This window comes from Indicator indicator, chromosome 22 (assembly GCF_027791375.1).
Source record: "Indicator indicator isolate 239-I01 chromosome 22, UM_Iind_1.1, whole genome shotgun sequence".
Lineage (NCBI taxonomy): Eukaryota > Metazoa > Chordata > Aves > Piciformes > Indicatoridae > Indicator > Indicator indicator.
This window is the reverse complement of record NC_072031.1, coordinates 5742514-5811755: the sequence shown is the minus strand read 5'-3', so window position 1 is coordinate 5811755 and position 69242 is coordinate 5742514. Positions and strand designations below refer to the sequence as shown.

General features: G+C 51.8%; 1 protein-coding gene across 1 annotated transcript; it reads left to right on the top strand.

Annotated features, from left to right (window-relative positions):
- The first annotated feature begins 17390 nt into the window (after positions 1-17390).
- TNRC6A (trinucleotide repeat containing adaptor 6A) lies at positions 17391-68992 on the top strand. The gene is made up of 24 exons (XM_054391356.1): positions 17391-17536; positions 30728-30818; positions 33758-33779; positions 43040-43372; positions 46764-46811; positions 50164-52749; positions 53509-53673; positions 53839-54014; positions 54664-54744; positions 55364-55415; positions 56883-57025; positions 57366-57512; positions 57677-57814; positions 58271-58399; positions 58503-58577; positions 58844-59054; positions 62306-62437; positions 64076-64234; positions 64979-65119; positions 66019-66126; positions 66323-66544; positions 67224-67294; positions 67420-67559; positions 68240-68992. Exons 1-24 carry the CDS (start codon positions 17391-17393, stop codon positions 68613-68615), a joined length of 5892 nt encoding a protein of 1963 aa, XP_054247331.1. The 3' UTR covers positions 68616-68992.
- The last annotated feature ends 250 nt before the right edge of the window (positions 68993-69242 follow it).

Sequence of the window (69242 nt, the reverse complement as noted above, 5' to 3'; positions counted from 1 at the left end):
CAATCCAATCCCACCATGGCCATCAAACCATGGCCCCAAGTGCCATGGCCACACGTTCCTGAACATCTCCAGGGGTGGGACCTTCACCACCTCCCTGAGCAGCCTGTTCCAATCCCTGACCACTCTTGCAGGAAAGAAATTTTTCCTCGTCTCCAACCCAAAGCTCCCCTGACACAATTTCAGGCCATTTCTTCTCCTCCTATCACCTGATACCAGGGAGAAAAGACCTAACCTCACCTCCCTGCAGCCTCCCTTGCAGAGCTGTGCTGGGCAACACACTCCTCCACCAGCCAAAATGCAGTGCCTGGGATAGAGGCACCAGGTCAGCTTGTCCCTGGGTGCCAGCTCACTCTGGAGATGCTGCAGCTCCCAGACCCAAGGCTCCAGGCTCTGTGCTCACCCTGCCAGCACTGCCTACCATGGGATGAGGTCAAGTCCATCTCCTCCCCATGCTGCTCATGCCAAGGTTGGCAGGGAAGTGCTGGGTGTCAGAGAGAAGCCATCTCCTCTGCAGATATTGAGATGGATGGTGGAGGTTTGCTCATTAGAGGCTGTGGCAAAGAGTAGGTGCTGGGAGTCTCTGCTCTGGGGAAGAGCTGCACAGGGAACTCATTAAGTTGAGGAATTGGGTCCAGAGGCTCATTTGTCTGCTGGCAGCTCACTGCTCCGTCTACTAATGTGGGAAATGAGGGAGGGGGATCTGAGCAGCTCCTCAGTGACCCACTCTTTGATTTACCCTGTTCACATCCCTTAATGCTGTTTATTTTCCACGGATCTGAAGCCTAGCCAGGTGGAACACCACCCATGGGAGGGTGATTACTGGGCAGATCAGACACAGGTTTTCACCCTGGCACCAAGGAGGTGCTCCTCAGGGGCAAAGGAGATTGTTCTGGTCAGGCCAGGGGGGTCCAAGAGCAAAGCCTGGGCAGGGTGGAGGAGGCTTTCAGCTCTCAGCAAGCAAAGCCTTGGATGGCCCAGGGAATGGAGAGTTCTGGGTGGAATGTCATCCTCCACCATGGTCTTGACACAGCACCCACTTGCACTCTGGTTTAGGGAAGGATCCTGATCCCTGTGGCCCCTGGTTCCTCTCCTCCTTCCCTGGGGTTGTGGCAGGTGACTGGTGGGCAGAACCTGCCCCAAAAGATCAGCCACAGCTGATCCTAGAGCTCCAGCAGGACCCCTCTTGTGGGGAGGGGCTGTAAGGTCAGCTGAACCCTCACCTCCTGACTTCTCTTGATTTTTCTGAGGGAATTTACAGCAGAGCTGTCTGAAGGACACCTCCCCAGCACCCCTGAGCTGTGCAGATTCAGAATTCTCCATGGACACAACAGTTGCCTTCCAAGGCTCCCCTCATGCAGTGGTTTGCTGCCAGCCCCATCCATGGAGCACCCTGTGCATGGGAAGCTGAGCTGGCAGCCTGCTGCTGCTGTGCCACCTCCTCATCACCCCACATCTGCTTGGGGCTTGGGCTCTTCTCCCAAGCCACAAGTGATAGGACAAGAAGAAAGGACCTCAGGTTGCCCTAGGGCAGGTTTAGGTTGGCCATGAGGAACAATTTCTTCCCCCAAAGGGTTGTCAAGTTCTGGCCCAGGCTGCCCAGGGCAGTGGTGGTGGAGTCCCCATGCCTGGAGGGGTTTCAGAGCTGTGGAGATGAGGTGCTGAGGGCCATGGTTTAGTGGTGAGCTGGCAGTGCTGGGGTAAGGCTTGGGCTTCATGATCTTAAAGGTTCTTTCCACTCAAAACTGTGATTCTCTGAACCCATCCCAGATCCAGCTGAACCTCTTCATGATCAGCCCTCCCTGCAGAGGCAGGAGCTGGTGTGACCCTCCCTGAGCCCCACAGCTGTGGCTGGGTCCAGCTCATCATCCACAGCAGGGTTTGGAGCACAGGGGATGCAGATGCCCTCCCCTCCCCCACCCTTGCAACACCCCCAATTAACAGGAGCTGTTACCAGCAAGCAGAGTAATTGATGGAGCTATTAATGAAGGCAGAGCTGTCAGCCCACAGCAGTGGAGTGGGAGCCTGCAGCCATCCCCTGCCAAGGTGCTGGCCTGGCCTGCAGGGGGTGGGTGATGGGGGGGGAGTGATGATGTGGGTGGTGGGGTGGGCAGGGGGGTAGGTGATAGGTTGGGTGATGGGGTAGGTGATAGGGTGGATGGGGGGAGTGATGATGTGGGTGATGGGGTGGGCAGGGGGTGAGGTGATAGGTTGGGTGATGGGGTGGTGATGGGTGGGCATGGGGTGGAGTGATGATGTGGGTGATGGGTGGGCAGTGGGTGAGTGATAGGTTGGGTGATGGGGTGGTGATGGGTGGGTGATGGGGTGGTGATGGGTGGGCAGTGGGTGAGTGATAGGTTGGGTGATGGGGTGGGTGATGGGTGGGTGATGGGGTGGTGATGGGTGGGCAGTGGGTGAGTGATAGGTTGGGTGATGGGGTGGTGATGGGTGGGCAGTGGGTGAGTGATAGGTTGGGTGATAGTTGGGTGATGGGTGGGCAGTGGGTGAGTGATAGGTTGGGTGATGGGGTGGTGATGGGTGGGCAGTGGGTGAGTGATGGTTGGGTGATGGGGTGGTGATGGGTGGGCAGTGGGTGAGTGATAGGTTGGGTGATGGGTGGTGATGGGTGGGCAGTGGGTGAGTGATGGTTGGGTGATGGGGTGGTGATGGGTGGGCAGTGGGTGAGTGATAGGTTGGGTGATGGGGTGGTGATGGGTGGGCAGTGGGTGAGTGATAGGTTGGGTGATGGGGTGGTGATGGGTGGGCAGTGGGTGAGTGATAGGTTGGGTGATGGGGTGGTGATGGGTGGGCAGTGGGTGAGTGATAGGTTGGGTGATGGGGTGGTGATGGGTGGGCAGTGGGTGAGTGACAGGTTGGGTGATGGGGTGGTGATGGGTGGGCAGTGGGTGAGTGATAGGTTGGGTGATGGGGTGGTGATGGGTGGGCAGTGGGTGAGTGATAGGTTGGGTGATGGGGTGGTGATGGGTGGGCAGTGGGTGAGTGATAGGTTGGGTGATGGGGTGGTGATGGGTGGGCAGTGGGTGAGTGAGAGGTTGGGTGATAGTTGGGTGATGGGTGGGCAGTGGGTGAGTGATAGGTTGGGTGATGGGGTGGTGAGGGATGAGTGATGATGTGGGTGATAGGTTGGGTGATGGGGTAGGTGATAGGGTGGATGGGGGGAGTGATGATGTGGGTGATGGGTGGGCAGTGGGTGAGTGATAGTTTGGGTGATGGGGTGGTGATGGGTGGGCAGTGGGTGAGTGACAGGTTGGGTGATGGGGTGGTGATGGGTGGGCAGTGGGTGAGTGACAGGTTGGGTGATGGGGTGGTGATGGGTGGGCAGTGGGTGAGTGACAGGTTGGGTGATGGGTGGTGATGGGTGGGCAGTGGGTGAGTGACAGGTTGGGTGATGGGGTGGTGATGGGTGGGCAGTGGGTGAGTGATAGGTTGGGTGATGGGGTGGTGATGGGTGGGCAGTGGGTGAGTGACAGGTTGGGTGATGGGGTGGTGATGGGTGGGCAGTGGGTGAGTGACAGGTTGGGTGATAGGGTGGTGATGGGTGGGCAGTGGGTGAGTGACAGGTTGGGTGATGGGGTGGTGATGGGTGGGCAGTGGGTGAGTGATGGTGTGGGTGGTGGGCTGAGTGGTGGGCTGGGTTTCTGTCAGGGCACACAGGAGCAGGACACACTTTTAGCTGAACTCCCATGGGCAAGGGGCAGGACCAGGCTTGGCCACAGCTGCCAGCCCCAGCCAGCATGGCTGCATCCCATCAGCAGGAGCTGTGTCCCTGCTAAAGCTGGCAGAGAGCTCAGGGCTGCTCTGCTGACGGGATGCAGAGCAATGAGAAGGGAAATCTCTTCCCTGATTAACCGGAGGAAAAAAAAAAAAAAAAAAAGGAAAAAAGGCCAAGCAAGCAAGGCAGGCAAGCAGAGTCGGAGTTAAATATAGATATCTGCTGTGGAAGTGGAGCTGACAAGGGGGGATGAAAAATGAGGGTTTGAATTATTGAAAGGTAGGAGGAGATGGCACATGCAAATAGCACTGCTGTGGAGAGAGGCAGCTCTCTGCAGGGCCAAGGGAGGGCTTGCAGCATAATTATTTCTTTTAAGGACAGGGCTATATTAAAGAGAAGCCAATAGCAGCAGCACATGTTTATTTCAAAGGCCCTTTCTTCCCATCCTGCCACTTCATTCTTCTGGCTTCTCTCTTTCTCTCCCTCCCCCTGCAAAGCAAAGCACTGAGAGCAGGGGAAGGCTGCTGCATTGCTGAAGCTTTCATTAAAACAAGATGAATTAAGTTTTGATTGCTGCCTGAGAACAAATGAGTCTCAGGGATGGCTGATCACAGGCTGCTATCGAGAGGGCTGGGAGGAGGTGTTTGCTGGTGGAATTGGTGGGGAGGGGGCTCTCTGGCCACCAGAGCCACGGCACTCACAGCCTGCAGGCTTGATCACAGCCCCCTGGAAGCAGCACTGGAGGTGGGGTGAGCTTGCTGTACATGGAGGAATACCTGCCTGGAGCTGCCAGCTGCCAGGGGGAGTTCATGACAGCCACACTGCAGACACTCTGCTTGCTTTGGCTCTCCTTTCTCAGGGTGTTGCAGAGGGGAGCAGGGCTGGGCTGGGCTGGTTCCTCTGCAGCAGCATCAGCAGCTCAATTAGAGATCACTGGTGGCTTTTATCAGCAGCAAAGCTGACAAGAAATTCTGAGGAGTAAATGTCCTCCTTACCTTCCACTAGCTCTGGCTGTGCCTCTGGGAGCTCCCCCAGGGAGCTGTGCCAGGGCAGAGCTTCCCTTTTCCTAACTCAGTGCCTGATGCCTGGGGAGGAGTTGGTAAAGCTGTGGATCCAAATGGCATTTATTGGGCAAGTGCCTCCCCAGGGACTCTCTCCCTTCAGTTGTTTGCTGCATGCTGATGTCATTGCTCTGCTCTGTCTGTCTGTCCAGCTCCTCACACAGCCCTCACCACAGCACCACCCTGGTGCTCCCATTGCTGTTTTGTTTCCTGCTCCCTTCCCTGCCCTGTGGAGCTGAGGAGGGAGTTTGGTTTCATGAGAAGTGCCAGGGATGTATTTTCCCATCTGTTTCTGAGTTACCTGTGGTGAAGGGTCCACCTTGTCCCACACAGCAAAGGGGGTCTGGCCCCAGGGTGATGTCCAGGAGTTCTCCCTACTGCCCAGGATGCTGCTTTCACACCTCAGGTGAGCAGAGACCCCTGTGTGGCCCTGGCATCCTCTGCACCATGCCAGTCTTGCCTGGCTTGAGCCCCTGTCTGATGTGGGTCTTGGGCAGGCAGAAAGTGAAGGCAGGGGGGGAGCTTCCATGTTCTCACCCAGATGGTGCCTCAGCCCATGGCCCAGCAGGGTGCAGGAGCTGTTTGCATGGTCTCAAGTTGCCCCAGGGGAGGGTTAGATTGGCCATGAGGAATAATTTCTTCCCCCAAAGGGTTGTTAAGTTCTGGCCCAGGCTGCCCAGGGCAGTGATGGTGGAGTCCCCATGCCTGGAGGGCTTTCAGAGCTGTGGAGATGTGGTGCTGAGGGCCATGGTTTAGTGGTGAGCTGGCAGTGCTGGGTAAGGGCTGGACTCCATGACCTTAAAACTCTTTTCCAGCCAGTGTGATTCTGGGAAGCTTTTGGGTAAGTTCCCTTCCTGACTCTGGGAAGCTTTCCATAAGATTTCTACCTCTGCTTTAATCACTTTCTGCTGCTGAACCTTTCCTTGTGGGAAGCTGTCCCTTGGTCAGGCAGTGAGGATGCTGGAAAGCCACCACTGCAGCCCTGCTGTGGGCACAAGGCAGCCTCACTGCTCTGCTTGGCCCCTGGAGAGCTGCTCAGGGTTTGGAGAAGCTGCTTCTCCTCCATGCTGAGCCTCGATTTGCTCTGCCCAGATGAGAGCTGCTGTAGATCTTTTATGACCAACCTGTTGAAAGATGCCCCAGCCTGTCCTCCTGCCTGCTCCCTGGTGCAGAGAGCAGAGATGAGAGCCATGCTGGGACACCTCATGAGGCCAGCCCCATGCTCAGCAGCCACACAAGTCTCCTCAAGTCTCCTGTCTCAAGCACAGGTGCTTCTGGACAACCTCTTTGTCCATCTTCACCTCCCAGGGCAGCCCAGCTCTGGGGCACCCACATGACAAAGAGCCAGCATCTGGTCCTGCCTCTGGGTGCAACCCCCTCTCCGGGGGTTCAGCTGGGTGCTGGAGGAACCAGTGTCCCTGTCTCTTGGCTCCCGTGGCTCCCAGTCCACCCCAGCACAGTCCCTCCTCGCCCCAGTTCGGCCGCAGTGTCTCCATGGCAACGCAGCTCTCCCTGCCGCAGAGGCACGCCGGCATCCTCGGCTCTCCCCTTCCAGCTGCATTTGTATTCCCAGCCTTTGTCTCCTGCTCGGCTGGCAGCCGGCCAGGCCAGGCATCCATTTCAAAGCAGCCTTTGTTTTCCTGGTGAAAGGGCCGGTCAGAAGGACCTGGGCTTCAGGCAGGGCCAGCACACTTTGTTCCTTTGCCTTTCTCCCTCCCCAGCCAAGGTGAGGCTGCTCGGTGGAGCTGACTGTTACCTGCGACCCAGGGAAAGCCCCACGGACAGAAACCCACCCTCAGACCCTGCGAAAATGGGTCTGCACCAGCTGCAGAGTGTCTGACAGCAGGGGAAAGCAGCAGGGAGACATTTTCTTCTCTAAGTCACTGCCCAGAGATGTCCTTCCCCAGTCAGATGAGGCATTTGTGGATGTCCCCTCCCTAGAGGTGTTCAAGGACAGGTTGGGTGAAGCCTTGAGCAACCTGGGCTAGTGGGAGGTGTCCCTGCCCATGGCAGGGGGGTTGGAACTGGGTGAGCTTTGAGGTGCCTTCCAACCCTAACCATTTTGTGAATCTGTGATTTCAGAGCAACCCTGTGCACAGGGTCAGACACAGCTGCATTTGCTGGAATGCAAAGCCCAGGAGCTGAGATCCCAGTCCCTGGGCAGGGGGAAAAGGCTGCTTGGAGGGAAAGAGGAGCTCAAAGCCAGGATCCTGCCACCAGCTTATTGCTTCTTCCCTGCTTTGGCTGCCTCCTGCAGCCTTGAGCCACATCACCCCACAGCCTGACTGTGCAGCTGGAAGTGGGCACGAAGATTTTGATCTCCAAGGTCTCACAGGAAAGACCTTTTGATCTTGCTAAGCCACAGACAGGCTTCTAAGTAATTTAGTGCATCCTTGTGGGGACACCCAAAGTGCTCTGGCACTGCAGGTCCTGTGACACCTTCCACTGGAGTCATGCTGTCAGCCTGGGTGTGTTTGCTGTGCCCCAGCACAGGACTCTGCCCCTGTGTAGGAACAAGTCAGGGCAATGCTGTGGGCTTGCCCTCACTCCCCTCTCAGGCACGTGGAGCTCATGGGTGCAGGTCAGTGTCCCCAGGGAACCAGGGCAGAGGCACTCCAGGGACAGCTCAGCTCTTTGAGCAGCTCAGGCTGCCCTCAGGGGACCTCAGGCTGTGTGGCTGCTTGGTGGAGCACAGTGGAGGGTTGAAATTACTCCCCCAAAACAAAATTGCCAGCCCAGCTGTGATGGTTTGAAACTGTCTTTTTAATTTTTCTTCTCAAAGTTCAAGCAGAGAAGGTTAGAGAATGTAAATAAGTCACTGTTGGGTGTAAGGAAGCAAAATAAGGATTATTCTGAACACTTCCATTGGAGAGAGAGAAATGTTTAAGAACTGCTGCTCCAAACAAGGTTGGGGAGCTTGGGCAGTTCACAGCTTGCTGGGCTTCTGTCTGGCTGCTGCTGCTTCTCTTCTGGCTGAAGATAACACACTGAGCTTGGGGAGCTAAGTTGAAAGCCTCTCTGCTTCTTGACTCCCTGCCTTCTGCCAGGGGGCTCTGGGGATTCCTTCTGGTCTGAGAGAGAGGCCCCTTGGGAGGTCCTCTCTTTGGGGAAGCAAAGGGAGCTTGGCTGTGCTTTTTCTGTTGGTTGTACATATTTGTAAATGTTGTGAATTGTATCTATTTGTACATATCCATTGCATGTCATCCTAGATTGTAGGTTTGCTTGTAAATACAGCTTGCATTTGCTTCCAGCCTGAGCTAGCCTGGTTATTGTCAGTGGGGGAGATTTCAGCTCTCACGCTGATACACCAGCTCAGATGGAAGCAAATGGAGCTACACTTGCAAGCAAACCTACAATCTGGAAACATGGAATGCAAAGACTATGTACAGAATACACAATGTTTACATATCATCATAATTTATGAACAGCACAAGAACCCCCTGCACAAAACCAGTGGGTTGCTACCAGCTTCCCCCTCCCTGCTCCCTTCCCCCCTGTACACAGGACAAGAGAAAAAAGGAGAAGAGAGAGAGCTTATTAATACTCAGCCTCAACAAGCAACTCAACCAAGGTCAGCAACAGCTAAGCAAAAGCACCAGCTAGGATCTGCCAGAGCAAAGAAATCAAAAAGAGAGAGAGAGTTACTTTCCACAACTCATTTTATGTTAGATCTCAGACCAATGGGATTCTTTAGACATTATCATTAGTCTCCTTTGGCATCCAGTGGTCATTTGTTTACATTCTATCACCTGCACTCAAGAGCTGTGGAAAATTTCCCTAGGCACAGCCTAAAACTACCACAAGCACCCCTGAGAGGTGAGAAAAGCCACTCTGGGTTTGTAGAGATGGGCAGAAGCAAAGCCAGGCCAGCAGGAGCAGAGCCTGGATTTTAGATAGGGCTGAGGATTAAAGTCAGCAGGAGCAGAGCCTGGGTTTTAGACAGGGCTGAGGATTAAAGTCAGCAGGAGCAGAGCCTGGGTTTTAGACAGGGCTGAGGATTAAAGCCAGCAGGAGCAGAGTCTGGATTTTAGACAAGGCTGAGGATTAAAGTCAGCAGGAGCAGAGCCTGGATTGTACACAGGGTTGAGGATTAAAGCCAGCAGGAGCAGAGCCTGGATTGTACACAGGGCTGAGGACTGAAGTCAGCAGGAGCAGAGCCTGGATTGTACACAGGGCTGAGGACTGAAGTCAGCAGGAGCAGAGCCTGGATTGTACACAGGGCTGAGGATTGAAGTCAGCAGGAGCAGAGCCTGGATTGTACACAGGGCTGAGGATTGAAGTCAGCAGGAGCAGAGCCTGGATTGTACACAGGGCTGAGGATTAAAGCCAGCAGGAGCAGAGCCTGGATTGTACACAGGGCTGAGGATTGAAGCCAGCAGGAGCAGAGCCTGGATTGTACACAGGGCTGAGGATTGAAGCCAGCAGGAGCAGAGCCTGGATTGTACACAGGGCTGAGGATTAAAGTCACCTTCCTCAACACTTGAACTTGTTTGTATGGAAAGGGGACTGGAGAAAGTTATTTTAATTATAAAGCTGAGGGAGGATCTCATCAGTGCTGATCAGTGCTTCAAGGGTGGGTGGCAGGAGGATGGAACAGGCTGTGGTCAGTGGTACCCAGTGCCAGGACAAGGGGCAGTGGGCACAAAGTGGAACATCAGAAGTTTCACCTAAACACAAGGAGGAACTTCTGTAATTTAGGGATGATGGAGCCCTGGAGCAGACTGCCCAGAGAGGTGGTAGAATCTCCATCTCTGGAGACATTCCAGCCCCACCTGGATGTGTCCCTGTGTGACCTTCTCTAGGTGACCCTGCCTTGGCAGGGGGTTGAACTCTTATCTCCAGAGGTCCCTTCCACCATGCTGTGGCTTGTGTGCAGTGAGCTGCATAGCAAAACTTCATTTCAGATTTTGCTCTCCAGGCCAGGCAGTGACCTTTGCAGATACAAACCAGGTGAGGAGCCCTGGGTGCTGGTGAGGTGTGGTTGACCAGGGCCATGTGCAGCTGAGCACAGGGGGTTCAGAGCTGCACAGAAAGCTTCTGGCAGGTGCCAGCTGTGACCCAGGCATGATGGCTGCTGGAAGTTGCCTCCTAGCAGCACCAAGGTGACTTTGCATGAGGACACTTCCCCACCTGGAGACAGTCCCAGGAGGTAACAAGTGCCAGAGCTCACACTGTGGTCTATGGTGGTGCTCCATGAAGCGTGTCCTGACTCTGTTTTCTTCACTCTAATTAGGAAATTCAGCAGCTGAATCACTTTCTGAAGCCTAACCCAGAGAATATTGCTGGCACCAAAAGAAACAGTGTGTGGCAGAGTAGAAATCATTTGTGCTATTGTCAATGGGAAGTGCAAAAGGAAGAGGAGAAATTTTCTGCTAATGTGGTGCTGTGTTGAGAAAAGGCAGTAGCTGAGTTAGAGGATCAATAAGCATTGATTCCAGAGCAGCTCCCTCCTGTTGAACACGATGGAGAGCAGCAGCAATATCCACAGACAGCAGCCCCTGCCTGGGCAGGGTGAGAGCTGCCCAGCTGTGGGCACAGCACTTCTGTGGCCTTTGCCCCAGAGCAGCACAACCTCCCACATCAACCTTCCATGTTGGTCACCACTGCAGCTGCTCCCATCCCTCCTCCTGGCTCCCTTAGTTTCTCTGGAGTAGTCCTGGAGGAAAGGCTTGAGCTGTGCTGGTGGGTCAGAGGCAGAAGTCGTTTCCTCCATGACTTTGCACGAGTGCTTGCAGGAGTCTGTGGCAAATTCCTCGACCTGGAGGATGGGAAGAAGAGGGAAGCACTTTTCCCTGCATGTTGTCCACACCTTCTTGCTGCTGGTGAAGGAGGACAGTGGTTTGTAGCTCCAGGGTCTCCCCAAGCAGTGCCCCTCTGCCTTCTGAGGTTGTCTTATTTAGCAAAAGTCTAGAAACAAGCTGGAAAGAGCCATGCCTGTGAGGGGGGCAGTGGCCTGGGGGGCTCTGTGTGAGCAGAATCAGCTGAGCCAGTGGCAGGGAATGCCCAGGGAATCACAGTGGGCAGAACCTGTGGCAGCATCTGGAGAATGGCCTTCTTACAGCCATGGGTGTGATTTGCTTTTGAGGTGCAGTGCAGCCCAGGAAAGCCTGGAAAGCTCCCTTGCACTGCAGCACTTAGGAGAGCAGGGACGTGAGGAGGGTGGAAGTGGCTGGCTGCAGGGTGAGATCCAGGCTCAGTGATTCCATTTTGCAGTTGGCAGCCTTCCCAAAGGCAGATCAGGGCCAAGCAAGTTGGGCTGGCTTTGAAAGGCAGGGCAATGCTTTATCTGTTACATTTTTTTTTTTTTTGCTGATTTGAAGGGCAGGATTAAACTCTCATTTAATAAGCCCAAGTGCCTGCTCTCCCCTGCTCTGCTCATCTGTGAGGGTGATAATGCTGGAGAGGCACCAGGAGCCTGCAGGGGAGGTGCTGCCTTTCCTGCCCCTCAGCACAGATCTGCTGCTGCTGCTGCCACCTGTGCAGCCAGCACCGACTGGGTTGTGTTGTCTCCTTCTCTGGAGACTTCCAAGACCCCTCTGGATGTGTTCCTGTGTGACCTGTGCTAGATTCTATGGCTCTGCTCCAGCAGGGGGTTGGACTCGATGATCTCTGGAGGTCCCTTCCAACCCCTAGCATGCTGTGAGCCTGTGACTGCTTCACCAGCAGCCTCTGCTTGCTGCTGGCCAGCTCTGCTTGGAAGGCAAGCCCAATGCTTTCTGTTAGCAACTTCCACCTTGGTTGGTGTATTTTCCTCCTAATGAAGGAACAACAATGGAACAACAATGTGCTCTTGTGGCCAAGAGAGCCAATGGGATCCTGGGATGGATCAAGAAAGGTGTCCAGCAGGGCTAGGGAAGTTCTTCTACCTCTCTACTCTGCCCTGCTGAGACCACACCTGCAATACTGTGTTCAGTTTTGGGCTCCCCAGTGCAAGAGAGACAGAGACCTGCTGGAGAGAGTCCAGCAGAGACCCACGAGGATGATTTGGGGACTTGAGCATCTCTCCTATGAAGAGAGACTGAGAGCCCTGGGGCTGTTTAGTCTTGAGAAGACTGAGAGGGGATCTGATCAATGCCTATCAATACCTGAGGGGTGGGGGTCAGGATGAAGGGGCCAGGCTCTTTTGGGTGGCTCACAGTGATAAGACAAGGAACAACGGGCTCAAACTAGAGTATAGAAGATTTCACCTCAGCAAGAGGAGAAACTTCTGTACAGTGAGGGTGACAGAGCCCTGGAACAGGCTGCCCAGGGGGGTTGTGGAGTCTCCTTCTTTGGAGACTTTCCAAACCCACCTGGATGCATTCCTGTGCAGACTACCCTGAGTGATGCTGCTCTGGCAGGGGGGGTTGGACCTGATGATCTCTTGAGGTCCCTTCCAACCTCTGCTATACTGTGAGACTGTGAAGGATCCTGCAGAGCCCCAAACGCTCCTGGCTAGCAGGAACAGTTGCCTTGACTCAACTAAGCAGCAGCATTGCTCTCCTGCCTGCTCCCCACCTTCTCACCACCACCTCTTGCTATCACCTGAGCTCTTTTTAAATCCCTTCACTGGGGCCTCTCCAATGGCCAAGGAAAAGAGGCTGTCTGAGGTTTAGGGAGTGAGAGAGATGATGCTCTTTACCCCTCCCCAAAAAGGAGTAAAAGGAAACGCTCCACACAGGATTGGAAAGAATTGGAAGTTCAGATGGAAGTACTATTGACAACTATTTATGCAAATATAAAATACACAAATCCACAGTCAAGCCTGGCCCAGTTCTTCAGTCTGGGCTTACCACAGAACCTCACTCAACCAAAGCTTTCCACAACCTCCCCCCAAACCAGGCCAAACAAAACCCCAGACCTCAGATGCTCCCCCCCACACCTACCTTCCATACCTCCCTACCCAAGCCCAAATGATGCAGGCAAAATTAGCTCTGGCAAGGCCTAACCAGACCCCCAAGAGAGGCTCTGAGCAGGGTGGCTCACAGAGGCTCTGTGCCAGCACAAGGCCTCTTTTGCCTGGCCTGGCAGAGCAGCTCCTCTCTGTTACTGAGTCAAGTGCAGCCTGGCAGTCGATCTGCCCTGCTCGTGCCAGTGCCTGCCTCCTGAGCAGTGATGCTGAAGGGAACAAGCAGCGAAGGGTTATGGATGGCAGATCCTCCACACTCCTGTGCCCCCAGGAAAAGCCAGCCCTGTGCTTGCTTTTCCCCCCAGACACCCAGCACAAAGTCCTCTCCAACATGTCTGCTTCCCAGCTCCAGGCTGGAGCCTTCATTTCACAGGAAGACTTGAGAGCAAACTGCAGATGGAGGGGAAGGGTGGAGGGGATGGGAAATACTGAAGTGGTGCCAGCTCCTTTTTAACTCTTTTCTCTCAGAAGGTTTCTCTCTCCTGCAGTTTATCCTCTCACTCTGATGAGAGGAAAGTCCTAATTACCAAGTTACTGGGGACGTGAAGAAGGGAGGACTGGGGCATGTGGCAGGGGGCAGATGGTGGCTGCTGTTGCTGGGAAAAGGCATTTGGGGATCAGTGCCCAGAAGGGCATGTTGACAGAGTGGTGAAAATGTAACAGCAGAGATCCACCTGGGCAGCTGCCTGAAGGCAGGGCAGGTTGTTTGCCTTTGAGTAGCTGTTTCCCTTATTTCTGATGTCCTGGCTGACCACAGTGACGTTCAGCTGCACAGCAGAGAAGTGGCTGGCAGCCTAACCATGGTGCCAACAGCTCTAAATGCACTTCCCCACATCTCCTGCTGTTTCCACCCAGCTGCCATCACTCTTTGCCTGGGTGATGTTTCTTCTTGAAGAAAATGTCCTCCCTGCTTGAGGGTGCCCAAATTTTTCCTATGTACTCAGTCCACCAGCCAGTTCCATTTGTGTGAGGTGGCTGAAAAGAAGCTGGTACCTGGGAGAGTGACAGAGGCAGGATCATGATGTGGATGGGAGGAGATGCTAAGAACCCAAGGGTCAGTTGATGCAGCAGGTTTGCTGGTGGTGTTCAGGCAGCTGTAACATTCCCAAGGCAGAAGGGAAGTGGTGGCTGCAGCAGTGGAGAGGCTGGGAGCAGTGCATCAATAAAATCAGAGACCCAGCTAAAACAATACAGCAAGCTGCAGCCCTGGACTGGGGATTTGACTGACAGTGGCACAATACAGTTAACAAACTGGCACAACAGGAGTACATCAGGCACTTATCAGCCTTTTCAGCTGAGGACAGACTTAACAGCAGCCCTCCTACACTGAGGGTAGTGTCTTTACAGCCAGCTAAAGCAGGAGTGCCATGAATGAAAGGATGACAGGAGATAAAGGCTTCCAGTTACCCACTCTGACAGGGCAATGCAAACTTTCCACAGGAAGAGAAATAAACAAGACTATGATTAGCTTAGGAGTTATTGATAGAAGCTGAGAACCCCATTTCAAATTGTCAGTGCCCTTCGGAGTGTCTCAGAGAGAACACAGTCCCTTGATGCATGTGTGTGTGGCCAAGAAGGCCAATGGGATCCTGGGGTGCATTAAGAGGAGTGTGGCCAGCAGATTGAGGGAGGTTCTCCTCCCCCTCTACTCTGCCCTGGTGAGGCCACAGCTGGAACATTGCATCCAGTTTTGGGCTCCCCAGCTCAAAAGGGACAGGGATCTACTCGAGAAAGTCCAATGGAGAGTGACCAGGATGATGAAGGGACTGGAGCACTGCCTCATGAGGAGGGGCTGAGAGACCTGGGGCTGTTCACTCTGGAGAAGACTGAGAGGGGATCTAATAAATGTTTACAAATATCTGAGGACTGCATTTCAAGAGGGAGGGGACAGCACTGCTCAATTACACCCTGTGACAGGACAAGGAGCAATGGATATAAACTACAGCACAGGAGGTTCCACCTCAACATGAGGAGGAACTTCTTCACCATGAGGGTCCCAGAGCACTGGAACAGGCTGCCCAAAGGGGTTGTGGAGTCTCCTTCTCTGGAGACTTTCCAGACCCATTTGGATGTGTTCCTGTGTGACCTGTGCTAGATTCCATGGTCCTGCTCTGGCAGGGACTCAATGATCTCTGGAGGTCCCTTCCAAACCCTAACATCCTGTGAGCCTGTGACAGCCATACTGGACACCAGAGTGACCCAGCCCTGGCACCAGACAGCGCACAGCAAAAGCTAAGATCATTCAGTGAACATTTTAAAGGTGGTTTTGCAGAGATACAGCTACAAGCATGACATATCCTCACTGCTGGGATGCCTGCTGTGGCACCAGCTCCTTCTGGGTTACATTTTTAAGCAGAAACCCATCGTCTGCATTCACTCTTTGATTACCAGTTTGCTAAGAGAGGTGCATCTGTGTCTTCACAATTTTACCTTCTAGGTATTGGAAATGGGAAGTAGACATTAGCCACAGTGTTTGTAAATTCAGGAACATTAACTGGAGGAAGTTCTGCACAATGAGAGTGATGAGACACTGGAACAGGCTGCCCAGAAAAATGTGGTTAAGGTCCCATCCCCAGAGGCATTCAAGACCAGATTTAATGTGGCCCTGGGCAGCTTGCCCTAGTTGGGGGTGTCCCTGCTGAGTGCAGGGTGGGGTGGACAAGATGAGCTTGGAGGGTTCCTTCCAACCCAAAGCAATCCGTGAATCCGTGACTCAGGAGTTTAAAAGCTGTGCTGTAAGCAAGCTTCTTGTTCTGTGTCTTGTGCTGCTGTCTGTAATAACAGTTCAAAAAGTTAAAACCACATGAAATAGTTAAAAACATTTCCATGCCACCATTTCTTCTGTGGACTTGGATGAGGAAAATGAAATAATTTCACTTCCCTTTTGAGGAATTTCCCAATTCCCTCTTTTGGCAAGTTTGGGCTGCACTGGGCTGGTGGTGACACCCATGGTGACACCAGCTCCACCTTCTCCACAGGGCAGTGCCCTTGGGAAGGCAAACCTGGTTACTGTGGGGTTTGTCTGCTCTCAGCTCTGCTCTTTCTTGCCATTACCATTCTTAACTCTCTCCCATTCCTCCCTGCCAGTCCTCTAACTGGTTACAATTTTCTAAATGAATTTCTAGGATATTCTTAAAGTCAAGCACGGTAGCACAGACCATGACTGATACATTCTTCACTCTACATTTTATGTATTTGAAGTTACAATTTCTCTGTGTACTTTTGGGATTAAACTGTTTGTTCACACAAATCCATTTCTAGCTGGGTTTGCAAGTGCTGGATACTTCTCTGCTCCCTCCCTCATCCTAATGAAGTCAATGGAAGGGTAAGAGCAAGGCCTCTCTTACTCTGTGGTATTTACACATTAACGCTACTTTTCCATCACTTATTGAGCCCCCACAGTTCAGCACAGAGCTGAGCATCTCTGCTGTGCCTGAGGCCTGGAAGAGCTGCCCCACACAGGGCAAAAAAAGAGATGGCTGCAGACCTGTGCTCCATTCCTGGCAGTGCCTCGTCCTGCATTGCTTGGGAAAGCGACTGTTCATTGCTGGTGGGTGGTTGATGTCGTGGCGATTGGAACCCCGTGTCTGTTCTGGGGATGAGTAAGAACCACAGCGGTACCCTAAACCCAAAAGGGATTCCCTGGCCAAAGGGGTCGGCGCACCCCAGAAGGTCACCCTGCCGCCTTGCCCTGCCGTGGCAGGCCCTGCCAGGCTCGAAGCCCTCGGGAAGGGACTGGGGTGGCGGAAGGAGTGGTCGCCGCCGGCTCTGCAAGCGGGCTCAGCCTTCCCCGCGGTCGGTCTCAATGTCAGGACGACGACGCTTGGCCATCCCCGCCCCGTCGCTAAGGCGGTTGCTAGGGCGCCATGTTGGGGGCAGCGGCGCCCCGGAAGTGCTGCTGGGGGCGGGGGTTCGCTTCCGGTACGGCGGGGCCGGACCCGGCCGGGTTAGGAGGCAGGAAATGGCGGCGGTGCTGCAGCAGCAGCTGCCGGGCCCTCCCGCTCCGCAGTGCCGGGCCCAGGCTGCCTAGAGCCGCCGCGCCAGCGCCGGGCCCGGGCCGCAGCCTCGCCGGGCCGGACTCCGAGCACTTTACATACATGAGGTAGCGGGCGGGGCCGGGCCGAGCGGCGGGAGGGGCGGGCGCCGCCGAGCAGAGGCGCCAGCGGGGGCCCGGGAGCGGGGGAGGGGCCGGGTGGCGGGGTAGCCCCTCTCGGGGCCCCGGTGGACGGCGAGGGGAGCGGCGGGCCGGGCTCGGCGGCTTCTCCGGTGGAGAGAGACTGGGAGCGGGCTGCAGCCGGCGGGCGCCCCGCGGAAGCGGTGCCCGCCCGGGCGGGAGCTGGCGGGAGGGACTCGCCTCGGAGGGGCCGCGGCGTTGGGCGCAAAGCAGCGTTTTCCCCACAGAGCCGAGCTCTGACCTGCCGTGCTCGGTATTGTTCGCTCCTGTGGAGCTGGCAACCCTTTGTAGCCGCCGACGTCGGTAGGCTTGGCAGGGCTCGGAGCGCTGGCTCGCTGCTGTGCTTTAAACTGGCTCCCGGGCTAAAGTGATGCAGCAGAATCGTTTTCCTTAAAGTACTTGGAAGGCTTCGGCGGAGGGTGGCTGGCAGCGAGGGCTAGCTGGCCTTGGTCGTGCTCGGCTTGCCTCGCTGGCCCAGGGTAAACACAGTCCTGGCTCTCCTGTGGTCCCCCCCGTTTCCTCCTGACAAATCCCCATATGGAGCTCGGTGTGTTTTTTAACCCTGCTCCCGTTTTATTTCTTGCTTTGTGCTGCATTACTGTTGATATGGAAACCAACACTACTTTCTGTTCCAGAGAATTGGAAGCTAAAGCTACCAAAGAAGTCGAAAGAAAACTAAGCAGGTAAGATGCTCATTTAAATTCACTCCTGCAGATCAGAACAAGAGTTGGCCTTGGGCTAGGAATCGTTGTGGGCTTTATCTAGAGCTTTAATCTCATGTTAATTGTAAGGATAAAAAAAAACAAAACAAACCCAAAACAACAACCAACCTTGAGTTTGGAAATGTCCTTTATTGCATAGAGCAACCTCTGCAAGTTTAATTAATTCTGTAGACTAAACACTCTTTAGTTCTGCACAATAACAACATCAGGTTCTGTAATGGGGGAGGAGGGGAATAATGCAGATTTTTGAAGAGCAAAACAACTTATTCTGTCCTGAGTTGCTGTACCTAACAATAACTTAAAAATGAATGAAAGCTCTGTTTGGGTTGGGTTTGGTTTGGTTTTTCTCCATAGAGCTCAAACAAGTGATGTTGGGAGGCAAGAAATGGTTGGTTCAGGCAAGAAAGGTGCTTTGAACTCAGCTGAACTCCACGTTGCTGTCTAACTGTTAGGCCTTTGCCTCTTTTTTTCCCCAGAGGTAAAGGTGGGGAACTTGCCCTTAGCATGAGAACTTCATGGAATTGGCAATGGCTGTTTTCAAGTCCTTAGCTCAGGAGTAAGGAGTCAAGGGAGATGTTCAGCAGGGGTCCTCTGCCAGTGCTGGGTGTCACTCTTGCCTTTAAGAAGTTCTTTCTTCTGCACCCTTGATGTTTAGCACAGAGGCTTCCTTCTACCTGTCCACTCCTTCTGGTGTTTGTGACTGCTGGGTTGTGACTCTCCTCCTGCTTTCTTTTTGTGTCCTTTTTGCAGTTAGACCCTAAAGAGATTTTTTTTTTAAGTGGCAGATTTTTAAAGGGAGTTCTGTGAGGGCTGTTTGCAATCTGCTGAAGCCCTGAACGTGACCAATAGAATTAGCTTCTGGTACCTTGCTTTGAATCAGTCTCCCAACTTCCAGACTGATGGATTGATTGGTGGTTACTCTGTGAAAACTGCTTGGCTTTCCCCTGCTGCCAGTGTGTGTTTGTTTGGTTGGTTTTTTTTCATTGTTAATATGCTGAAGCATGAAGATTTTTTTTTTCCCCCCCATTTCCTAGCTGAAATCCATGGAATCTTTAAGATCCCTATTACTTGTAAAAGAGCATCAGGGTTATTAAATGGGTTTGACTTGAAGAGAACGATTTAAAATTGCAACTCTTGAAGTCATCTCTCCACAAAAGGTACCAAAGTGCTGTGTAATTAAAAAAAAAAAAAACACATATATAAATTCCATTAGCTCAGTGGTGTTGTGTGGAAGTTGTTGTGTGGAAAGCCCTCAGGGCATGCTTGATGCCAGAAGCAATCTCAGAAGTGTTGCTCAGGTGGACAGAGTGCAGAGTTCAAAGCAAAGTTCTGGGGTGAGTGTTAGGAAGCCAGCAGAGCCTCGCATTTCCCTGACCTTCAGAGGGATCTCCTGTCACACTGGCAGGCGTGGCAGAGGGTGACACAAGTGGCAGAGGAAATGAAAGTAAGCTGTGAGCTGCCTGAGCTCAGAGCTTTGGGGGCTGGGGACAGAGCAAGGGTCACTGATGAGTGCTGCTGTGCCTCTGGCTTTGCTGCCACAGAGGGGCTGTTTAAGTGGAAAGCTTCACAGCTGGCTTTCACATTCACCCACCAGAGACCTGGTTTCTGAGTGGCTGATGTCTGGTGAGGGAGTTCTCCTCAGGTAAGCATGTAGCCTGCTAAACCCATGGCATGCCTGCTCTGGGCAGACCTGTGGAGAACTCAGCAGATTTTCCTGGTGTTTTCCTGGTGGAGAACTCAGCAGATAGGCTTCATCCTTCCTCTGATGTCATTATTTCAAACCTTATTAAGCCCACAGTGAGCCAGTCACACTGGAAAAGGGCAGAGCTCTTCTCTTGGGAAGGGCAAACAGCCCCAAGCTGCAGCTTTGCTAAATCTCCACTGGCAGAGGTGTCTGGAGTGGGACTCCACAGGGTGCTGGCATTGCTGTGGCTGTTCTGAAGTCACCTTTGGAGTTTAGGTGTGCATGGGTAGCAACTGCTCTTTATCTCCCTGGGCCAGGCTGTGGGTTTGTGACAGGAGAAGTTATTGCAGCTTCTACTGCAGCCTGCTTGGCCAGTGGAGGTGATTCCTGCTTTAAACTCAGGATTAGTAACCTGCCTTTGGAAAAGAAGCTTCCTGTGCTGTGGTGTGTTTAAATCATAGCCATGCCCAGTCCTCTGCAAGTATTGCTGGACTCCAGAGTCAGTTTAGTGCATGATTTGTGAGAGTGGCTCCAACAGATCTGTTGCATATTGTGCCAAGTGAGCTGTCAGCTGTTCACTCTGCCAGACCAGAGCTGCCCCTGATTAACTGGAGAAATGTCAGAGGGAAGTTTGGTTCCAATCAGGAGCAGTAAAAGGCACCATTTAGTTCTTCTGCTTTAAGAAATAACTTGTTAATTCTGTTTGGTAAACAGGGCTGTCCTGCCTCATTTATGTGGAGCTGAGAGAAGGTAAATAACTCTCTTTGCAATTCTTCATTTGAAGAGCTTGACTCTGCCTTCAGCATGGTAGGGTAGCTTCACACACTGCTTCCATGCACCTGTGTCCTGCTTCAGAGATTCCATCTCATCAGTTGCAGCCTGCCCATCTTCTGGGAGAGCAGCAAACCTTTTGCCTGAATCATGATTTCATCCATGTGTGCTACACTGAGCTCCTGCTGTGCAGTTTGCTTACTTTTCCATCTCAGAGGGACTGCCACATTGCTATCAGGCTTTCCTTAAGTGCTTTAGAAGAAAAATGGGATGGCTCAGTGACAGAGGCAAGCAGGGGGAAGTGGAGCTGTTTCTGTTGGTATTTCAGCAGCTGATTTTCTGTTGGGTTTTTAGGGGTTGCTTTTCCTGGAAAAGCTTTTGGGAATCATAGAATCCTTGAATAGCTCAGGCTGGAAAGGACCTCAGAGCTCACCTGCTCCAACCTCCCTGCCCTGGGCAGGGACACCTCTCAACTAGACTCAACTGCTCAAGGCCTCATCCAGCCTGGCCTTGAACATGTCCAAGGAGGAGGAATCCACAACCTCCCTGTGCAGCCTGCTCCAGAGTCTCAGCATCCTCATACTGAAGAACTTCTTCCTCAGATCCAGATGCTGCTCTCCCTCAGTTTCAAACTATTCCCCCTTGTCCTGTCACTGGACACCCTCATGAAAAGTCCCTCTGCAGCCTTCCTGTAGGATCCCTTCAAGTATTGGAAGGCAGCTCTAAAGTCCCCCCATGCCAGCAGGGCAAGAGAGGGGATTCTGTCCCTTTGCTCTGGTGAGACTCCACTTCAGATACTGTGTCCAGTTCTGGTGTCCCCAGCATAAGGACACAGAGCTGCTGGCCTGAGTCCAGAGGAGGCCACCAAGATGATCCAAGGGCTGGAGCACCTCTGCTGTGAGGACAGGCTGAGGGAGCTGGGGGTGTTCATCTTGGAGAAGGCTCCAGGCAGACCTTAGAGCAGCTTTCCAGTACCTGAAGGGGGCTGCAAGAAGGCTGCAGAGGGACTGTTTGCAGAGGCCTGCAGGGACAGCAGGAGGGGCAATGGTTTGAAATGAGAGAAGAGCAAATTTAGATTGGATGTGAGGAACAAGTCCTGCACCCTCAGGGTGGTAGAACACTGCAACAGGTTGCCCAGGGAGGGAATTGAGGCCCTGTCCCTGGGGATCTTCAAGGTCAGGCTGGACAAGGCTCTGAGCAACCTGATCTGCTGGCTGCAAGGGAGTTGGACTAAGTGATCTCTGAAGGTCCCTCCCAACCCAAACTATTCTGTGATTGTTTAGTGTTGCTACTGGAGTCTGCTGTATTTAGATGATAAAGCTCCTGGGAAGGAGATTTGCCTTCTGCATGCTCAGGGAGCAGAGAACATCCCAGATGAAACTTAAGGTGGAACTGATAGGGAGATTCCCCCCAGGACTAGAGTACATTTCTTGTGCTGGTGGTTTGGGCCAAGCTTCTGTTGAGCTAACTTCTGTAGTGGGCCATGAGAAAGCTGAACTGGGGGTGGGAGAAGTGGTGGTTGGAGTTCTGCACTTCCAGGGTGATAATTTAACCACTGAGGCATTTAAAAGCAAAGAGAAAAAGAAAGTAGCTGACACACATTTACTAATTAATTATTCATGGCAGTAATTGGCATGGCAGTTTTTAGCCTGGCAGCACCTCTTGCATGCGTTAATAGCTGGAAGGAATCAACACAACACAGCAGCTGGAAGTGAGTGGGGCTGCTTTGTTGCAGTGCCTGAGGCTTGCTTTGCTCCTGGGCAGTGTGCTGAGAGGCTTTGGTTGGCAGAGCATTTCCATCACCCAGCATCACAAGGCACTTCCTGGAGAAGAGCAGCCCCAGAGGAGATCTGCTCAATGCTCAGCAAGAGCTAAAGGCTGGGGGGCAAGAGGCTGGGGCCAGACTCTTGTCAGTGGTGCCCAGGGACAGGACAAGGGGCAACAGGCACAGACTGGAACTCAGGAGGAGAAACTTGTTTGGTGTGAGGGTGCTGGTGGCCTGGAGCAGGCTGCCCAGAGAGGTTGTGGAGTCTCCTTCTCTGCAGAGCTTCCAACCCCACCTGGCCATTGTGATCCTGGGCAGGCTGCTGTGGGTGCCCTGCTTGAGCAGGAGGATTGGACTGGATGATCCCCAGAGATCTCTTCCAACCCCACCTGGCCATTGTGCAGTGTACTTCAGAGTACTGCTTTCTATTCCATAAGCTCTTTGTTGTAGTCTGCTCTTGTGGGGAGCATTGATAAAGGACCTGGAAGATTTGGTTTTAATCCAAAATCCACATTTTGTTATTGATTTGTGGGTAATGCTGGGTTTGTGTTCATGGAGACAGAAGCTCCTGGCAGTTGTCTGCCATTGCACCATTTCAAAACATTGAAGCATCAGGGAACTTCTGTAGATCATAATAAAAGTTATCAAAACTTAAAATTCACAGTCACAGACTGCACTGGGTTGGAAGGGACTCTCCAAGGTCATCTTGTCCAACCCCCCTGCACTCAGCAGGGACACCTCCAGCTACAGCAGGCTGCCCAAGGACACAAGTCTGATCTTGAATGTCTCCAGGCATGGGGCCTCAACCACAGCCCTGGGCAGCCTGTTCCAGGGTCTCACCACCCTCACAGTGCAGAACTTCCTTCTGATGTCCAACCTAAATCTGCCCTGCTCCATTTTCAAACCATTGCCCTTCCTTTTCCCACAGTCCCTCCCCAGCCTTCCTGTAGGTCCCCTTCAGATACTGAAATTCCTTTTCCCACAGTCCCTCCCCAGCCTTCCTGTAGGTCCCCTTCAGATACTGAAATGCAGCTCTAAGGTCTCCCTGGAGCCTTCTCTTCTCCAGCCTTACCAGCCCCAACTCTCCTAGCCTGTTCCCACAGCAGAGGTGCTCCAGCAACCTGTTTGAAGGTTTGTGTAGAGCATTGTCACAGGTTGATCCCATGGTGTTTGCATCCATCCAGTTACTGTCCCTGCAGGCTGTAGAAGGCCCTTCCACTGCAGATCCTTCAGTGTGGCTCCTTGGCACTGCCCCAGCTGCAGCACTGTGAGTTAATGTGTCACCAGAGCAAGAGCAAACGGTGCCCAGGGTTTGGTTCTTTCCCCAGAAGAGCTCTTTTAGGTATTTGGCACTGGAATTGCTAAAAGTGGTTTGAAAAGCCACCCTGGGTGGTCACTTCTGAGTCTCACTTGTATGCTTACTCCATGTAGTATGTGGGTAGAAGGTAAACATCCAGAGTTAGCTCTTTGCCTTCAGTCAGTAACACAAGGACAGTAAGAGGCTGGCCAGTTGTGTAGCTGCTCTCCTTTGGCCACCAGCAAAGTGCTGCCCCTGCCTGCTGCTGGTGGGACCCATGTGGTGCTTGGTCACTGGATGTGTTTGATGTGGAGGCCACCACAATGCCACCACCAGCCCAGCATGTTTCATGGCCCCTGAGGTGCTTCAGAGGACACTGGGACGTGGGAGAATGCTTCCCAGCCCCAAGGCTGGCAGTGAACTGTCTTCAGAGCTGTGCTAGCACCATCTGGTGGGGCCCTGTGCCTTCTTGATCTGCTCCAGGAGGTGCCAGCACCTCCAGCAGCTCTGCTGCAGGGGCAGTTCCCACCCTCAGTGCTTGGGGATCCCAGGGAGTAGTTGTGCTGCGGAGGTGGTTTGGGATGGGTGAGTCCTGGGAAACTGGCCTGGCCTGGGAATTGTGACTTGTTTTATTCCAGTGCTGAAGTGTTGCTGTGTGCAGGTGATGGAGGAAATAAACACTGAGCTCAGCACAGCAGTGGGGTGCTGGGGCTGAGATTCTTAATCCATGTCAGACTTCTCCTCACCATGATCTCCTCAGTGGGATGCCCAGAGCTGTGGTGTTGCTGTGGCACCACAGGGTTTGCTTGTGTGTTACAGCAGCCCAGAGAGCACTGACAGCACTTACTGCACCCTCAGGGGTGGCCCTGCCAGGGAGTGTGGCTGTGCTGGATTCTCCTTACCTCTGATGGAAGAGCACAGCTTCAATGTTTGCTCCAGCCCAGGTGGTTTGTTTTTTTGCAGTGCCCAGCTGGGAGCTTTGGCAGTTAAACTTTTCTCCAGAATTAAGCAGTCCAAGATGGTTTGATACAAACATGACCTGAGCTGGTGGCACTTGGAGCATTGCAGCTTGCTTGCAGTTCCACAGGCAGGTGGCAAACGAAGCCACACTAAAACCAAACTACCACTGGCAGGAGTTAAGCAGCAAATGAGTGCTGGCTGCAGGTCAGAACCTGGCTGCTTGCCATTTAATGGCTTGTGGTGGTGATGGTCTGAAAGGCTTCAGGGCCAAGCCCACCCAACATTACAAGTTGCCTCCTGGAGAAGAGCAGCCCCAGAGGGGATCTGCTCAATGCTCAGCAACAGCTAAAGGGGGGGCAAGAGGCTGGGGCCAGGCTCTTGTCAGTGGTACCCAGGGACAGGACAAGGGGCAACAGGAACAGACTGGAACCCAGGAGGTTCCATTTGAACAGGAGGAGAAACTTCTTTGGTGTGAGGGTGCAGGAGGCCTGGAGCAGGCTGCCCAGAGAGGTTGTGGAGTTTCCTTCTCTGGAGAGCTTCCAACCCCTCCTGGCCATTGTGATCCTGGGCAAGCTGCTGTGGGGGCCCCTGCTTGAGCAGGGGGGGTTGGACTGGGTGATCTCCAGAGATCCCTTCCAACCCCCACCATGCTGGGATTCTGGAATGTTGTCTTGCCAAAGTGATAGCTTGTCCTCGAAGATCAGAAGAAAACCCAACCCTATTTATCTTATAATTAAATGGATTAATGGAGGAAAATGCTTTGGGAGTTTATTTTGTTCCCCTTATGCAAACAAGAATGTTGTGAACAAGAGGTTCACAGCAGTGGAGGAAAACAGAAATAAATAAATAAAGATTGAATAATAAAAAACACATGAGAAAGAAAAAAAGAAAAAAAAATAGAAAGGAAAAAACCAAAGCAAAACAACAAACCCAGAAAACCCCAAAGAAAGAAAAACCTAAAGAAAAAACAAAAGAAAACCAACCAAACAAAACCCACATAATGACCAAAAAAACAACCCCAAACAGATAAAAACCCCCACCCAACCAAGCACAAAACCCATGTTAAGCTAAGTAGGGGTAAATATTTCTCTGCAGTCTGTTGAAGTGCTGCAGCTCTCAGCAGCTCCTGCCTGTGTGCTCTCAGAGGCACCAAGTGCAGCCCCTCCTGGGCTCAGGATCCATTTCCATTTGTTCTGGCTTGACAGTAAAGAGCTGAGCTCTTTACACTCCTCAGGCCTTTGCTCCAGGCTCCCCTCTGAATTTTTGGGGTCCCATTTTCAGATAGCCAAAGGGAAGGCTCAGGTTTGCCTTTCTGCTGGCAGCATTGAACCTGCAGCCAACTGATCCCCCCCACAGGGACCTCCTCTGCACAGGGACCTCCTCTGCACAGGGACCTCCTCTGCACAGGGACCTCCTCTGCACAGGGACCTCCTTTGCAGGTGTTCTGCTGCAGGGGAGCAGCAGAGGTCTGAGGATGTGACCTTGATTATGGATCAGGATTCTCAGCCCTTGCTTTTCATCTGGCCAGCTGAGGAAAGAAGTCAGAGAGTTGTGGTCAGTGGGACAGAGTCTGGTTGGAGGCCTGTGACTAGTGGGGTCCCTCAGGGCTGGTACTGGGACCAGGACTATTCAATGTGTTCATCAAGGAGCTGGGTGAGGGCACAGAGGGCACTGGCAGCCAGTTTGCTGATGACACCACACGGGGAGCACTGACTGACACCCCTCAGGCTGTGCTGCCTGGGCAGGCTGGAGAGCTGGGTGGGGAGAAATGGAAAGAAATCCACCAAGGACAAAGGTAGAGTCTTGCATCTAGGGAAGAACAGCCCCGTGGGCCAGTAGAGGTTGGGGACTGACCTGTTGGAGAGTAGTGTAGGGGAAAGAGACCTGGGGGTCCTGGTGGACAGCAGGATGCCCATGAGCCAGCAATGTGCCCTTGTGGCCAAGAAGGCCAATGGCAGCCTGGGGTGGATTAGAAGGGCTGTGGTGAGTAGGTCCATGGAGGTTCTCCTCTGCCTCTGCTCTGTCCTGGTGAGGCCACATCTGGAATATTGTGTCCAGCTGTGGGCCACTCAGGTCAAGAAGGACCTCAGGGAACTGCTTGAGAGAGTCCAGCACAGAGCCACAGAGGTGCTGAAGGCAGTGGAGCATCTGCCTGCTGAGGCCAGGCTGAGGGAGCTGAGGGTCTTTAGCTTGGAGCAGAGGAGCCTGAGGGGTGCCCTCGTTCATGGTGATGAAGATGAGCAGGGCAGTGTTGGGAGGATGAGGCTCTGCTCACTGCTGTCCAGTGCCAGGACAAGGAGTTTACTGTAGGAAGCATCGTGTGCCTTGAGCATCTAGTGGAGATGTCCTGCTACTGGACAGGGATGTCCTGCAGGCTGGAGCAGAGGAGGTTCCATGTGAACAGAAGGAAAAACTTTTCCACTGTGAGGGTGCAGAGCCCTGGAGCAGGCTGCCCAGAGAGGCTGTGGAGTCTCCTTCTCCAGAGACTTTCAAACCCCTCCTGGGTGTGTTCCTGTGTGACCTGCCCTGGGTGATCCTGCTGTGGCAGGGGGGTTGGACTGGATGATCTCTGGAGGTCCCACCCAACCCCTGCCATTCTGTGATGGACCAGCTGTGCTGCTCCAGCCACTTCCATCACACAGGACTGAGGGATTCGATCTACCCAAGAGCAGGGAAGAGCCCAACAAAAGAACTCAGTTAATTATTTGCCTTTCCCTTTTTCCTCTGAGGCTGGCTCCCTACGTGGTGGTGGTGCTGGTGGTGGTGTGTGCTGCAGGGTGGAGCTGCTGCTGGGCTGTCCACACAGCAATGCAGCAGGAACAGGTAGCAGCTGTTGAAGCTGAAGGTGACAAATGGGTGTTTCTCAAGGAGCAGCACGGCAACTGAAGCTTGTTTGTGGTGTGTGCTGGTGGGTGGTGGGATCTGATGCATCAAAACTGGCACTTGTTGTCTGCTGAGAGCACCCTGCAGTCATGTGTTAGAATAAAGGAGACTGCTGCTTCCAGCTGGCAGAGATGGGAATTGAGGAGCTCTGCTTTAGGCTGGAAGGACTTCACAGGCACAGCTGAGGTTTGTGCAGTGGGAACAGGACTGCCTGCACTGAAAGATTCTATCCTTGGGGTAGAGCATGGGCAAGAAGGGCTTTGCTGTGTCCCTGAACTGGGCAGGGAGTTCCTTCTGTATCACAGAATCCTAGAAAGGGTTAGGTTGGAAGGGACCTCCAAGGGGCATCCAGTCCAACCCCCTGCAGGCAGCAGGGACATCCTCCCTTGTATCAGGTTGCTCTGAGCCTTGTCCAGCCTCACCTTGAAGGCCTCCAGGGATGGGACCTCAACTACCTCCCTGGGCAACCTGCTGCAGTGTTCCAGCACCCTCATGGTGCAGGACTTGTTCCTCACATCCAATCTAAATTTGCTCTTCTCTCATTTCAAACCATTGCCCCTTCTGCTGTCCCTGCAGGCCTCTGCAAACAGTCCCTCTGCAGCCTTCTTGTAGCCCCCTTCAGGTACTGGAAGGCTGCTCTGAGGTCTGCCTGGAGCCTTCTCTTCTCCAGGCTGAACACCCCCAGCTCCCTCAGCCTGTCCCCATAGCAGAGGTGCTCCAGCCTCTGGTGATCTTTGTGGCCTCCTCTGGACCCTCTCCATCAGGTCCATGCCCTTCCTGTGCTGAGGGCTCCAGAGCTGAACACAGCACTGCAGGTGAGGTCTCACCAGGGCAGAGGGGCAGGATCCCCTCTCTCTATCTCATTCCAGTCACTGAGATTTAGATCACTTTGTACAGGGGCTTGGAGTGACAGGATGAGGGACAGTGGTTTTGAGCTGGAAGAGGGGAGACTGAGACTGGAGAAGAAATTTTTTAGAGTGAGGGTGCTGAGACACTGGAACAGGTTGCCCAGGGAGGTTGTGGATGTCCCCTCCCTGGAGGTGGTCAAGGCCAGGCTGGATGAGGCCCTGAGCAGCCTGGGATGGTGGGAGGTGTCCCTGCCCATTGAGGGAGGTTGGAACTGGATGAGCTTTGAGGTCACTTCCAACCCATTCCATGATTCTCCACTAATGGCAAAACTTGTCCTGAGCTCCAGGTGAGTTGTTTAATTGCAGGGGCTGCCTAGGGTCCTGATACTAGTCCTGGAGAGGTCTTTATGTGTTCTGGGGTGCCTTTGTCATGTTCTAATTCACGACATGAAACCAGAGGAATCACAGGGTCATAATTTAGTTGTTTTTATTGTTCCTGCATGGTAACAGCAAAGTGATGCTGTGGTGGAATGTTCCAGAGGCCTTGGTGTGTTGGTTGTTAGTGTCTGTACCCTACAAATCCAGTGTTCTCTTGCTGATTTGGCTGCAGCAGGATTCCTGAGTTCCATCTTCCTTTTTTTTCCTTCCCAGACAACATGCTGCTTTGCACTCTGCCTCTGCTTGCTTTTTAACCTGCTGCAGCAGAATGATTTTTCAGCTGGTGCAGCTTTTGTGTGTGACACTGGCATTTGTTACACAAACCAAGGCACTGGTGGCTTTCTCAACTCCTAGGATTCTCCTCAGGTGGTCAGAAATGCCATCAGTAACCTTTTGTTCCAGGCACAGCCCCTGGCAATGCACCATCCTGCAGCCCTGATGCACCCCCTATGGCAGAGGTGGAGAACCTGTGCCCACAGCCCTTGCTCAGCTTGCTGCAACCATTAATTCAGGTGGCAGGCAAGCAGGAGCTGGACTCTTCCCCCAGTGCTGCACAGCCTAGCAGGGACAAGTTTCAGGTTGGGTTGTCTGACAGCAGCAGCCTGTCCCTGGGTGTCATCATCTCTTGCTGAGGGCTGGCAGCTCAGCCCTTCTCCTCCTGCTGTGCACCCCCAGTGCTGAACAGCCCTGGGCATGGCAGTGACCTGGGCTCAGGCTGCTGCTTCCCAGCGATCACTCTGGCTCACAGCTTCCTCCCTTCTTGGGTCTAAGCAGCCCTTGGAAGAGAGGATGTCATGGGAAGGTGCCAGGAATTCCCACTGCACATTGTGATGGAGCTTTTTCCTGGGCTGAGCTCGGGACAGGGTGAGCAGGGAGCTGCCCATGGGCACTGCTGGGAGGTGGCAGCCCAGCAGCACGTGGGAGCTGTGTCACACACAGGGCTGTGGGACTGGGAGAGGAGCTGTGGGGTTGATTTCTGGCCATGGGAAGAAGGTGCAGGACTTGGCCTTTCCAGCCAGAGTAGATGTGTCTCGTTCTCAGTGGTACTTGAGGAAGCAGTGTCCTCAAGAGCAGAGCAGTGACTGCTGGCACAAAGGCCCTCTTGCTGAATTGTGTTCCTGTGAGGGAGGTTACTTCCTGCTGACCCTGAGAGCCTGCAGGTCTGAAGTTCCTCCTGCTTCTTGTCTCCATCTTCTCCCTCCTGACTTGCCTTTGCTACAGGCTGTTTGTAAAACAGTGGAGGTGCTGCTGGGCTGCCTGCTTTGGCACAGAAAGCTTGGTGCTAAGGGAATGGTTAGGGTTTGTTGTCACTTTTGCCACTCATTGAAAGTGCTATCAAAAGCTCTGCTGTGATAGCAGAGCAGACTGAGTTCCTGCTGGTCCATGTGTCCTTTCCATCAGCAGTGCATCCACACAGACACACAGCCAGCTGTTAGCTCTCTGCTCAGGCAGGGAAGAGCAGGATGAGTTCCTGGGCAGAGGTGGTTAACATCAGTGAGCATGGAGAGGAGAAGGCTCCAAGGAGACCTTAGAGCTGCATTTCAGTATCTGAAGGGGACCTACAGGAAGGCTGGGGAGGGACTGTTCAGAGGGTCTGTGGTGATAGGATGAGGGGCAGTGGTTTGAAACTGCAGCAGGGCAGGTTTAGGTTGGACATTAGGAGGAAGTTCTGCACTATGAGGGTGGTGAGACCCTGGAACAGGCTGCCCAGGGCTGTGGTTGAGGCCCCATCCTGGAGACATTCAAGATCAGACTTGATGTGTCCCTGGGCAGCCTGCTGCAGTTGGAGGTGTCCCTGCTGAGTGCAGGGGGGTTGGACAAGATGACCTCTGAGAGTCCCTTCCAACCCAGTGCAGTCTGTGACTGTGATGCAGGTTTCTGCATGGCTGCCCAGGACCCAGAGGTGATGTGTGGCTGGAGGAACCCATCACCAGGCTGAGCCCAAGTGCAGTGAACTCTGTGGGTCACAGCTTCACAGACTGCATTGGGTTGGAAGGGACCCTCCAAGGTCATCTTGTCCAACCCCCCTGCACTCAGCAGGGACACCTCCAGCTACAGCAGGCTGCCCAGGGACACATCAAGTCTGATCTTGAATGTCTCCAGGGATGAGGTCTCAACCACATTCCTGGGCAGCCTCTTGTCAGTGCTGGCTGTGTGTGACTGGGGAGCTCTGGGGGTGAGGGCTCAGTCCTAAACTCATCATGGCAGGGAGAGGTTAAATAACAGCTGAGTTTGTGCTGGCTTTTGAATCAGGTTCATGTCTTTTCCTTCCTCCTAAGTTCTGGAATCAAGAGCCTCTCACACCTAGCTCCACACTGCATCTGCTCCTGGAGTTGTGTCACTTGTGGTTTGCAGTGGCAGTGCAGAGTCCCTGCAGGAACAGGATCCAATTAGAGGGAAAATTCCCCAGTTCCTTTTGTGCCATTGTGAAATAATTGTTCTGAAATGAATCTAAGTGTGTCCAGATTGTATCCTGGGAGAGTTAATTACAAACTGTGTGGTTCAGGGATTTAGTGCAAGAAGAGGAAGAACAGTTGATGGAAGAAAGGAAAAAGAGAAAAGAAGACAAGAAGAAGAAGGAAGCTGCTCAAAAAAAGGTACGTGGAGCGTGAGAGGGAGCCTGCTGCTTCAGCACCAGGATCTGCTGCTTGAGCTGCTCTTGCTCTTTTGAGTGGATGAAGCTCTAACAGCAGTGTCAGTGGTGCCCCAGCCTCTGCACTGGCCTTGTGTACAGCTCCTGCAGATGCTCAGCATTCTCCAGGGGTCACCATTCTGTTTCCTGCTGGGCAGCTGTAATGGTTTCCAGTGGGAAAACTTCCTCAGTCTTGGTGCTTTTATTAGGAGAATAAAATTGCCATTTTTTTTTCTTTTAAGATGATGGCTTTTAGCTGTATCCTTGCCTGCCACCTTCCTCTCCCCCTTGCCTGCCACCTTCCTCTCCCCCTTGCCTGCCACCTTCCTCTCCCCCTTGCCTGCCACCTTCCTGCCCCCCACTACAGAAACCTGTCCTCACAATTTGTATTAAGGAAGGTGAATAGAAAATATTGACAGCAGAGGTGTTTTGGGATGGAAACATCAGAGAGATGCTTGTAAACACTTCAGAATTTCTGTTCACTGTCAAGATCTTGGTCGTGACCATTGATTGGTTCTAAGTATTGACCCTGAGCTGCAGTGGAGCTCCTAAAGCTGGTTTTGAAGCTTTGTCTGTTTTCAGTTTTGGTAGCAAAGTGAAGCTGCTTAACAGTTTTGCTTTGGTTCCATTGACTGATGCTGGATATTTGTGGTAGAGTCAAACAATCTGTAGCTGGCTCTCCCTGTTTGGCCTAACTGAAGGTGCTTGTTGAGCACCTCTGCAAAACCAGAGCTGTCTACTCCTGCAACAAACCCAAACTGTGTGGAGGGATGCTCCTAGGAGAGGCATTTGCTCACAGACTCAGAAGGAGAGGTTCTCTTCAGTAGCTGACATCAAAGCTCCTGCATGATTTTTAGACCTCAGTTGGAAATTTGTAGCTCATTTTCCTCTTGGAAGCCTTTTTTAATCAGAAGTTGCAGTGGGAAAGGAGCTGGGTCACAGGGAGGGCTGGAATCTTTTCAACAAGTGATCCTTCAATTCTCCTTCAGCATTCCTCCTCCAAAAATTGATTTTGTCATGAGTTTGAGAGTGAGATTTGTAGAAGAGCTGAAAACATAAATGATTTGTGAGTGTGGAGAGAGCAGAACTTTGCCTGAGATGGGAGGTTTTGCTGTGAAGCACTTCCTAGACTGTTCTTCAGGAGCTCTGGGGCTTCACTGATGTGCTGCTGGACTCCCAGAGGAACAGAAGCTGGAGTTTGTCAGCTTCATTTGTCAGGAGCTGAAGCAGCTGCTATGGCCAAAGGAGGAGGATGCTGCAAGGATGCTTGGGTGAACTCCTGGAGGAGCTTAACCTTGATGCAAGAGAAGATAGCTCTGCAAACCCATGGCAAGAAACAGCTGCCAGCCAACTGGGCTGTTAGAGAGGACATCCTAGTGCAGGTGTGACTGCTTCTACATGGAAAGGCTGCAAGGAGAGCAGCTGAAGAGGGGTCAGTGGTAGAGAGGAGTTGGGGTAAGGGGGATCAGATAGGCAGAGCTGGACGTGAGCATGGTGAGGGTCTTGTGTCAGCAGCCAGGGCCTTGATTTTTGCTTCCTTAATCCCAGGGATTGGTGCACTGCTGGTGGTGGATCTCTTCAGAAGAGATTTCACAGGCGTCTTAGTCCACAGCTATTTTTAGTAATCTCTAGGGGCATAAATAAAGAAATAAAATCTTATGCTGAGGGCTTCTGGGGAGCAAGATCCTTCGCCAGCTTAAGAAGATGGAAAAGAGGGGTTTCTGTTGGTGTATTTTGTGTTTCCTGAGGAGCAGGGAGGCCACAGCACTGAAGAGTCATTGATGAAGATCCAGCAGTCAGCCCTCAGGTGCTGATGTCTGAGTCCAGCCTGGTCTTACACCACCTCAAGCAATCAACACATTTTGGTTACATCCACAGCTGCTTTTTTTTTTTTTTTTTTAACTCCTTCTCACAATTCTAATTGCAGACAATCAGAGCCTAAGCAGTGACACAGAGTTCTTGTACACTCTGAACAGCTGCAATATCAGAGTGAAATGGGCTGTGCACACCTACCACTGTGACTGAATCCAGCCACATCTCCTCTTGCTGGGGCTATGGCGTGTTTGAAAAGTGCAAAGAAAACTCTCAGGCAGGAAGATTCAGATTTGTGCTTTTGAGAGGCCATCTCTGCAGGGGATTCCTTTGTTTCAGAGCTGCACTGCCATGCCAGAAATGTTTCTCTCCCCATTTCTGCCCTGTGATAAAGTTTTATTCCAGCAGATCTCTCATCTTGGCCATACCCCAGTGCAATCTTGAAGATTGAGGAGGAGAGATTGAGCCTGGAGATTGGGAAGAAATTCTTTCCAGTGAGGGTGGGGAGACACTGGGACAGGTTGCCCAGGGAGACTGTGGATGTTCCCTCCCTGGAGGTGTTCAGGGCCAGGCTGGATGAGGCCTTGAGGAACTTGGGTTAGTGGGAGGTGTCCCTGCCCATGGCAGGGGTGGAACTGGATGATCTTTAAGATCCTTTCCAACCCATCCCATTCTAGGATTCTGTGAATCTTGGAAATTAAAAACTTGAAGCTTTTGCCTCAGCTCTTTTCAGTTTCTGAGTCCCTCCCTCCTCCCCTGCTCTCTCCTGCAATAAAAGTGGTGATGGCTCTTTGCTTCCAGGCACAGTTTTTAACTCACTTCAAACATCTTCATTTGCAAGTTTAATACAGTCTGTTTCATGTAGTTATCTTTCAAATTAATTTTGTCTTCTCTAACATTTAAACAGCTTTCTAGGCACAAGGAATAATAGGCAGGGGGTGGTGAGAGAGGCACTTCTGAAGCAGATAATTAAATAACTCTAAAACACTTGAAAAGAGTAAAGGCAGAAGCTGCTCTCTGGCATGTGTGGTTTTCTCTGCACCAATCACTGACACTTTTTTCTTTTTTTTTTTTCCTTTTCCCTCCTTCTAGGCCATTGAACAAAAAATCAAAGGTAAGTTACTTGAATTTCTATCCCTTGTATTATTTATGTGGTTTGAAATCTGGTGAATCAGAAGGTTCACCTCAAAAGTTAAAAGCTGGGCTCCTTGAAATTTCAGCTGCACTTTCTGAGACCACAAAAGACCAGAAGAAGATTGGAGCAGGGTTTGTTTTAGGGCTTGGAATTTCCTCTTCTTCCCCTTCTCCATTCTCAATTACTTGAGCAGCACCAGGCATATCCACAGCCCCCTGAATTCTTTTCCTTTCTTGTTTTATTTCCCCTTTTCAGCTTGGTTTGAGCAATGCTCAAACACCCCAAGTGTGCCCATGTGGAGATCCCACAGTGGGTCTGTTTGAAGCTTCATTTCCACACAGTCCCAAGTGCAGATGGGGTTGGGAGCTCTTGATGGACAATTGGTGTGTCCAGTTTTAACTACCCAGTGCATGTAGAAGGTCCATCCTGATCCACCAAGGAAGTGCCTGAGAGCAATACACAGTGTCTGAAAGCTGTGATGGGGATGTCCAGTGGTAGCCTGGGAATGCTGCAGTCATTCTGAGTAGCTGTGGAGTTGAGATCTCCTCCATTCCCACCAGCTTCTATAAAGGATGCTTTTCACTTTCTCCTTTCATTCTACCTGCTCCTAACCTATTGGTTGAGATGTGGATAATAATTGCCTGAGTGATCCTGTGGAGTGCTGCTGAATCCCTGTTTTCTGGGGACAGGGGCTTTCACTCCATACTTCCTGGAGCAGTGGTGAAAACAGGAGCCTTGGGAGCCCCGTGTGGCAGAGCTGCAATTACTGTTGGAAAATCAGAAAGTGTTTGAAGTGCTGCTCTGGCATGAAGGTAATGAGAGGGTCGAGGGCATCCTGTGCTTGAGAAGAGGCAAGGAAACAGAGGAGTGACTATCACAGATGTGTTTGAAGCAGCATCCTGATTTGCATGTGGTTGAAATGGAGGAGGCAGGTTCTCCACATCACAAGTGGGCTGCTTCTCCTGCCAGGGCCTGCAGCACCAATTACAGCTGCCAGAGACACCTTCAGCTCTCATCGATTTCAGTGCAGTGGAGGCTGCAGAGTGAGCACTTCACTGGAGGATGAGCAGGGTTTGTGTGTGCCACTGCTCTGCAGAGGGAAGAGGGCAGCCTGGGTTCTGTGTCTGAGGGAGCTGTGCTGCTGCTGTTCTGGTTGTGAGGTGTTGGTGGCTGGAGGTGCAGGGAGCTGCTGCAGCATGGTGGCTGCTGCTGTTCCCATCGCTGCTTCCAGGCCTGGACACTCACATTCCATCTCTGCAGCCCTCATGGGGCTTTCACTGGGTTGTCTTTAGCTCCTGGCCCTTCCAGCCTGGCTCTGGGCAATGAAATCAGTTGGGATTTCCATGGCTGTCTTTAGGCACAGGTCTGAGTAGGAAAGTTGCTAGGGGAGTGTTATCGTTAATAGAGTTGGGTTGAAAGCTCCTTTGTCATGGAATTGCATTTAGAGGTACAAGTGAAGTGTTTGTGGGAGTCACAGAGTCATGGAGTGCTTTGGGCTTGGAAAGGACCTTAAAGATCACCCAGTTCCAAACCCTTGCCACGGGCAAGAACAGCTCTCTCTAGGCCAAGTTGCTGAAGGCATCATCTGGCCTGGTTTCAAACACCTCCAGGCATGGAGCCTCTGTAACTTCTCTGGACAACCTGTTCCAGTGTCTCACCACCTTCATGGGGAAGCATTTTTTCCTCACTTAAACTGAGCTTCTTCCAGTTTGAAGCCATTGCTCTGGTCCTGTCACTACAAGCCCTTGTCAAAAGTACCTCCCCATCTCTCCTGGAGCCCCTCTAGGTGCTGAAAGACTGCTCTAAAGTCTCCCCAGAGCCTTCTCTTCTCCAGGCTGAACAACCTGAGCTCTCCCAGCCTGCCCTCTTAGCAGAGGTGTTTTCTTCTGTATTCTCCTCCCCTAAGGCTTCTAAGGTAATACGCCCCACTGAACGAACTGTGCAGGTGTTTGGGTTTTATTCTGAAGCAATCAAACACATCTGAGAAGCTAGTGAGGAAGGAAACTGGGAGAAGGCTTCTTCCATTTGGGAATGAACATTTGACCTGTGTGCTTACAGCAGCCTGGCACCCACGTGGCACAGCAGGGACAGGGCTGCAAGAGCAAATGGCTGAAAATAGCCTGAGGAGAGCAGGGCAGCCATGCTCAGCAGCACCTGGTAGTCATCTCCACATGGAGAGAAAATGCCTGGCTCTGCTAGGACAGAGGAAATCTTTGGGGTTCTTCTCTTCATGTTTTTTATCCTCTGCTCACAGGTCTGATGTTTAAATGTTAAATTCCAACTTTAATGTTCCATGATTGCTAATGTCACATTGCAGGAGGGGGAGCAGGAATCTAGAGCTGTCCCAGAAGCAGAGGCTGGCAAGCCTGAAGAAGAGCAGCAGGGTCAGAGCCAGGACTCTTTGCAGCAGCTCCAGCAGGAACAGAATTCCTTGCTCAGGTTGCACAGAGCTCTGTCATGGGTTCACCAGGGCTGCCTGCTTGTATGCAGGATGCAAATGAATGTTTCATTAGCTTCCAAGTTTCCATCACGGTGCTGTCTTCAATAATTGATTCTGTGCATGGGCTGGAGGTAAAACACAGGAGTGTAGAATCTCTAAATTATTCAGAATCAGCTTCCTTCCTTCAGAAAAGGAGCTGGTTAAGTGGTGGAGGGAGCTGAGCTCTGGGGTCGGAGCTGATGCCTTGGGTCTGACCTGATGCCTTGGATCTGAGCCTAGTTTGGATGGTTTCAAAGTGCTGGTTTAGCTAAGGCAGAAATTGCTTCTGGAGCAGCTAGCAGTGTGTATGTAAAATTACACAACTGCCTTCCAGGGAAGTTAGTGCTGATTTTTTTTTTTTTCTGCTCTTCAGGACTAGGAATAAAAGTAGATAAAAGTAAATTAAAAAGTCAATGAAAGTCACAAAGCTGATGGCAGTATGAGTGCTGCTGGTCCAGGCAGCATCTGAGTGCTGTAGGATGGTGATGCACAGTGCCTGTCTGTCATTCCTCTGGATTTCAGATACTCTAAACCTGCCTGGTTTTGTCAGGCTGGTTTTATTACAAGAGAGAAGAAGAAGTTCCCAGGGCTTGGAGATGAACAACATACCCTTGAGGGGCGAAGTGGAAGGTTTCTGTACGCAGCAGCCAGCAGAACAAACTCGTGCATCCACAAGTGCCCTCCAAGAGCTCTTGTACAGGGTGTTTGGGAACAAAATAAGCATCACTTGAAAGTCCTTGTTTGTGGAGGACACTGGAGAATTGTCAGTGGTTGTGGTATGGCAAAAGAGGTATTTTTGCTGTGTTTAATGTCAGTGCTGTTAAAGCCCAACAAACCATTCCATTTACCCTGACTTTTCCCTTGAGCAGGGCTCTGCAAACCACTCTGTGGCCACCATGAGCCAAGTGCTGAGGAAAATGCTCTCCAGGAGGAATGTTGGGGTTTGGTTGTGTACACTGCAGCAGTCCTGGTGTGCTTCTGCAGGGTGGGATTGCACTAGGAGGTGGAATAGCTTTCTGTAGACTTTGATGTCTGCACACAACAGCCCTAACCCTGAGCAGGAGCACTGATGGGGTTGGTTGTTCTGAGGGTATCTGTGGAACAGTGCAGGCTGGAGCTGAGAGCAGCTCTGAGCCCCCAGCTCTGCCTGTGTGGAAGCAGAAGGCACTGCTTTTATTGCAGGAGAGGATCATCTTGGACTCGCTCACTGAAATGGAAAGTGCTTTAAAAAGAGCTGGGTGTGGAACTGAAGTCCTTGACTCACATTTCCCACCTTGGAAACTTCGTCTTCTTCTCGGCGGAGCAGAGCTGCCTGAGAGCACCGAGTCTGTCTGTGCCTGCTCGGCTTTGGGGTTCGGGGGTTGCCTAACTCCGCTTTTCCTGATTGGAAAAACTCTCCCGTGAGCTTTAAAGGCTGGGAAGCAAAGAGCAGAAGGAGCAGAAGGAGCGGAAGGGCAGCTGCTGGGACGGGGAGCGCTGGCAGGGAGCTCACCTTGGCGCGGCTCAGCAGGGGTTAATGCCTTGGCAAACACCGAGAGATTTTCCAGAGCCGCTCTCTCCGAGCTTACAGCTGCGGCCATTTTTCCAGCACGAAAATTCTAGCACCACATCTTCCGTGTGGCAGCTCGAAAGGCAGGCAGGCAGGCAGGCAGCTTGCCTCCCTGTGCCCTGCAGCATTCCAGCACTGACAACTCTTTGGGGCACGGCCGTGCAGGGAGAGAGAGAGAGAGGCTTTGCCAAGAGCCCTTTGGAAGAGCTCAGCTCCAGCTCCAGCAGCGAGAAGAAACCTTTCAGTGACAGCTTGGGTGCTGTTCTTTGTGTGGTTTAGGAGGCGATTTGAGCTTTGTCCGCGGGTTTTTGAACGAGCCAGAAACTGTTTTCCATCTGCATTAAAAGTTCCTGGAGCAGCAGCTGCCTTTTTTTTTTTTTTTTTCTTTCTTTCTTGCCTTTTTTTTTTTTTTTTTTTTTTTCCCCTGGCCGGGGAGAGCTGAGTCCTGGGCCCCTGCTCCAGGAGGAGTTGGCAGGCTCGGAGCCGTAAAATGACACCATGCTGCTCCTCCATTTTCTCATGAAATCCGCAGAGTGGGGAAGCAACACAAGTTGGAAGCGCCTGGCTTTGGAATCTGTAACGCTCTAACTTCAGCCACCCCACCCCCCCCACCCCCCCCTTCTCTGTGGGTTTGCAGCAGGTTTGTTCTTTTCTGGAAAAGGAGAAAAAAAAAAAAATCTTGTCCTGTTTTAATCCTCCTCGCTGGAAACTTGCTGGGACTGGTGGGAGGAAATTAACTGCCAGGGGCTTGCAGACTGCTGGTGTTGTTTTTTGCTGCCTTAACAGCTCGGAGTGAAGAATGGTGCTGTGCAGGGGCAAACTTCTCTGAAGCCACTTGTTTAGAAGAAAATAGTTAATGCTGAGGGGCTGTTGGAATATTAATGTGTTAGTTAAGTCTCTGAGGAGTTGTTGGGCCAGCAAACGTTGGAGACAGGAGAAACTGTGCAGCTTAAAACTTTGTGGTACTTGAGGGGGAAGCACAGGCAAGGGCATTTTGTTGCACTGTGATAATTGCAGTTTGCAGTCAGCACAGGAATGGAAATTCTGCAGATTTCCTAGAATCCCTGTATTTTCTGGTCCATTTCTGTTTTCTTTGCTGGTAAAAGAACTCCCATTTGCTAAGAAATGAATAAACAGGACATGGGGAATGGCATTTTCTTAACCTGAAGCCTTGCATGTGTGGTAGCCTAGGGGCTGCCTCAGCAGAAAGCAGCTGCTTTAGTTGCACTCTGGTGTGGTCTGAAGTGATTGGATTCCCTGCGAGTCCTTTGCAGCCTCTTCTCATGCCCACTTTGCCCTAGCCCAGCTTCAGTTAGGAGGGGAAATCTGGATGTTGTTGTGTTTGCAGAGCTGTCCTCGGTGTGCTGCTGCAGCTCTGGATGCCCTGTGGGATGGCACAGGGAAAGGATTTCAGCTGAGAGGGGAGTTGTGAGTGGAGGAGAGCTGGGTCTCTTCCAGTGCCCCTCTTGTGGGGTGTTGCGTGCTGGGTTAACAGGGCTGCTTTCCACTTCAGCTGACAGTACATTAAAACCCCTTAAATCCAATGTGCAAGGTTGAGGGGTGCCTGTCCAAGTGGTGTCATTCCTGACTGTTTTGGTGGCTTGGTAATGTCACACTGGCTGCAGAAAGGGGCTGGCTTCTGCATGTGACTGTCAGCACCCCTCAGGTGTGGGCTGAACTCTGTCAGTTTAGACTCGTGCGTGTGGCAGAGCTGCAGCAGAAGGCATGGACAGAGCAGGAAGTGAAGCTTTGGGCAATAGTGACACAGTTTGGGGTATGCAAAGAATTCCTCTGGTTTTGATTTCAGAGCCTGCTGCAGTGCCTAGGCCACAGCAGTGTGCTGAGTGCTCCTGCATTCACTTGGTCACCAATTCTGAGCTGTTTGCTGAAGCAGTCCCCCCAAAAGACTAAGTCATTGCCAGTTCTTCTCATGCTTCTGAAACCAGGAGAAGCTGAAAGATGATGAGTGGAAGGGGGGGTGTTTAGGGCTTCTTCATGGCTGTGAACTGGGGGTTTGATTGTGATTTGTTGTGGTGTTACATGCATCAAAACATTGTGCAGGGGATCTGCCTCTGTTCATGGAGGGAACAACCTGAGCTGCTGGCAGCTGAGGGGGTGGGGAGTTTTATCAACCTGCCAGTTTCTCTCACAGCTTTTTGAACACCTTCTGTTCCCCCTGCTCTTTACCTTAAATTGATGGATGGCTTGGCCATTCTTCTCCTCATCTCTGGCCTTCTCCACTCAGCTGTGAAATGGAGAGTGCTGGGTCACTGATGGCAGGGCAGAGGAGTCAGCTGGGAGCACCTGAAACTGGGGCTGCTTAGTCTGAGAGGAGAAGGCTGAGAGGGGATCTGATCGATGTCTGTAAATATCTGAGGGGTGGGTGTCAGGGGGAAGGTGCCAGGCTCCTTGCAGTGGTGCCCAGTGATAGGACAAGGAGCAATGGGTACAAACTGGAACACAGGAGGTTCCACCTCAACATGAGGAGAAACTTCTTTGCTGTGAGGGTGCAGAGCCCTGGAGCAGGCTGCCCAGAGAGGTTGTGGAGTCTCCTTCTCTGGAGACTTTCAAGACCCATCGGGATGTGTTCCTGTGTGACCTGCCCTAGGTGATGCTGCTCTGGCAGGGAATTTGGACTGGATGATCTCTGGAGGTCCCTTCCAACCCCTAACATTCTGTGATTCTGTGAAGCAGGGTCCTTCTCCTCTACCTCACCCCTCGATGAACAAAGGTCTCTATCTGGCCACTGGGTGAAGTAAGGAGGTCTCTAAATTAATCTTTCCTGCTTCTCTTGAATAGCCTAAATACAAATACTCCATTCCAGCCCAGCTCAGATGCTGACGGCTAGGTGACCTTTTTTTCCCCATGTTTGTGTCTTTCAAAATAGGGAATTGAATGTTAGAGCAGAAATAGGAAGAAATTGTAGACATAAGTGACAGTGTTCCAAAGGATTCCTTAAGCAAAAGCTTCAAGAGTTTGTTTGGGTTTTATTTTAATGCTGTATTCAGGTGAATCTGTTCCTGCAAGGGAATCCTAAAGTGGTCTTTAAGCAAATGTTAAAGAATTGAAAAAGCCCCAGAAAATGCCATTTTCAGACATGTAAGAACTACATCCCTGCTGCTGGCACACCAGGAGATAGTGAAATGGAGCACAGCAGAGGAATGGTCTGAGGGTGCTGCTCCAAAGCCTCCAGTTGGGGGTGAATAGATGCTGCCAACCAGCAAAACTATTCTTGAAAGCTAAACCAGCCCTGGAGCACCTGAACTGTAGCCCCAGCTGTGCCTGGGAGCCACCACCCCAGCAGTGCAGGGCAAGAGCTTTACTGCTTCTGCCTGCCTCAGTGTCCTTGTGTCCCAGCAAGTAGGTTAGGTCCTCTTCCATGGCCTTCCACCACCATGGAGCAGGTTGGTGGAGCTGTGTCCTGGGCTCTCCTCTGAGGATCTCAATACAAAACGTGGGGATGACTTTCATCTGGGTCACTCTGTCCCTCTGGCTGTACAGGCCCAGAAGGGTGGTGTAACTGGGGAGGCAGTGACCTGAAGCTAGGAGGAACCTCTCTGTTTGCCACCAGAGTAGTAGTATTACCAAGCTGTGTCCTCACTGTTAGCAGTGGGAGTGCCACATGGATATCACTGCTTTCCTTCAGGAACTTCTCGAGCTGCCAGTTTGGTTTTGTGAAGCTCTGAGCAGAAGTGGTGACCTGCCCGCCTAGGAGGGTCAGTGCTGAGGGAGGACACCACCTTGGGCAGGTCACAGTACATGTGGACAGGCTTTGTATGGATCTGTCCTCCAGGAAGGTTGGAAAGCACATGAAAGTATCAATCATGTAAGAGGTTCAGGTGCAGCTGTCCTATCAGGGTGGTGGGGATGAGTGGCAGGAGCACCAGGAAGCACACATCCAGTAGCTCCCAGTATTCCTTCCCACCTGCTGAGCCCAGTTACCTACACCTGAACACCTCCATTCTTTGCACCTTTACTTCTGCTCAGGGTGGAGGTGTTGAGCTGAGCACATTGTGGGTTTCCCTTTATTCAGCACCTGAGTCTGGGGGGGTTGGCTCACAGCTGACCCCTGCAAATGCCATGACTTTCACCTTGCCGTGAAGAGGCTGAGCTGCCAGAGCTGGGGGGTGCTGTAGGGTTGTGCTTGGCACTGGACCAGTGCTGGCAGCATGCTGCCAAACTGTGGCCAGGGCTCACTGTGCTGCTGGCTCTCCTGCTGGCAGCAGGCTGACCTGGGGAGGAGTAGGGGGGTCCTGCATGTCTCTCTGCATGCTGGGGGCTTCACAAAGCATTCTGTAGGGCCTCTTCACCTCCCTTTCTTTTGGGGCACTTCTCTCTAGGTAATACTTCAGTTTCCCACTGCAGCGAGGTTGTGGGCTGTAGCAGCTCAGTATTTGCTGAGGGTTTAAATGCTGCAGGAGCCTGGCAGAGGGGCTGCTTTGCCTGGGAAAGCTGCTCAGAGCTCATTGGCAGGAGCAGCCTTTAGCTGGGGTAACACAGGAGTGTCAGCAAGGTGCTTCTGCTCCCAGGGCTGTACTGCTAAAGCTGGGAGCTTAGGGGATAATTTACAGATTGAGAGAATGGGTTGGGTTGGAAGAGACCTCAAAGACCATCCAGTTCCAACCCCTCTGTAATGGGAAGGGACATTTCCCTCTAGAGACCAGCTTGTTCAAGGCCTCATCCAACCTGCCCTTAAACACCTCCAGGGAGGGGGCATCAACAACCTCCCTGGGCAACCTGTTCCAGTGTCTCCCCACCCTCACTATCAAGAATTTCTTCCTAATCTCCAGTCTCAATCTCCCCTTCTGAAGCTTCAATCCATTCCCTCTCACCCTATCACTACAAGCCCTTGTCAAAAATCCCTCCCCAGCTCTCCTGTGGCCCCCTTCATGTACTGGAAGCCTGCTCTAAGGTCTCTCTGGAAGGTTTTCTTCTCCAGACTGAACAGCCTCAGCTCTCCGAGCCTGTCCCCGTTGCAGAGGTGCTCCAGCCCTTGTGGCCTCCTCTGGACCCACTCCAGCAGTTCCATGTCCCTAGAGTGGAGCTTTGGATGGGGGATGGGTTAGAACCTGAACCAGGACAACTTCTGCCATTGCATGACCCAGACACACCTCTGGAGTTTTGACTTAGCCTCTGAGTTCTGAATGTTGAAGTTGCTGTTCTCCTGAATAACTTTGTCCAACTTTTTCTTTTTCCTGGGGGTGGGGGCAGTGCCAGAACAAACCAAGACAAGCTCAAGCCAGCCTCAGCCCGTCACCTCTGCCGGCACTTCCCCAGTAACCAGCACCAACAATAATGCCAAGCGGGCCCCAGCCAGCAGCCAGCAGCAGCCCTCGCCTCGGTACCCTCCTCGGGAAGTGCCACCTCGATTTCGACACCAGGAACAGAAACAGCTTCTGAAGAGAGGGCAGCAGCTGCCAGGCATCGCTGCAAACCTGGGATCCACTCCGAAGGTACTCAGCGGCCAGGCAGGAGGCAGCACTGTCACAAATCAGCAGCCAGTGACCAACGGAGAAGTGCCCAACAGCAGCAAAAAACAGCCAGGTGAGAGGCAGCATCCCTGCTCTCCTGGAATGGTTTGGATTCCTGGAGCTGCTGGTATGGAAACTGAGCTGGAGCGTGGTGAGAGGTTTTCCTGTGTCCTTAGCTTGGTAATGAGCATTGCAGGATGGTTTCAACCATCTCTCTGTGAGTTCCATACCGACACATAAAGAGTGGCAGCTGCTTGCTGTTGCAGTGCTGTAGAGTAGGCTTGGCTGGCTGGGTACAGATGGTGAAGCCAACACAGAATCATAGACTGGGTTTGGTTGGAAGGGACCTTAAAGATCATCCAGTTCCAATCCCTTTGTCATGGGCAGGGACACCTTCTGCTAGAGCAGGTTGCACAAGGCCTCATCCAACCTGGCCTTGAACACTTCCAGGCTTCTCTGGGCAACCTGTTCCAGTGGCTCACCACCCTTATGGGGAGGAATTTCTTTCTACTGTCTGATTTAAATCAAACTTCTTGCACTTTTGTAGGCAGTCTGGAGCCAGGGTACTGCATGGACAGCAGCTGGATTGAGCCACCTGTTCCAATACATGTGGTTCATGCCAGCTGCTGTCCGTGCAGTCTTCTGGCCTTCAAAGGTGACCACTGCTGTCTTCTCAGTCTCAAGTCTTGATCCAAATAATCAATCCAAGCACAGTCATGGTGTGAACCATCTTCCCTGCACCCAGTTTTGATGCACAGGTCTCAAAGGGAAGGGTCTCTCAGGCACTTCCCAGGATGTTCTGAGCAGCATCTCAAGACTTTGGTGGGTTTTGTAATTCCTACCTAGAGATAGAGCCAGGTTGCAGCTTGTGTAGAATGTCAGGATTGCTTTGTTGTTGGGTCAGAGTTTTCCTTTGTTCATCTACCTGAAGCTTGGTTGTCTTACAGGATGGATCCAACTTTCCCCTTATTCCTGTTTGATTGTAGTTGGCCTTTATTCTCCTGGCCTGCTGTGTGTTCTCTTCCTTCCAAGAGCAGGAACTGTATCTGTTCAAAGGGGTCGTTGTGAGTGCCCCAGCATGCAGTGCTGCTCATCTGTGGGGGCAAGAAGGGCAGGCTGTGTTGGGCTGGGAAAAAAAAAAGTCCCTTTCTTTGTAGGGAGCTGGATTTTCCAAGGGATTTGCTCTGGAAGCATGCTCACACGTGGTGGTTTGGACACACGCTTGCCAAGTTTCTGGTGTGCACACAGCAGTAATGAGCAAAGCTGTTCCCACAGACAGTTTCTTCTGAAGCTTTGCTGAGTTCTCAGTGTTCCTCCAGAGGATTGGTTTATCCACTACAAAGGATGGGACACCAAACACCTTCACCTCAAAAGAAATTCTGGAAAACAGCCTGGATCTTTCACGTTGTAGTTCCTGAGCTGCCTTGCTTGCTGGATCCTGGAGCAGCAGAGTTTGAAGTGAAGTCACCAGAGCAGTGGAAACACTTAGCCACATGGCCTTCCAGGAATGTTTCTGATGCTGCTCTCCAGTGTTATTTTTGTAATACACTGGCAGGACTCTCTCATTCCAAGAAAGAGGTTTTAAGTAGTTAATTGGGGTTTGCTGCATCATTTTGTTCTTGCCCTGTGGGCAACAGGATGCCCATGAGCCAGCAATGTGCCCTTGTGGCCAAGAAGGCCAATGGCAGCCTGGGGTGGATTAGAAGGGCTGTGGTGAGTAGGTCCATGGAGGTTCTCCTCTGCCTCTGCTCTGTCCTGGAGGCCACATCTGGAATATTGTGTCCAGCCGTGGGCCACTCAGGTCAAGAAGGACCTCAGGGAACTGCTTGAGAGAGTCCAGCACAGAGCCACAGAGGTGCTGAAGGCAGTGGAGCATCTGCCTGCTGAGGCCAGGCTGAGGGAGCTGAGGGTCTTTAGCTTGGAGCAGAGGAGCCTGAGGGGTGCCCTCGTTCATGGTGATGAAGATGAGCAGGGCAGTGTTGGGAGGATGGAGCCAGGCTCTGCTCACTGCTGTCCAGTGCCAGGACAAGGAGTTTACTGTAGGAAGCATCGTGTGCCTTGAGCATCTAGTGGAGATGTCCTGCTACTGCACTTCTGAACTTCACCTGGTGGCACAGATGAGCAGTTGGAGGTGGTGGTGGCTCTCTAGCTGCAGGTTGTGTTTTCTGGATAGCATTAGCAGTTTGATTATGGAGTTCCAGAGGATGGGGCCAGACTCTTCTCAGTGGTCCCTAATGACAGGACAAGGGGCAGTGGGCGCAAACTGAAACCCAGGAGGGTTCCACCTGAGCAGGAGGAGGAACTTGTTTGGTAGTGAGGGTGCTGGAGGCCTTGAGCAGGCTGCCCAGAGAGGTTGTGGAGTCTCTTTCTCTGGAGACATTCAGAACACTCCTGGATGTGTTCCCATGTGACTTGCCCTGGGTGATCCTGCTCTGGCAAGGGGGTGGTGGATTGAGTGGTCTCTGGATGTCCCTTCCAACCCCTATCATTCTGTGGCTCTGTGATAGTCACATCTGAGATAACCTTTCAGATACTCACAAGATGAAGCTTTCCCCAGCCTCTATCCTTTGCTGGTCAAACTGTGTGCTACCAACTAGGGATTGAAATCTACTCATTTAACAAGTCCTTACATGACCTGTTAAACCTGCCAGAAGAGTTCTGGGTTACACCAACCTTCATTTCACTGCTTTTGTGACCACCAGCCCAGTATTGACTCGACTGGGTCCCATCTGTGCATTCCATTCTGCCCAGTTTTGCCTGACCCTGTGCTGGTGTGGCTGGGAGATCCAGCAGGTCCCTGTGTGCTGCAGCCACTAGGCTGGACTGGGAGTTGAGGCAGCTGCTTTTCTGGGAGTAGTTCTGTGGGTTAAAGAGTGCCTCCATTAGTTGAATATCATGGGTCCAGCATAAGAAGGACACAGAACTGTTGGAGCCAGTCCAGAGGAGGCCACAAGGATGATCCAAGGGTTGGAGCACCTCTGTTATGAGGGCAGGCTGAGGGAGCTGGGGTTGTTCAGCCTGGAGAAGGGAAGACTCCAGGAGCTGCCTTCCAGTACATGAAGGGAACCTGCAGGAAGGCTGCAGAGGAGCTTTTCATGAGGGTGTCTAGAGACAGGACAAGGGGGAATGGTTTGAAGCTGAGGGAAAGCAGGGTTAGACTGGATTTTAGAAAGAAGCTCTTCAGTATGAGGGTGATGAGACTCTGGAACAGGCTGTCCAGGGAGGTTGTGGATTCCTCCTGCCTGGGGTGTTCAAGGCCAGGTTGGATGAGGCCTTGAGCAGCTGAGTCTAGCTGTGAGGTGACCCTGCCCATGGTGGGGAGGTTGCAGTAGATAATCTCTGAGGTCCCTTCCAACCTGAGCCATTCTAGGACTGCAAGGCAGGGAGTGGTTGGGGGCTGTTCTCAAGGTGCCAGCTCACTGCAGTGACTCTCCTGTGACTTTCTTGCTCTCTGTTTTTTTTAGGCATGCCTCCCATTCGGGACTTGGTGAGCCACTCCCCTAACCAGTCAGGTCAGCTATTCCCATCTCACCCTTGGTTTGCTCTCCCTGTCTGTAGCAGTTCACATCTTGCACACCACTGTGTCTGAGTTTGAATTGATTTGGTTTGTTCTTTGGCTTCTGTTTTTCACTGGCATGTGCTGTGTGAGTGCCTGACCTCAGTCTGCTCTTCTTTTGTGCCATCACATCCTCCATTGGGCTTCACATTTTGGGTGTTCTGCAGTCACCTCACAACTCATCCCATAGCAGATGGGTTAGGCTGTGACACCTCAGCTTTAGAAGGACAAAGTGTCTTTAATTCTCTCTGTGGTATCGAAGGGATCTGTGCTGTGCACCAGAGACATCTCACAGCATTGTGCAGGAAGTTCTGGACCTTTCTGTGGTGAATGTGGAGGTGATGCTGAGGGGGTAGCAGTGGGGTGGAGGCCTGCAGCTGTGTGTGGTGCTTGCTGGATTTGATTGTCAAGAACATTTGCTGGTGAACATTTTGGAGCAGATGTGCTGCCTGAGGGCCTGGGGACAGGCTGGATGGAATGAAACGCTGCAGGTAGCACTGTGGCATGGGTGGTACTGGCCATAGACCTTGCAGGCTGCTCTGGGCACCTTGCTTAGGAGAAGATTTCATTTTGCATCTCTCCTCTTTACCTTGGAGATGAGCTGATGTTCAGCCTCCCCTGCACTCTCCTCTCTTCTTTTCACTTGGGTTGAATTTAGCCACTGCTGGGGTGCTTGTTCCAGGACAGGATGGGGACAGAGAGTGAGGGAGAGGAGAGGAGAGAGGGGAGGGGAGAGGAGAGAGGAGAGGTAGAGGTAGAGGTAGAGGTAGAGGTAGAGGTAGAGGTGTGCAGGACAGTTCCCTCTGGGAGAACACCCCTTGTGCTGGGTTAGGCATGAGGGACACCACATCCTTGTCCTGGCACCTTTCCTGTTCCACACTTGCAGTTGGGAAGCCATTGTGGAGGCAGCTACAGCTACCAGTTCTTGAGAAGACACAAAGAGACTTGAAGACCTTTTTCTCTTCCCTAGACAAACAATTCTGTGATGTTAACAAGCAGGTTTCAGGTGTTTGGGTTTGACATTTCATACTCGAGGTGCTTTTTGAGCTTGTTTAGTAGAAGCTACAAAGCTTCTTTACTCCAATGCATTTCTTCATGAGGAGCCATGGGACAAGAGCTGGCCAAGGTACTGCCACTCTGGTGGTGCTAGGATAGGCTGGGCCTGGAAAAGGAGACAGAGGGGACAAGGTTCAGGTGTTTCTTAGTTTACCCTTCTCAGTCCTGCTGGTTATATTAGGCTCTGTGCAGGCACTTCAGAACAAACCAACCGCCTTAGAAAATCCCTTCAGTTTCTTGCAGACATCTCCTATGGGGATCACTCCTAGCTAGAAGGCAATCAAATGCTACATTACAAATTGCTGGACACAGCCTTAGCAGCTTACTGGCACTGAAGATCCTCAGCTCTGTGTAAACAGGTTTGATTTTGGTTGGGTTTTTGGTGCACATCCAGGATTTAAGCAGCAAAAGTTGAGTTGCAACTTCTAAGTAGCCTGGGGGAGTAAACTGAGAGTAGGCTGTTCCTGGCTTGTTTTGCTGTGCACCAAATGTTGTCAGCTGGAATTGTTTGGCTTTGAAGGTGTTTTTTGGGGTCTGCCAGATACTAAAGTCAGAGCTAATACCTTGTGTGTGTCAGAAATGGATGGGATGTGGAGATTCAGCTGGGGATGGTCCTGAGGAGAGGCTCCCATTTCTGTCCAGTAGGAAGATGTTAGTCAGAGGAGGTTTGTGTGAGAGAGGATGAAAGCTCTGGGTGCCTGGGAGTGTGAATCACCACGTGCTGTTTCTGTGGTGGCTCCTTACAAACCCTGCATCTCCTCTGAAGCAGAGGCAGAGGATGTCCATCAGTATCTGTTTCTTTTTCTCTTCTCTTGTTGTGCAAATTAGGCTTTGAGTCCCTTCTGCCCCTGGCCTGGAGTCGTGGCCTCTCTCCCTGTCCCTCTTTCCACCCACTCTCCCTGTCCCTCTTTCCACCCGGTGCCCAGGCTCTTGGCCCTCTCTGTACTTTGGTTTTGAAGCTGATCTCCTGTTCCTGGGGTATGTTTGTGTAACCAACACTTTGGGTTGCCAGGGTAGCATTAGTGCTGTCAATGCTCTCCTTGGTGAGTGCAGGCACCTCAAGTCTTTCAATTTTGGTTAAATGCCTCCCTAAAATAGTGTGAGAGTTGAACTCTTGGGGGTTGTTGGAATTGCTCAGGTACTGCAGGGTTTGTCCTACTGAAAACATCCAGAAGCAGGTTCTGGGCTGTGTTCAGCTGAAGGTGTGACTCCCAGCTCTTGCCAGGGTGCTCTGTGGTTCTCTTCTCCAAGCCCATGGAGCTGCCAGGCACTTGCAGCTATTGCAGCACTGTTTCTGCCATTAGGGTCCTTTCCCCACTCCCTGTTGCACACTCCTGCACCAGCATCCTTGTTTCTCACCTTGTGGTTACCAAGTGAAGCTCAACTGATTGCTTGGCTTCTCTCAAGCTTCCACCAGCCTGGTTGCTGGAGGAGCTGTGGGTGATCCCTGCTCTGTGTGCTCTTGGAGGCAGGTACTTTGCCAAGATTCTCTTTTACTGTAGGATGAATAATGTTGATACTGATTACAAATTAGTTACAAATAGACCAAAACTGGTGTGGTACTCATCAGTCTGTCCCTGGTAACTTCAATGTAAGCTTTCTTGCTTTGCTCCTGCCTGTTTGCTCCTAGATCATCAAGGTCATGCATTCCAGACATGAGCAGCTTATTTATGGAGACAGCAGTGGTAGTGCTTGGGTAAATGAAAAGGAGAAGTTCTGGACTTCTGCAGCAGCAGGACTTCAGGTGGCTCTGGGGGGTTAGTGTCGTACTGTTGCTGTCTCAAAGGAGAGAGCTCAGATCCCCCTGTACTTCAAACAGTGTCTGTGAATGGGGGTGGCAAGGTCACTTCAGTGTCCTGCCTGTATTCTGCCTTTCAGGAGGTCTTGGGTTTTACCTGGGTTTAGTTTGCAATGTGTGTAGCCTTTAGCAGATGCTTTGCATGTGTTGATGCAGAGTCTTTGTAAAAAAACCTCTGTTTCTCTGGCCAAAAACTGTACCTTCGGGGTGCATTTTGCTGCTGCCTGTGAGAGTGCAGCTCTGCATGGTGTGGAGTGCTGGAGGTGATGTGTGGCAGTGTGCTGAGCAGCTGGACCTTTCTCTGGCACCTTCAGTGCCTCCAGTGTCAGAAGAAGCAAAACCGTTCCTGGCTTAGCATCTTTATGCTTCTCCCCTCCCCTCCCCGCTTCTGCTCAGTGCAGTAGTGATGCCAAGTTTATAATAATGCCCTTGGACTTCTCCTTCTTCCCTTTAGATCTGAACCACAGCGGTCTAGGATCCCATTATGAAAATTCTCACTGGGGACCAGTCTCTTCGAATAGCGACTCCAGCACAAACTGGGATAAAGTTATTGTAGACGGCTCTGACAAAGAAGCATGGCCATCAATCACTGGCAGTGACCCAGAGCTGACATCAGAATGTATGGACACTGACTCTGCCTCTAGCTCTGGTTCAGAGAGGAACCTGGTGATCATGGCTTCAGGGAGCACAGGTGGTGACGGCGATGGCATTCGGAACGGCGTCGGACACGGTTCTCAGAATAAGTTTGTGGTTGGTAGCAACAGCAATAATGTGGGCAATGGAAGTATCAATGGGCCCTGGGGGTTGTCCCATGGAACCATAATAAGCACATGTCAAGTTTCTGTGGATGCTCCTGACAGCAAATCTGAAAGTAGCAACAATAGAATGAATGCTTGGGGCACCATAAACTCTCCATCAAATGGAGGGTTAAATCCAAGCACTTTGAATTCAAATGGCAACCATGGTGCCTGGCCTGTATTGGAGAACAATGGACATGCCCTGAAAGGGTCTGTAGGGAGTGGTAATCCTGGCACAAGTATTCAGTGCAGTACCATAGGTCAGATCTCTACCAGTCAGAGTATTAGCTCCAAGGTGGGTGGCTCAGCCCATGGTTCCTGGGGAAGCCTTCAGGAAAGCTGCGATTCTGAAGTCAATGGTACAAGGAAGGTTTCATTCAGTGGGCAACCTCAAAACCTTAACACTGAAATGAATGGACCAAATAACACTAACTTTATGACCTCTAGTTTACCAAACTCTGCTGGTTCAGTGCAGATGAACGAGCTGCCCACTAACGCAGGGCACGGGGCCTGGCGCTTGAGCACAATGAACCACCCTCAGATCCAGGCCTCCCCGCTTCCAAACGGCACTTCCATGGCTCACCTGAGCAACGGGGAGGCCAAGACTGGTGGCTCTTACGGTACTTCCTGGGGTGCCTATGGTTCTAGTTACTCTGGAGACAAATGTCCAGGCCCCAACAGCCAAGCTAATGGTGACACTGTGAATGCAACTCTAATGCAGCCGGGCGGCAGCGGGCCTGGCAGCACTAACTTTCAGCTCAACGGGAGTAAAGCAGGAGGGGTGTGGGAGGCAGGGCCAGGCAGCTCCCAGAATGTGCCCTGGGGAAGTGGAAATGGTGCAGGTGCTGGTGGGAGTCGAAGAGGATGGGGCAGCCCTGCCCAAAACAGCAGCACCACCATTGCCAACGGGGAGTGGAGCAAAGCGCCCAGCGGGCAGCATTCCGGCGAGAGCGCCGGCGGCGGCAGCAGGAAGTTTACAAACGGCTGGAAGCCTGCTGAGGAGGAGGAGCTCAGCACCCAGAGCCCTGCTGCTCCTCAGCTTCCTGAGCAGGGCAGCACCTGGGCCAAGGCAGGTACAGGGGACAGCGAGGGTAGTTCAGAGAGCACTGGATGCCACGAGGACAGAGGGAGCGCGGAGGGGCAGAGCCGTGAGAGGAGGAAGGTCGACCAGCACGCGCTGCTCCAAAGCATAGTGACCAGAACTGACCTAGACCCACGTGTCCTCTCCAACTCGGGCTGGGGACAGACTCCAATCAAACAGAACACTGCCTGGGACACCGAAACGTCACCGAGGGGGGAGCGAAAAACTGACAATGGGACAGAGGCCTGGGGAGGCTCTGTGACACAGACTTCCAGCTCAGGGGGATGTGTGGATAGACCTAGCCCGAATAATAATGATACCTCATCTGTGTCAGGGTGGGGAGAGCCAAAGGCTGCCACAAGGTGGGGAGACTCCAAAGGGTCAAACAGCCAAGGGGGGTGGGAAGAAGATTCTGCTGCTACAGTAATGGTCAAGAGCAATCAATCATGGGGAAGTGGCAAAGAGGAAAAGTCATCTTGGAATGACTCCCAGAAGATCAAACAGGGATGGGTAGATGGACAGAAGGCCAGCCAGAGTTGGGCAGTTTCTGCCAGTGATAGCTGGGGTGAAAATTCCAGAAGCAACCATTGGGGTGAGTCAAAGAAATCCAGTTCAGGAGGTAGTGACAGTGACAGATCAGTGTCTGGTTGGAATGAGCCAGGTAAATCAAGTTCTGCTCCCTGGGGAGGGAGTAACACAAACCCAAACAGCTCTGCAGCGTGGGATGAGCCTGCAAAGCCTAATCAGATCCAGGGATGGGGAGAGCCTCCTAAAGCCAACCAGCCTCAAGTCTGGGGGGATTCATCAAAGCAAATCAACTCTCCAGAATGGAACAAACAAGATGTTGGCTCTTGGGGGGCCCCATCTGCCACAACCAAACCCCCGGGGTCAGGCTGGCTGGGAGGGCCGATGCCGGCAGCAGTGAAGGAGGAGGAACCCACGGGCTGGGAGGAGCCGTCCCCGGAGTCCATCCGCCGCAAGATGGAAATTGATGATGGGACTTCTGCTTGGGGTGACCCAAGCAAATACAACTACAAAAATGTGAATATGTGGAATAAAAATGTCCCAAACAGTAGCAGCAGTTCAGACCAGCAAGCACAGGTACATCAGCAGCTACTGTCTTCAAGTGCCATGTCTAGCAAGGAGAGCGGTTCTGGTTCTGGTAAGGCTTGGTTTTACACACCTCTGCTTTCTCTTCTTTGTTCTTGCTTCAGTGGAGAGGATTTTAGCTGCAGGGGGCAAGGGGAAGGTGCCAGTGAAGTGCTGTTTGTATTTCTGAGCAGCAACAACAGTGCTGGTAGCTGTTTTTATCCCAAGTGGAAGCGCTGTTGTAGTTTGAACAGCTCCAGTAATAACGACTGGACATCTCTGCTGGAGCTCTGGGCTGTGGGCAGAGGGGAGGGCCTCAAATAGAACCTGGGGAACAAAAGTGGGGTTCTTCATTTGATACTAAACCAGTTAAAGCTTCATGTTGCCAAAGAGCCCCCTCTAAATGAGAGAGAATGAAGGGGGGTGGTTGTAGGTGGGCTCCACATCAGCCTTTCTGCTCTTGGAGTTGTGGGAGCAGTGAATGACGAGCCTGCAGCTGAGCCTGCGTGGTGGCCACGAGGAGCTTTGTGCTCTGTCTCTTTTTCACATGTGAAGGGGAGCAGCTCACATATAATGAGCAGCTCTTAGGAACTTAATACCTTACACATTTATCAAAAATGCCAGCCCTTCCATGTGTCATTTGTATTTTTGTCCTCACTTTTGTTACTGGAAGGGCTCTCAGCTGTAATAGTTCATGCAGCAGATCAGTGTCCATTCCTATGCTCTTTGCTGTGTGTTTGGATGTAGAAAAGGCAAAACACCTCAGTCTCTCTAGACAGCTTTTTGGAATCCTGTTTAAAAACATGCCAATAATTCATACTGCTTTCAAAAGGTTGGGGAGAGCCTTCTACTCCAGCCACCACTGTAGATAATGGAACTTCAGCGTGGGGTAAACCCATGGATACTGGTACTAGCTGGGGAGAACCCATCAGCGATGCAGCAGGCACCTCTGGCTGGGGAAATGCTTCTCTTGGTCAACAGGCTTCAAATAAACCTGGTGAGTGCTTTCTGCATCGTCGTTGACTAAGTGAGGATGGGGAAATAACTCCAGGAGCTTGACATGGTCGAAGGCTTTTTGTCTTAAACAGGAAGCTAACTCTGTGTTAAGGGCAGTTGGTTGCTACTGGAATGTTAACGTGCTGCATTTTTTTTCACAACCCAGGGCCTAAATCTATGCAAGATAGTTGGTGTGGAGATGATATGCCCTTGACAGGCAGTCGTCAGACCAGCTGGGAGGAAGAGGAGGATGTAGAGATTGGAATGTGGAACAGCAGTTCTTCACAAGAAGCAAACCCATCTTTGAACTGGCCACCATACATGAAAAAAATGCCCACAAAGGTAATCATAGAATCACAGAGTGGGTTGGGTTGGAAAGGACCTTAAAGATCATCTAGTTCCAACCCCCTGCCATGGTCAGGGACACCTCCATCTAAACCAGGTTGCTCAAGGCCCCATCCAGCTTTGCCTTGAACACTTCCACCACTTCTCTGGATCACCTGTTCCAATGTCTCACCACCCTCATGGGGAAGAATTTCTTCCTAATGCCTGACCTAACTGGAGCTTCTTCCAGTTTGAAGCCATTCCCCCTCATTCTGTCACTCCAGGCCTATGTCAAAAGTTCCTCCCCAGCCCTCTTGTAGCCCCCTTCAGGTACTGGAAGTCTGCTCTAAGGTCTCCCCAGAGCATTCTCTCCAGGCTGAACAACCCCAACTCCCTCAGCTTGTTCTCATAGCAGAGGTACTCCAGCCTCTGATGATCTTTGTGGGCTCTCTCTGGATCTGCTCCAACAGTTCCATGTCCTCCTTGTGTTGGGGCAAAGGCTGAGTGAAGCCTTCTGCACCATTGCCATTTCTGAAAGCTAGGTCAGAGCAGGTTGCTGCACTCAGTGAAGTTCCACCAGTCTTTAGCCTTCATCCACAGCCCTTTGTGGTGTGATGGGAGCAGCAGGAACATCTGAGTCTCACAGGAATCTCTTTCTGTTTTGAAGGGAATGATGAAAGGTGGAAACAAGCACGATGAAACATGGATCAATCCATTCCTTAAGCAATTCACCAATCTCAGTTTCTCAGTAAGTATTTGCCTCGGCCTTGGCCTTCACTGCCTGCACACGATGCTGATGGCCATGCTGAGCCTGAAATGCTTTAGTGCCTAGGGGTCACTCTCACTGTCCCTTTACTTGTGTCTCTACCCTCTGTCACCCATCCATCCCTTGTCTTTGCGTCCTCAGTGCTAAAAGCCTCAGTTATTGATCAAAAGTGGGGTTGTAGACACTGCCCAGGAATTCATAGACTCCTTGAATGGCTTGGGTTGGATGGGATCTTAAAAGATCACCCAGTTCCAACCCCTGCCATGGGCAGGGACATCTCCCCTAGAGCAGGTTGCTCAAGGCCTCGTCTAACCTGGCCTTGAACACCTCCAAGGAGGGGGATCCACAAGCTCCCTGGTCATCCTGTCCCAGTGTTCATCCAGCAGCCTGGTGTTCTACCTAACACTCCACAGGGATTCTGGTGGATCCCTCTTTGCAGCTGGGTAGCAACTAAAGGGAGAAAATTCTTTAAAATAGCATCTGGTTAGTTTCAAGAATTTATTTTATTTTTCCTTGCAGGTTTGCATTGAAATAAGGTTTAGGAATCTTTGTTTAAGTTTACATTATTGCTGAATAATGATCATTAATTTTATCACTGCAGAGAGAATCACCAGAAGAAACCATACAGAGCAATAAGATGGACATGTCTGGAGGTAGGAAGAGGAGAACCTATCTGGGGGTTTATTGCTTTCCTTTCCAGTCTCTCTTTTAGTTCATACACTGCATATTGCTTTTTAAAAACCATATGTAATGTCTATAGATCTGGTTATAAACAGTTAAACAATTTCCCTAAAAAAAAAAAGGAATAGTAAAAAAGGAGTAGACTAAAAAAACCCAACTGTGGCTGTGAGCTGCTGCACAGCTGCATCACCTGGCTGCTGCAGTCACTTCATCTGTAGGTCAGGCTTAGCTGAGCTGCATTAAGCTGAGCAGAAAGGATGTTTTCAGGCTGTGGTGGGTTTGTTTCATGTAGTATAAACATCTTAGTTACCTTCTGGACACCTGCACTAAAGAGCACCAGAAATGTGCCCAATCCCACACTCACTGCTCATGGTTCATCCCGGGAATCACATTTTTAGTTCTAAAGAGCTCAGTTAATACTGAACAATTGTTTTAGAGATGTGTAAACCTGGGTGCAAAATGATTTGTGAGGATCCCCTGACTGTCAGCATTCCTCTAGCAAATCAAACCCAGTAGAATTCTTTCATAGATTAATGACAATATATCCTAATAACAGACTACTGAATTCAAAGTAATCATAGCATTGGAGTTTTTCTTGTAGTTGCACTCTTTATTCCAGTTTAAAATAGGGTGTTTACGTTCTATTCCAGTTTAAAAGTGAGGTTGGAAAAGATCTCAAAGATCAGCAACTCCAGCCTTTATCTCAGCACTGCCAGGTCACTACCAAACCATGGCCCTCAGCACCACATCTCCAGGGATGGGGACTCCACCAGTGCCCTGGGCAGGCCCTGACAACTCTTATGGGGGAGAAATTTTTCCCAGTATCCAACCTCAAGACTGAGAGGGGATCTCATCAATATAAATATTTGTATATAAATAATCTGAGGGCTAGGTGTCAAGTGGAAGGGGCTGAGCTCTTTTTGGTGGTGCACACTAATAAGACAAGAACCAAGAGGTTCAAGCTTGAACATAGAAGATTGCACCTCAACATGAGGAGAAACTTCTTTACAATGAGGGTGATGGAGCACTGGAGCAGGCTGCCCAGAAAGGCTGTGGAGTCTCCTCTGGAGACTTTCAACACCCACCTGGATGCCTTCCTGTGTGGACTACCCTAAGTGATCCTGCTTTGGCAGGGGGGTTGGACTTGATGATCTCTTGAGGTCCCTTCCAACCTCTAATGTACTATGATACTGTAAACCCCTCCTGGGGCAACTTGAGGCCGTTTCCTCTCATCCTGTTGCCTGGGAGAAGAGCCCAGTCCCACCGTGGCCATCGATTCATGGTGTCTCCTCTCCCTTCTCAGTGGAGCCCAGAGAGCCCAAAGCTAAAGGGATGTGTTTTAGTATCAGGCTTGAGAGCAGGAGCAGTTCAACTCTTGCTAAGCAGTTCCTGGCAGAGCAGTAAGGCCTGGCTGTGGCCCATCCCTGCTGTCCCCCCAGGGTTACTGCAGGAGAAGCGGCTGGAGCTGGAGAAGCACGGGCTGGGCGCTGGAGATTACAATCGCGTGGTGGGGAAGGGCCCCGGCTCGCGCCCGCAGGTTCCCAAAGAGTCTTCCATGGAGCGCGGTCCTTACTTCGATAAGGTCAGTCTGGCTCTCGCTGCTGGGCACCTGTGGGCAGGCAGGGGCAATGCAGTTAGGCAGCTGTGTGCTCCTGGGCTGCCTGCCTGGAGCGCAGAGGACAGTGTGGGGGGAGGCTTCTGGTCAGTCCCTCGAGCAGATTCGTTCTCTGATAGATAGCCACTAAACACTTTGTGCAGCCCCTTCGCAGTGCCGACGACTAACCTGATCTCTTTTGTTTTCTGCCTATCTCCTGCTGGTGCTGGACTGTCCTGTGACTCTTCCCTTCTGCTCCTGGCAATGGTTTCTCCCTTCTGCTTGCTTGCTGGCTGGCTCTTGCGCATCGGTTTGTGTGTCCGAGCAGGATGGCATTGTAGCAGACGAGTCCCAAAACTTGCAGTTTATGTCCAATCAAAACCTGAAGCTTCCCCCTTCAAATAATGCACTACCTAACCAAGCCCTGGGCTCCCTAGCAGGGCTGGGTATGCAAAACTTGAATTCTGTTAGACAGGTAAGGCTGGGGGCACATCCTTGGCATGATACTGACAGCATTTGATACCTGTTGGTGTAACGTCCCAGTACCTGTGGGGTTGAGGCCTGGTTCGTTCAGATGTGTTGGGGTGGGAAGAGCAGCAGCAGAGGTCTCTTGTCACTGACTGTCCATCTTTTCCCTAGAATGGCAATCCCAGTATGTTTGGTGTTGGTAATATAGCAGCACAGCCCAGGAGCATGCAGCAGCCTCCAGCACAACCTCTTAATTCATCTCAGCCTAATCCACGTGCTCAAGTGCCTCCTCCATTACTGTCCCCTCAGGTAATCAAGTCCATCAGACCTTCTGTGTGCAAGCCACCGAGAATGGGGCTTGCTTTGGTGGTGCTGGTTGTTGCCTGAAATCTTTGAAGCCATGCTTGGTTTGATGAGGATTTCAGAAACTGGACAGCTGTTGACCAGATGTTAAAATATGCTGCATCTAGTATGAGCATTTGAACACCAGAAGTTCCATCTAAACATGAGGAGGAACTCCTTTAATTTAAGGGTGATGGAGCCCTGGAGCAGGCTGCCCAGAGAGGTGGTGGTGGAGTCTCCATCTCTGGAGACATTCCAAACCCATCTGGATGTGTTTCTGTGTGACCTTGTCAAGGTGACCCTGCTTTGGCAGGGGGGTTGGGCTGGATGATTCCCAGAAGGCCCTTCCACACAGCCCCCTCCCCATTCTGATACCTAGCTGCAGGTTGCTGTTGGTCACTCCTCCTCTGGCCCCTTTTGCAGGTTCCAGTATCATTACTGAAGTATGCACCAAACAACGGTGGCCTGAGCCCACTTTTTGGCCCACAACAGGTAGCCATGTTGAATCAACTGTCCCAGTTAAACCAGCTTTCTCAGATCTCCCAGTTACAGGTAAGCTAACAAAAGCCTCCTCACCCTCTGTTGGGTTTGAAAATCTAAGTTAGAGACTTGTGGCAGCCGTAACTCTTCCTCCAACACCCACACTGTCTCCTAGCGGTTGTTGGCTCAGCAGCAAAAAGCCCAGAGTCGAAGCATGCCTTCTGGTGGTCGTCAGCAGCAGGAGCAGCAGGTAAAGAACCACATTTCTTACTCACTTCCTCCTGAGCTGCATTTCTGCTCACCAGTCCTGTTGAAAGGGTCCCAGAGCGGCTGGGGCTTTGTCCCCCTTTGAAGGAGTGGCTCAGCCTGAGGCTGGGGTTGTGCTGTGTGTGGAGGTGCACAGAGCCCAGAGCTGTGTTTTGTGACCTTCTGGAGAGGTGGAGAAGCTTTTTGGTGCCTATTGATGTTGGAACTGCTCTGTTTTTGTTTGTTTTGTTGGGTTTCTTTTCCTCCAAGGGTCGATCTCTTAGTATGCAGCAACAGATGATGCAACAGTCCCGTCAGCTTGATCCAAACCTGTTAATGAAGCAGCAGACTCCACCCTCCCAACAGCAGTCACTCCATCAGCCCTCCATGAAATCCTTCCTTGAGAATGTCCTGCCCCACGCTACTCCTGAGCTGCAGAAAGGCTCCTCACCAATAAATGCGTTCAGCAGCTTCCCTATAGGTGGGTTCTCCATCCTCACTTCATGCACTCAGTGCTGGTGTGGCACAGCCTTGCTCTCCATGGGGCCTGTCTCTGGAAACAAGTGGCTGGAGTCCTGTTAGCACTTGGGGGTTTGGTGGCAGTGGTGGTTCCCTGTGGAGGGAGGGAGGTTTAGACTGGAAATCGGAAAGAAATTCTTTAGAGTCAGGGTGGGGAGACACTGGAACAGGTTGCCCAGGGGGGTTGTGGATGATCCCTCCCTGGAGGTGTTCAAGGCCAGGCTGGATGAGGCTTTGAGCAACCTGGGCTGGTGGGAGGTGTCCCTGCCCATGGCAGGGGGTTGGAACTGAATGATCATTTAAGATCCCATCCAACCCATACCACTCTGTGGCGCTATGAATCCTTCTGTTTCCTTTTTGTCCTCTGGGTCCCAAGGGTGATCCAAAGTCCTGGAGTTTATATTTCCTAGAGCTGAAGGACTTTCAGAAGCAGAATCCACATATGTGTCCTCATTTCATTAGGTTTTCAGATCCTTGTCAGTGACTCTCCAGTCACACAGGCAGAACAAACCCTGCATTTCCCCTCTGCAGAGCTTTTAGCTCTGCATTTTCAAAGATTGGTTGTCTCATGCAGGCAAAAAGTCTGCACATTTCTGAACACAAACATCTCCTCTCTCTTTCTCCCTACCTTTCCAGGCTTCTGTCCAATATCTACTTCAGAAATTCCAGGCTTGTATACTTTCTCCTTACTTTAGGTCCCTTTTTAATGCTGACCTGTACTTACTACAGCCATGCACCATTTGCCTCCTGTTCCTTATCCTATTCTACTCCTCCTCTTTGGTTTGCTTTTCTCCTACATTGATCTGATTCTTTCTGCTGGGCTGATTCCCTTTGCGCTCTCATTACCCTTTGTAGAAAGGTTTGTTTAACAGAGACTGCTGCTGCCTTCCCTCTGCTTAGGGAGGATGCTGTAGAGCCAGTGGGTGGCTGCAGGCCCTGCTGCTGCACTTTGTGGCACCCTGCAGTTCTGCTTCTGGCCACTTCACTGCAGGCTGCTGCTTTACATTTGCTGCTGCTGCTGACTGGCATCAAGATCTACCTCCTGCTTTCATTCAAAGGGCAAGGCAGAAAACTGAAGTTGGAGACCCTGTGTTAGGGCTGAAGGAAGGAATATTTGTCACCAAACTTCATGCTGAACAATTGCAGCCTGCCCACCCTGGGTTCCCCTCTGTTGCATTTCTGCAGTTGCACTGTTGTGTACCACTGTCCAGTAGCTGCTTTCTCACCTTAATCATTGCCACGTTTCAGGAACCTGCAGTTTGTGTAACGTTGCTTTGAGGTCCTTCAGGAATCTGCTGCAGTGTACCTGAGGCTTCTTTGGGATCCCTCTGGAGTAGTGCTGCAATGATCTGAGCAAGTGGAGCCACACTCAGCCCCCAGATAAGAGCTTAAGGGTAGAAACAGGAGATTGCTGAAGCTTCTTCACCCTGTAGTGAAACAGAGTCCAGAGGAGTGTTGGTAGCATCCTCCAAGTGCAGAGTGTAGTAGCCTAGGAGTGAGGAGGAGCTGAACTTCCCCAGTTGTCTTCTGGAAGATCTCACAGGTATCTTCTTCTCTCCATGTTCTAACAATAGTGTCAGGAGACCCAGCAACAAAAGCAGGAGGTCCTGTTGACAGGCTGGGGAGCTGAGCCTGTGGAGATTCCGTGGGTGTTTGTTCCTCAGAAGCAGAGATTGGGGTGGGTGGAGGTCTTTAGCCTGCAGTCACATCCCAAACTCATGTATAGAGTTCAGTATTTTTCATCATTTTTCATCAACAATATTTTCATCATCATCACCTTCTTCCAGCAAACAGTGAACAGGAGAAAACTTCCCACAGCTGGCTGTGAAAAATCCTTTCTGGGAGGACCTTGAATGACAGATTCTGTCCAGGGACTGGGGATGTTCATCCCCCAGTCCACAGGTTTCAAACATGGAGCCCTGGACAGAGGCCTGTGCTTACCAGGGGGGCTGGCATTAACGTGGTCAGCTGGCTGTGCCCAGCTGCCAGCTGGTCATCTTCCTCACCTTCAGAGCTCTGACCTGTACAGGCTTCTTCAGAGCCAGAGGCAAGGTTGCTGTTGTGCACAGGTGATTGCTGTGACAGCAGCAGAATGCCAGAGAGGTGTCAGAAGCTGCACTGAGCTGATTCCTGTTTCCTGTTGCAACTCTTGGTAGTTGTTGTATTTCTCAAAACTCAGCTGTCCTATCCCAGGGCACTTCCTCTGAGGCTTCTCAAGGGGCTGCTCTTCTGGCATCAACCTCTGCTGCTGCCTTTGTGGAAACCAAACCAAAAACCCAACCAACCAAACCAGCTGCTGCAGGACACTGGCTGTGGACTCAGGAGCACAGCTCAGCACTCATTTGCAGTGCTGCTAAAGGTGTCCCTGGCAGATCTGAGAAGTACTTCCCCGGGTGTCCCTGGCCCTACATTGAAATCTTGGAGTGGTTTGTTGTCAGAAATGGATTAAATGGATCTGAAGGGCTGGGAATGTAACCAGCTCTGTTGTGAATTAAGGGCTCTTGCAGACCTGGAAGGGGAGCAGGTGTGCCAAAGTGCAACATGTGGGCATGTTGTCCAAGGCCAGAGTAGCTGATCTTCACAGGTACTTGGGTTGGCATCATGTAGGTTCTCTGGCAGATAAACCTGCTGAAGTACAACAGCTTAGAAAGGCCAGGACAAGTTTGGTTTGTTTCCTTAGTGAGGTTTTCCTCCAGAGTGAGCAGGCTGAGTGGAGGAGGAGCAGCAGCTTGGCTTGTGCAGTTCACACCAAGTGCTTCTGCAGCTCTGCTGGTGGGGGCCAGAAGCTGGAGGAGCAGGAGTGAGGTGACATCTGTAGATACTGACCAGGGCTGGGTACAGACACCCTCCTGCTGAGGAAAGTGTCTGCTCTAGCTGAGCACAGCTCCTCAAAGTCCAGAGCCCCTGCTTTGTACAGATGGGCTCAGCTCTGCTGCTGGCAGAAGTGCCACATCTCAAGGTGCTGGCATTTTCTTTAACCTCCTCAGTGCTTCCACTGACACCTTTGCATGAGGACATCACCTGAGAGCTCTGGGTGCTTTGCATTGCTTAGCTTAGCTGCCCTCTGTAGTAAGGTCACTGTGTTAAATGCTAGAACCTTCCTCCAAAGCAGGCTTGGGAGCATGAGGAGGTCAGCCCAGCAATCTGCTTTGCAGTGTTTGGGAGGACAGCAGTGGTGGTGGTCTGTGTTTGTGAAGCTGTGTCTCTTCCTAGGAATGAACTCAAACTTGAATGTAAACCTGGACATGAGCAGTATTAAAGAGCCACAGTCTCGACTGAGGAAATGGACTACAGTGGACAGCATCTCTGTGAACACCTCGTTAGAGCAAAACTCCAGCAAACATGGTAAGCTCAGCCTGCCCTCAAGAGGGGTGGGCACTGCACGACACATTTTGATGCTGCTGAGGCTACTGGGCTTGTTCAGACTGGAGAAAAGGAGGCTGAGGGCTGACCTGGCTCTCTACAACTCCCTGAAAGGAGGCTGGAGCCAGGTATGGGTCAGGCTCTTCTCCCAAGGAACAAGTGATGGGACAAGAGGAAATGGCCTCAGGTTGCCCCAGGAGAGATTTAGGTTGGACATGAGAGCAATTTCTTTCCCTTGAGGGGTTTCAAGGTCTGGCCCAGACTGCCCAGGGCAATAGTGGAGCCCTCATGCCTGGAGGGGTTTCAGAGTTGTGGAGATGAGGTGCTGAGGGCCATGGTTTAGTGGTGACCTGGCAGTGCTGGGGTAAGGGTTGGACTCAGTGATTTGAAGGTCTCTTCCAAGCCAACCATACTGTGATGACACATCAGGTGTTCACCCTTTGTGTAAAACACAGGTTTGCTGTACTCTAGGTCTGTGGTTGTTGTCTTGTCTGTGACAAGCTTGCTGCTTGTCTCCTACAGCAGCCCAAAGCTGGCTTGAAGCTTACAGCAGTGATCTGATTATGAGGTGTAACAGGACTGTGAGACACAATTGCTGTCTTGAAGGGTGGCTGCTGCCACTACTTTCACCTTAATCTGGCTTGGAATGCTTCATACATGTTTAAACCAAGAGCTTTACATTTCCTAGCTTGCTTTCCCCCCAACCCTGCTGATTTAAGGTGGTTTAAGGGGAGTTATCTCTGTGTCCATGTGTTCTGGTCCTGTCTGCTAGCCTTAGGTGCAGGTTTTGGTCATGAACGTGAGCAATTGAATTGTGAACGTGGGGAGAGCTTAGAGGGGACAGAGCAGTAGCACTGCTGTGCTCCATTGTAGAGGAGGTAGATTTGAGAGCTCCATGTTTCCTGGCAGCAGTCAGGACTCAGATGACATTTCAGCTGTTTCAGTTGCTTGAAATCTCATCCAGTTAAAATCTGAGTCTGTAGCACAAAGGTTCTGTGTCTAAAGATAGTCCCAGAATGTCTCTGGGCTCCTGTTTCTGTCCACTCTTCAGATGGTTTGGGTATTTTTAGCTTTGCCAGCTGGTTTACTCTAGGAAGTGTCTTGTGCCTTGAGCATCTAGTGGAGATGTCCTGCTACTGCACTTCTGAACTTCACCTGGTGGCACAGATGAGCAGAGGTTGGAGGTGGTGTTGGTACTCCAGCTGCAGGTTGTGTTTCCTGGGTAGTATTAGAAGTTCAATCATGGAGCCAAGAGGATGGGGTCAGACTCTTCTCAGTTGTGCCCAGCAACAGAACAAGGCACAGTGGGCACAAACTGCAACCCAGGAGGTTGCATCTGACCAGCAGGAGAAAATTCTTTGGTTTGAAGATGCTAAAGCCCTGGAGCAGGCTGCCCAGAGAGGCTGAGCAGTCTTCTTCTCTGGAGACTTTCAAAACCCATCTGGATGTGTTCCTGGGTGACCCTGCTGTGGCAGGGGGGTTGGATTTGATCTCCAGAGGTCCCTTCCAACCCCCACCAGGCTGTGCTTCTCTGCTGCTCTACCTGGGCCTGGGTTCCTGTCCTGTAGGAGCATGGCCTGTGCAGGACACCTGACGCTCTTGGCTGTTGTTTTTCCCCAGGTGCTATTTCAAGTGGTTTCAGGCTGGAAGAGTCTCCGTTTGTCCCCTATGACTTCATGAACAGCAGTAACTCACCAGCCAGTCCTCCTGGATCGATTGGGGATGGCTGGCCCCGTGCCAAATCGCCTAATGGCTCTAGCAGTGTTAACTGGCCACCAGGTGGGTGACACCTGGGGTCCTTACTGCCCAGCTCTGCCCTCTGGCTGCTTGGGCACTGCGTGGGGAGGGACCTGGAAAGGGCCTGCAGAGAAGCATGAAGGGAGTGTTAGAGCAGAGCAGGTTTGAGGGGGGGCTGAGAGAATTGGGGCTTTTTAGGCTGGAGAAGAGCAGCTTGAGGGGGGAGCTCAGCAGTGCTTCAAGGGTGGGTGTCAGGAGGATGAGACCAGGCTTTGTTCAGTGGTGCTCAGTGACAAGACAAGGGGTAATGGGCACAAAGTGGAACATCAGAAGTTCCATCTAAACATGAGGAGGAACTTCTGTGATTTAAGGGTGATGGAGGCCTGGAACAGGCTTCCCAGAGAGGTGATGGAGTCTCCTTCTCTGGAGACATTCCAGCCCCACCTGGATGTGTTCCTATGTGACCTTCTCTAGGTGACCCTGCCTTGGCAGTGGGGCTGGACTCAATGTTACCTCCAGAGGTAACCCCCTCCCCTTCCCCCATTCAGTGACTCCCTGGAAGCTGAGAGCAGTAGTTTTGTTGTACAAAGAGAAGTGAGAGAGATTTTATCCTGGTAAGATGGGGCCAGAAGAACTAGAAGGGAAGTGGATAAAGTGAGAAGCCAGAGGCACTTAACTGCTGCGGAGGGTTGGGATCTTCAGGCTTTCAGAGGTGTGTTGCTTAGACAGCTGTTTCCTGTTCATGAAAACAAGCAAAATGAGCTGCTTCTCTGAATCTGTTCCTAGAGTTCCGTCCTGGTGAGCCATGGAAAGGTTATCCAAACATCGACCCTGAAACTGACCCTTACGTCACTCCTGGCAGTGTCATAAACAATCTCTCAATTAATACTGTGCGGGAAGTTGACCACCTCAGGGACAGGAACAGTGGTATGTGGGGTGCTGCCTTCTCCAATTAGTGCTGTGTTTACTTGGAGCTGGGTTTGCCTCCCACTCATCTCCTGCTGTAAACATCTCTTGTCTTGTGGATTCGCTGCCGCAGAGCTCATCCCTGGCTCGAGCGCTGCTGCTTGATGCAGCCCCGCAGCTATGGCAGGAATGCAGCCTGATGTCATCCTGTGCAGGGACAGGCAGAGCCTGGCAGCCTCTGCAGCTGATGGAGCTGCCTCTGCTTCCAGCCACTCCAGGGAGCTGGCTGCTCCTGGCTGTGCTTCTCAACAGTGTCTTCAGCAGCAGGGATTCTGCCCTTCTGCTGTGCTCTGCTGAGACCCCCCCTGCAGTGCTGGGGCCAGCTCTGGAGTGCTCAGCACAGGACACAGGGACCTGTTGGAGCAGGGCTAGAGGAGGCCACAGCAGTGCTGGGAGGGCTGGAAGCCCTCTCCTGGGAGGCCAGGCTGAGTTGGGGTTATTCAGACGGGAGAAGAGGAGGCTCCAGGAGACCTTCCGGTGGCCTTTCAGTGCTGAAAGGGGCTGAGCAGAAAGCTGGGGACAGACTTTTGAGCAGGGCCTGTTGTGACAGGACAAGGGGGAATGGTTTGAACTAGAAGAGGGAGATGTGGACTGGAAAGAAGGGAGAATTTTTTTACAGTGAGGGTGGTGAGACACTGGCCCAGGTTGCCCAGAGAGGTAGGAGATGCCCCATCCCTGGAACCATTCCAGGTGATGTGGTTTGACTCTCTGAGCAACCTGCTCTAGTTGGTGATGTCCCTGCTGTCTGCAGAGGGTTTGGATTAGGTGACCTTCAAAGGTCCCTTCCCACCCAAACCAGTCTGGGATTGATGCCTTTTAATTCTCCTGCATTTGTGCTGTGACTCCTGTCTCTGACCCAGGGTCATCCTCATCTTTGAACACCACGCTGCCTTCAACTAGTGCCTGGTCATCCATTCGTGCCTCCAACTACAATGTTTCCCTCAGCAGTACAGCACAAAGCACTTCAGGTGAGGTCTGCTGCTGGTGTCTCTTCCCCTGCCCCTGCTTCAGGGGGGTGTTAAATGCAGTTCTGAGGTCTCTGCTGTCACTTCACTGGTCTCAAAGGAGCTGTTCTGAGTTCACACCAGTTTAGCAGCTTTCAGTTGTAGCCAGGTGCCAGTTCCAGCAGCAGACTGATCGTGGTTGTCTCTTTTTGTCTTTCAGTAGCCAGAAACAGTGATTCCAAATCAACATGGTCTCCTGGATCAGTCACTAACACCTCTCTGGCTCATGAGCTGTGGAAGGTCCCTTTGCCACCTAAAAGCATCACTGCTCCGTCCCGGCCCCCTCCAGGGCTAACAGGCCAGAAGCCACCGTTGTCCACTTGGGATAACTCCCTTCGTCTGGGTGGAGGATGGGGGAATTCTGATGCCAGATACACCCCTGGTAAGATGTCTGCCTGTGTGTGGAGAGCCTTTGGGTTTGTTGTCAAGCTGGGGAGTGCCACACAGGTTTGGTTAGGTGATCTGTCACTGTCAGCTGGCATCTGGAGCGCTGGTCTTGCCAAAAGCCAAGGCTGCTCTGTGCATCCTGCACTGCACTGCAGCAGATGTCCTCCTGGGTGGAAGAGGGAAGGGACAGGCGTGTGTGCAGTGGCAGCATGGGTGGCACTCTGGGCTGCTCTGTCTTTAGTAGGAGCCATGCCCCCATGTGTTAGGGGCTGAGGTCTGAACACAGTTCCCTGTTCAGAGCAGCTCACACCAGAGTGAGCTCACTTGTGGGAGCTCAGCTCAGGCAGGCTCCAGAACTGTCCTGAGCTTGCAGCAAGGGTCAGAATAAGACTCTTTGTATTTTGGCATCGTTGTCTGATCACAGTGTAGCTATCTCTGGCTGCATTTCCCTCATCAAAACACTTCAGAAGGTAAATGAATAAAGGAGATCCAGACATGGAATCCTACAGCATTCCCAAGCAGCCTTCCGATGGCTCCAGGTCTGCAGAGGACTGGCACCACCTGGGGTTTCCTTTGCTGTCAATGTTCCTGTTGGCTGCCATGCAGCTTCTCATGCTCTTACACCCAATGTGCAGCGTGGCAGGGCACTGACCTTTTCCTTTTCCCTCACTCAGGGTCAAGCTGGGGTGAGAGCAGCTCAGGGAGAATAACAAATTGGCTTGTTCTGAAAAACCTTACACCTCAGGTAAGGCTGCAGGGCATGGGTGGGCATGAGGCAGGCTGGCAGAGGGCTCTGGGAGCCCAGCAGCTGCCCTGTGCTGGAGCTGGGGCTTTGCAGGGGCTGTGCTCATGCCTTGGTTTCCTCCACAGATTGATGGCTCAACCCTGCGTACTCTGTGCATGCAGCACGGCCCACTAATAACATTCCACCTTAACCTCCCACATGGGAATGCTTTGGTCCGTTACAGTTCAAAAGAAGAGGTAGTGAAGGCACAAAAATCTCTGCACATGTGAGTGCTTGCTTTTGTCTCCATCCTGAATGTCACACAGAAGTGTTTGGTGGGGTTTGAAGTGCTGCCCAGTGCTGTCAGGGATTCCAGGTGCCACATCCTGTGTGTTCAGGTTTGGGCCCCTCACTCCAAGAAGGACATTGAGGGGCTGGGGCAGGGCCAGGGAAGGGCAGTGAAGCTGGGGGAGGGTCTGGAGAACAGGGCTGGTGAGGAGCAGCTGAGGGACCTGGGGTTGGTTAGTCTGGAGAAGAGGAGGCTGAGGGGAGACCTCATTGCTCTCTACAACTCCCTGAAAGGAGGCTGCAGTGAGGTGGGGGTTGGTCTCTTCTCCCTAGTCTCAGGTGGTAGGAGAGGGCATGGCCTGAAATTGTGCCAGGGGAGGGTTTGGTTGGAGATGAGGAAAAAATTTCCTCACTGCAAGAATGGTCAGGGACCAGAACAGGCTGCCCAGGGAGGTGGTGGAGTCCCCATCCCTAGAGGTGTTCAAGAAAGGTGTGGGCATGGTACCTGGGGATATGGTTTAGTGGCCATGGTGGTGTTGGGTTGAAGGTTGGACTGGAGGATCTCAGAGGTCTCCTCCAGGCCAAACAGGGCTTGCACCAGGGGTTTGGAGTGCCTGCTGGCACAGAGGGGAGTGTGGGAGTGCTGCCAGTGTCTGAATTCACTCTCCTCCCCTGCAGGTGTGTTTTAGGGAACACTACCATCCTAGCTGAGTTTGCCAGTGAAGAGGAGATCAGCCGCTTCTTTGCACAAGGCCAGTCCCTGACTCCGTCTCCTGGCTGGCAGTCTCTGGGGTCCAGCCAGAGCCGACTCGGATCCATTGACGGTTCCCACTCCTTCTCAAACCGTAATGATCTAAATCACTGGAATGGTGCTGGGCTGTCGGGAACTAGCAGTGGAGACCTTCATGGCACTTCACTTTGGGGGAGCCCCAACTATTCCACGAGCCTGTGGGGCACCCCGAGCAGCAGTGACACCCGGGGAATCAGCAGCCCGTCCCCCATCAACGCTTTCCTTTCTGTTGACCACCTAGGTGGAGGTGGAGAGTCCATGTAAAAACCTTCCCCCCTCCTCCCCTTCTCCCTTCCCCCCTCCCCTTCCTTTGGGTTTTTTCCAGCTGAGAAACTGTGACCTCAAGATGTAACAAAGCAGCACTAATTTGGACTTCTCACCTACAGCCAGGGGGGTCACCTGTGGAAACAGTTACTTTCTGCACATTTTCCACTTTGTTTTAGCCCAAAACATATCAGTTTGAATACTTGAATCATGCAGGCCAATAGTATAATGTGAAAAGAAAGAAAGAAAGAAAAAAAATCTCTATATTTACACTTCCAGATAGTGCTATCCGTATGAAAACGCTTGGAATGAGCTCATTTGTGGATATTCATCATGGGTTTGAGTCTTTCGGGGTTTGTTGTGGTTTTTTTTTTCTTATTTTGGATTCCATTTTATTTCTTTTTATTTCTTTTTTTCTGCCTTGGTGGGTTTTGTTTTTTTTTTTTTTTGTTGGTTTGGTTTGGTTTTGGGGCTTTGTTCTTTTTGTTGGGTTGTTTTGTTTTGTTGGGTTTTTTTTTGCTGATGTTGGAGTTCTGAGCTTTGTACCTTTGCACTGAATGATGTCCTCTCTGTCCCAGTTGGCACTAGGGGGGAGGCAGCAGTTCATGTGTAAATGTTTACTCAAGG

Excerpts from the sequence above, each read along its gene's own strand:
- TNRC6A (XM_054391356.1), top strand. The coding sequence starts at position 17,391 with ATGGAGCTCGGTGTGTTTTTTAACCCTGCTCCCGTTTTATTTCTTGCT. Across the intron at positions 53,674-53,838 it reads ACAGGCTTCAAATAAACCTG|GGCCTAAATCTATGCAAGAT; the intron begins GTGAGTGCTTTC and ends TTCACAACCCAG. Across the intron at positions 62,438-64,075 it reads GCAAAACTCCAGCAAACATG|GTGCTATTTCAAGTGGTTTC; the intron begins GTAAGCTCAGCC and ends GTTTTTCCCCAG.